The sequence below is a fragment of the Miniopterus schreibersii genome, assembly GCF_964146895.1.
Source record: "Miniopterus schreibersii genome assembly, chromosome: 11".
Classification (NCBI taxonomy): Eukaryota; Metazoa; Chordata; class Mammalia; order Chiroptera; family Miniopteridae; genus Miniopterus; species Miniopterus schreibersii.
The window spans coordinates 7,236,769-7,308,857 of NC_138111.1; the positions used below are offsets into that span (position 1 = coordinate 7,236,769).

Consider the following 72,089-nt stretch of genomic DNA (forward strand, 5'->3'; position numbering starts at 1 on the left):
GGGACTTGCCCAGTCACCAGTAGCTGGTGAGCATCTGAAGGGCTGAAGGATGACAAGATCCGGCCTGAGGGCAGAAGTGCCCCTAGAGAAGGGGTCAGCCTGAACCAGGGAAAAGGCGGGTATGAGGTAACATTTCTGGAGTCTTGCAGCTGTGTTCCGTTTAATCACAGACTGCAAATTGAATGAAGTTAAGACAGTGTTGCCTCTTTGAATTTCCCCCAGGCCCTGTTTAATGAATAAATAGGCATGATTTGTAATTAGCTTATCCAGTGTGCGAGTGCGTCTAGAGCACCTGAAGTGAGTTAAACGCGCCCCCTGCAATCTCGTCGACAATATTAATTCGCTTGGTAAACCTCTCTTCCTGGTCCACGGTGCCTGCGACCCAGTGATCACACATTGCTCCGCAGTGGACAGATTGAGAAAAATTGGAATTTTCCAGCCTGGAAAGATGAAGACACAGTGTCCTCATCACTCCTGCCTCCTGGGGTGGGATTTGGAAGCTACGAGTTCGTTTTGTTTTCATCAGCAAACGCTAGATAACCCACCAAATGATCTCCCATCTCCCCTCTCAACCAGCCTTTAAAAATCCCGCAGCTGCTCGCAGGAAAGGCGTCTGGTCATTACTGCCACCTCACTGAGGGGCCCACGGCTGGGGACAGGGTCCCCACCAATCCTGGCTGCCTTTCTGTCATCTGTTTGCAGGGGCTGCCTGATACCTGCCCGCAGCCACCGTTCGAGCCCACTAGTTCCTGCCAAGCTAACGGGCGTCCTGTATCATTTATCCTGTAATTGGGGCTGCTTATCATGAGTTTTGCCTGGTTTCCGTGCTAACCATGTGGCAGCGGCACAATTTCGAATCCTAACATTTCCCTGCCCCGAGCTGGTGGGAGGGCCCGTCAGCCCAGGTAGCCGTCTTGATTGCCTCCACGTTTCCCAGCAAAGGGGTTTCCATTCATCTTCATCATGGGCTCAATCTGTGCGCAGAGAGGAGGTGGCTGCCCCGGTGGGGTCTCTCCACCCAGTCACCTGGAGGCTCTCTCTCATCTGTTCCTCCGTGTTCACAGCCACATTTATATTCCGCCTGCCCTGCTGCTTTCTCATGGGGTCCAGAGGGATCTCCAGCAACCAGCCCTCTCCCCGCCAGGCCCCCTGAGGGGGTCCAGGTGCCAGCCTATTACAACAAAGGAGGACGAGGTCACCTCCTCTTCTGAACGAGGCGAGTCAGGAGGTGGCACTAGGAAGTAGACCTGGGCTGGGGGCAGGATGGGGAAGTGGGTTTTCCTGGCTCCAGAGATTCGGTCTGATTTGATGCCCAATATGTGCCAGGTTCTGCGCTGGGCACTGGGGAGGACACAGGTGTCCCACCCTGCCCTTGAGGGGCTCACATGCACAGAAGGAAGTGCACGCCAGGAGCAGGATAATAGGGACCACCAAGGGCACTGTCCTGGACAGTTTGCAAAGCTCCTTCCATTCCCAGGATCCCCCCAATCCTGTGGGGCTGAAATTTTGCAGAGGGACAGACAGGATCCCATTGCAACTAAAAGGATGGGATTGTCCCTCCTAGACCTGGGTTAGATGCTAGTTCTGCCAAGTATTTCTGGGTTGGCTTTGGATAAACCACTTCACCTCTCTGAACCTCAGATTCCTCATCCCTAAAATGGGACTCATCCTGCTACCCAGCTCCCGGGTGAGGGCCCTGTGAGGTAGTGTGTGTGTAGCACTAGGCTCTGTGCCTGGCACACGGAAATGGTCCCAGAACTCAAGGCATTATTGTGACTTCTACCCTTGGTAGCACCTCCCTAGAGAATGGGGTACAGGGGCTCCCGCGGTTCTCAGCACTGTGTCCAGCACGGTTTCCTAGCCTTAGAGATGGTCAGTGACTGGGGCTCATCTGTGAGTGGGAGTAAGTGCCTTGTCACTGGACTGCTCTAGAAAAGCTTCATCTAGGGAGAATGGTTCTTATCTGCTACCTCACAGGTGGGCCCAGAGGAACCCGCTGCGAGTGTGTCCAGGGCACGGCACATGGACGAGCTTGGGGGTAGTAAAGAGTTCAGTGAAAGGCTGGGTTAAGAGGGGCTGGTTGGTATTTCTGAGTCCAGAAGCCGCCCTCCCTGCTGGGCATCCTGACACCTCTTCCAGAGAGACCTTCACTGGCAGCGCTGGCAGCCAACGGTTTGTACCTGCCTTGGCCACAAGATGTCACCCAAGCAACAGCAATGCAGGCCTGCAGGGAAGCCGGCCAGCCCAGGCTTCAACCCAGGCAAAGCAAATTCCAACCGCAGCCGTCTCACGCCGCCCCACCTTTGGGATTCCTCAGGGGAAGAGCCCCCCAAGGCAGGCCTACCGCGTGGATTCAGATCTCTGAATTTCCTGCAGAAGATGACGCTGGTGTCCCCAGAGGACACTAGGTAGAGACCCCACCTAGATTAAAAAATAAATAGGAATAATCCTGACTTCACAGAGTAGGATTAAACTGTGCCTGCGGAAGAGGCGGAGCAGGGGGTGGGGTGGGTGGTACAGACAGACAAACACACTTGTTGCGGTTGCTGAGAGCCTCCTCCCAGCCAGTGCCTGATGGGGGCGGGGAGTAGAGGCCAGAGGAGCAACATTGGCTTATCCTCTGTCCCTGGAGCGGCCCCAGATGGCCCAGCAGCCTGGATCTGGACTGGCGGCGAAGTGGGGGAGGAAGGGCCTGACTTTTGCCCTGGTCCCTCACCCACCCAGGAGCAGCCTGAGACCCCAGAGAACCACACAGCGGTGCTCAGAGTCTGGGGACTCTGCGCCCAGCCGGGGGAGTGCAGCAGGAGCCCCCAAGTGTCTGGGGGTCTCCAAACTTGAGACTCGCTGGAGCCAGAGAACCAGGCGTCCTGGCCCTCAGCCTGACCCTCCAGGTCCTACAGACCCGGGCTGGACGTCTGGAGACTGGGAGCATGCAGCCGGAGCTCCTTTCAGATTGGGACTTGGCTGCTGTACCCACACTTGGGTGGTACACTCGAGCCTGAGGAAGGTGACCTGGCCTCTCCCTTCCCTGGGGTACAGGTTTACAGGGCAGGGTGGTAGCCCGGCTGCGTGGAGCCTGGAGAGGGGCACAGGAGGGGGCTCAGGCCCAGGCCCACACCCTAGTCTACCGGGTGCAGTGAACTGAGCCACTCCCTCCGCATTAACCTTCAGTATCTTTGTAAAGTCCAGGGGATAATCGAGGGCTACCGAGTGTTTCCGAGGGGTGACTTGGAACTTTCGCACTAACCCTCAAGTAAAAACAGCAGTGGGAGTTAGTGTGGTAAGAACATCGGAAGAACGATGCCTCTTTCCTGAAACAGCAAAATCAAATGATTCCCTACATCACACCTGGCCCACCAGGCAGGTGTTACCAATTCCTAAACTCAGGGTCAGCACTGAAATGAACCCTGTCGACCAGTGATGGGGAATGGGGAGTGGTCCCTGCTCCAGAAGGCTTCCAGAGGGCACCTTCGCTGCCCCTTCACCAGCCCCTGGTCAGGACCCAAGCATCCATCTGCTTCTCAGAGGTGGGACCCTGATGCCAATCTCTGGGGTTCTACTCCCAACACGGGTGCAAGCCCCCCCCTCCTGCCTCAGTGCAGCCCTGGAACCCAAACTCAACACCTTCTGCTCCACAGAAAAGAGCCTGTACGGTGTCTACATTTTCATATTTATTTCCATGGTGATAACATGGAAGAGATTAGCAACCACTGTGGAGGGAAAAAAAATCTGACTTCTGAGTTACATCCCATTACAATCATGTCCAACTGTTCCAAGTCTTCTGTTGACTTAACATTTATTGAATCAAATGCTAAAGAAAATGGACTCCCTCTAGATCTTAGACACCGTGTTTGAGTTTGCCTTGTAATGTATTTATGACAGGACTTCTCCTTCCTGGGCGAGGTTGACAGGTACAGCCCACGAAGCACATGACTGTGCACAGATGTCCCGACCTAACACTCTAAAGGACATTTTGTAGTACCAGTTTAATTCTGATCTCTCCCGAAACGGCAGAAACCACACCCCACACTCCTATGCAACCTGTTATTTGGACGTTTTAAAATAACTGAATGAGAAGAGGTGGGGCATTTAAAAAAAACCCAGCTTCCTTCGGCACAATGAGACAGAGATCTGGAAGGGAGGGGAAGACAACCTCTGTACTCATGGGCTCAAGGTGCCTCACAGTTCTCTTAAAAACACCTGGAAGCGCTGTCAGAAAGGAGCTCAAAGTACAGGACGGAGTTTGTTATAAAAGAAGCTAAACGTGATTAGGACACATACAAAGTGAAACCCGTTGGTGATGGCCAGGTACAAGACTTGTGCTTGAAGCTTTGGTGTGCCTCCTGGGCCCATTTCTCAGACACCAAAACCCACTTCTGATTAATTATCAATATACAATCAAAATTACTGAAACACATACTTTTCTTCAGAAGAGGGAAATAAAGGCACAGAAACCTGCCAAAATAGGTTTTTTTCCGTAAGAATAGTATAGTTGATTAAAATAGTTTATCACTAATAAAACTTGTATCACTAGAGCAGACAATACAAATCAGTTTTTAAAAAAATGACATTCACTGAATTCCTGGTCTGTGCATTCAATGTGAATCATCAGAAATATATTACAATGAAAGGGTTGCAAGGAGGTCTGTCTGGGGCTTCTGCACTATACTTAGTGTTTTAGATGAGAAGTACCACAAGGAAGTATTAGACAGCGGCTGGTCCTCTGTATGTAACGTATGGCGGTCACAGATCTCTCTACTCCTGCACATGTTCATAGTCCATAGTGAGGAATGTCTAGGCAACTTACTCGTGATTTTTATACCTCTCATCAAAGGCAGCCTGGGCATCGAACGCCACACCTAGAAAGTTCATAAACTGAATTACACTTTAATAAATATTTCTGTGTATTTTTTTGTTTTCTGATTTTAAGCTCAGCTTAAATATTGTCAAGGAAACCATTTCACAAGAGGGTACATCGCAATCTACTATTAGCAATATTCCTTGTTTATTAGAATCTGAAGATGTCCATATTACATCAAATATAAATATATATTATATTTACATTTCCTTCTTAGCTTTTCAATTTAGGTGAGTGTATTTATAGATAATGCCACTAATGTCACCACCATTGTAATCCTCAGTGCAGCTCGTATCTCCCTTCCACTGGATGCATACGGCATTAGACAGCATCTTAAAAGGAGTATACTGTGGGGGGTTTTTTTGTTAAATAAAAGAAAAGAATGGGTATCCAAGAATGGAGATCTAGAAATTCTCTAGGAAGTTTTGCTTTGTTTTTAGTATTTCAAATACCTGAAAAATGTGGTCCCTTTTTGCAGCACTATTCTCTCTACCTGGGGACAAAGGTAAATATGCAACTCAGAAAGGAAGAGCCCAAAGAAAAGAGAACCTGCTTGTTAGCTCATTAATCTGTTTAGTAAAGATCTGTTTTAAAATGTCTGACTGCTGTACAATATTATACAAAACAAGCTTCAGCCCTCAAAGCAGCTGGCACATGTTCTTAGAGATCGGTTTGCCTGCCTAACAGTCTGCTGCCTTGGTGGCCGGGTCCCAGTCACTTCCGGTCATCGATAGTTTTAATGAATTCCACTGCTGCTGTGAACTGCATCCACCAGTAGGACTCCTCTCCAGAAAGACAGCTGGCATAAAAGCTACTGATATACTGGACAGTGGACAGCAAGCAGGGTGGGTTTGCCTAGAGAAATGAGAAATAACAGTGTCAATTGGTCAGCTGTACAGCTCTGCAAAATCATTTAAGTTAACATCTTCAAATGTCTTTCTCTAAAAGAGATACCAGTCTTTTTGAAAACAACCCCTCAATTCCCTTCTTGGGACTATTTTGTAAAGTTCAGCTATTATGAGCAGCAATAGTACACTGGAGAGGCGAGTGGGTTCTAATCCTGGCTGAACTGTCTAGGGCTTTCTATATGCTTGCAAGTCACTGAACCCCACTGGTCCCTACGGAGGCTGAGCCCGCCCCAGTGGACTTACGCAACACCCCAGGATTCCAGAATGTGAATAGAAAATAAATGCTGTCGGAGAACTGAGTGAAACTGGGTAGTAAGTTCTGGTAGAATCAGCTGAGAAAAAACTGAAAGAGACGATATGCCCTCTGTTTAAGAGGCAACACGAACATCTGCTCCTTCACCTTCTCACCTTCTTCATGTGGCGAGAAGGGACACGGTGTGTTAGGTGGTTAGGAAGATAAGCCATGGCCTGTTCCTTAAAACAAGTTTACACTGCTACGTCAGAGTGGGAGAGAGAAGAGCCGTGGGCAACGGGGAGTTATGAAGGCCGCACACACTGATCCTGTGGCTTCTTACCCGGAGCTCAGGTTGCAGAAATACCGCAGACATTACATTAGTAAGATGTGTGCCAAATACACCTCAGACACCAACAGGTGGGCTAAGCTCACTAGAACACGAGTGATGCACCCAAACCACATGGTTTCCCCAAAAATGTTCAAAATAAACCGTTTAGAAGAGGAAACTTCCATTTTAAAGACAAAAAAGGACAAAATAAGTCAGTACTTTAAAATAATGTGGTACAAAGAGGCTGAAGGAGAGAAACCATCGGCAAGCTTAGTAGCTTATGTGACAAGTACTATGAAGAATTCAATGTGAAAGAAGATGGTAAAAGCACAACTTTTCTTTCACTCAGTCATTACACACTGAGCCCCGACCAAGGACTTCAGGCACTGCTTTAAAATGTGCATCTAGGAATCGAGTCCTCCCATCCTGTCATGAAAACCCTGACTTATGGACAGAAGGAAACTTGATGTTAGACACTTTCTCTCTGGACAACACAGAGCTGGAGGCCTGGAAAGAGCCACGTGTCTAACATCCTAGGGTGACATCTGCACCCCTGCTCACAATGCCGAATGAACTTCCAGTGTGGGGGGGCCCACCTTGATCAGCACAAACACCAGCACCGGGACGAAGTCATCAGCCCCAGGGACGGAGTCCTCATTGGCCAGGCTCAGCAGGTTCATGATGGTGGAGCACATCCTCAGGATGCACTGCACCTTGTCCCTCGGGGTCTTGTAAGCACTGATCGTCCTGATCTCTGACTGTGCAGATGGCCACGGAGCCTCCCGAAGATAAACCTAAGTGAGACCACAGGCAGAGAGATCTTCAACCTAAGGGCGGGCAACCACAGGTAGGACCACAGCAACCACCCATCAGGAGGCCGGGGCGAGGGGAGGGGGGAAGGTTGCTTCCTTTCCCTGTCTTCGGTGAAACCGGATTGCAGTTCCTTCATCTTCCACTGAAGACTGAAGCTCAATTTTTAAACTTTTAAATAATCTGCTTTGCACTATATAAAATAAAACCACCTAGATACCCACTAATAGAGGAAATGGCATACAACAACAAGAAACTAGAACTCACAAAATCTCAATCTTAAACAGCTAGGACAGAGCTTCTCTATATCTAGTAGCTGATTCCAAAAGCACAAACAAGCTACTTGTAAAAGAATACAATTTATAAATTAATATGTGCCTTTGCTGCAGTTTTAGAAATAACAGATTCAAAACATCAATTAAAAATTTTATGCTAATCAATGTTCCATTAGTGGGGACTTTAATGAAACAACCAGAAAGCTCAAATGCCTAAAACTTTCCTATTATTTTGTAAGAGCCGTATGGCAGGTAAAAACTCTACTATCAATAACTAAAAGGTAAGTTGGTGTCACAGTAAGGTGCAATCCCCCTCCTGGGGCAGCGGTTTCTGCGCCTGGAGCCTTGCCTGGGCCAAGAGGCTGGGGGCAGGAGCTCCCATAGCTGACTCACCCTCCACCAAGGTCCCTTTCCACACCCGGAATTTTAATACCCGGAATTTTCTCCAAGAATCTCACAGTTAGACTGAAGTACCTCTAATGCAAACTGTGTTACGTATTTTATTATATTCTGTGTCCTTGAAAAACTGGTAACATGCACACAGTATTCAGAGCAGCTCTCCGTTCCCAACACCACCCGTGCTATGAACCCAAGTTACCTCCGGTATCTGAAGTGCTCTGTGGTTGGCAGTCACTACTTTAGACAATCTCTGGATGTGTTCATGAAGAACCCTGAAAGCCCCAAAAACAAACATGTAAATATATACAGAAAATAAGGTACATAGTGTCAAAATTAATTTTTGAAAACATTTTAAAATGTTTTAGACTTATTTCTAGATATAGGTTACAATTACAGCTGTGACTCTCTCTTAGCTGTACATATTCTGTTTTGTTAAAAAGTTCACATTTAGGATCTGCTCAGAAATGCTGAGGAGATGTAGACACGGTTGGAAGTTCTTTCCCAGACTAGACAGCATTCCAGGGAGAGAGGAGGGGCCTTCAGCCCGTAGCCCACCTGGGCACACTGATTAGTAAGCAGGCTAACAGGAGGTAGAGGGTCAAAAGCCAGGAACTAAAGACACTTAGATGCAGAAGAGACTCAACATGCAACCTTTCATTTCACAAGGGAAACTAATTCAGCTTAAACAGGTGAAGGTTTGACTAAGGTGCACAGGCTAAACCAGCTTTCCTGCTGCTAGTGTTCTTTCCAGAAGACTGAGCTCTCCTCCTGTGGCACCTGCAGAGATGCCGGGGAGGAGAAGCCGGAATCACCTGCTGAAAGTGCTCTTTGCAGTCAATACGGTTTGAATGTCCCCACTCCTTACCCCAGGCTGGAAGCCAAAAGCTGGTGCTCTGACGAGGAAACAGGTCCCACTTGGTGTACAGGACAGAGCCTGGGAGTGGCTAACAGCCTCTGAGACTATGAACAAGTGAGAAGTGGGGTGGAACGATCCCAACCCATTCAGAGGAAAGTGAACTCTCAAACATACATGCAACATCTTAAAATTTCCGTGAAAAAATCTTACAAAAACCACTGAGCTCCTATTACATGGACCTCTTGAGAGTCCCTGGTGCATTCTGCTTGGGGCAGAAATGGGTTGTAAAGCAACGCTCAAGAAAATGCAAAAGAAAAATGTTAAATCATCCAGTCGCCCTGCCCCAAAATAACCACTGTCTCCATTGCAGGTATTTATTTTTCAGGATTAATTTTTAGGATTAGTTTTTAAAAACAGCTCTACTGAGATGTAAGTTACATACCATACAATTCCAGATACTTTTTGATATTCAAATAGATAACGTTTCATTCCTAATGAATACTAAACGTACGTCCGCAGTCAAGCCCTGTGCTCAAGGCTGAGAGCAGTGGGTAAGGGCATCACGTAAGGGCCCCGGGGGTGGCGGGGGGAGAAGCATTCACAGATGAGCACACACTGAACAAGAGCAGGGGCGACTGTGCCCTCCTGGGGACATCTGGCAGTGTCTGGAGACCTTTGTGGCTCTCACACTGGTGGGGTACTGCTAGCTCTACCGTGTAGAGCACAGAGGCTGCTAAACTCCTCCAATGCTCGGAGTCCCCGCACCTGAGAACTATCTGGCCCAAATGTAAGCAGTGCCAGGCCGAGAATCAAGACTCTGACAAACGTGAAACCACTTGAGAGAGGTCCAGGCCCGAGTGCCCTGCCAGGGGAGTAACCTCGTCAGAAAGGCAAGGAACGGTTTCTCCAAGGAAGGCAGGCTTGGGTCAAGATCTGAAGGGTAAGCACGAGTATGAAGAAGGGAGGGAAAGAGAGCTGAGGCAGAGGAAGCAGCTGTGCTTCCAAAAAGGCCAGACTACTGTATACGCCCTCAGCCTGATCCCCCACACCCCTGAAACAGGGTAACAGCTTTCTTTTTGCTATTGTCACTCTGATGGGTGGAAATGGTAACAACATGCATTTCTCTATTAGATACCAGTCTTAAGTCAGCTCCTCTAAAGGATGGGCTAGCTGATGTCTTCCTATGTGGTCCAGCACAGGCGCGACACACAGAAGCACTCACTGGTCACGGAGTATGTCCCCATCCTGATTAGGGTAGAAAGCAAGCTTGAAAATCCGATTCATCACGCTTCGCTCAATGGCCAGCTGAGCGTCCTGAAGCTGCTCCTCACTCGCGTTTTGCCATATGACGTCCTGGGCCATTGCGCCATAGAGGAACTGCAGGAAGTCTTCTACCTGAGCAGTTTTATCATCAGCTGCTGTGAGTTTCTGAAAGTCTCCAATGCAAAATGATAATTTTAAAAATACACTATCTGAATAATTTTATAAAGGAAATTACAGATATCATTTTAATCACTAGCTATGCAGATACTATGTTCTTAAAGCCAAAAGTGTCTGGGCATGGTTTGTTTTAGGAGAATATGCAGCTAAATCATTAAAATCAGGAGAAAGGTAAGAGATATAAAATGTTAAGAGAAAGGGCGTGTTAAAAAATGATGTGCTTTGGTTTAAAAAATGAGAAAAACTGTGTGGATCCAAAACTACCAATTTTATCAATTTTTTAAAAACTAAAGATATTCAATCCAATAAAAATTTTTTATTAAGAATCCATAAAATAACTGGGAATTTAAGGAAACTGATTCTTAGACATGTAGGTATTCAAACTAGCAAAACAAAAATTTCCAAATCCTCCCAATGCTATGTGGCTGAAGAGATATTCAATCTTAAAGGTCTTCAGTTACCTTGAATGAACTCCCGGATCTTCTTTTCTTTGCTCTCAAGCAGCAGCCGCACACAGACTGTGGTGAAGTATCGATTGGCCACCTCCTTGTCCCGCAAAACCCTCTGCAGTAACCTCTCCAGGTGAGCCTGCGTGGTTTGCAGTCCTTGTCGACAGCGAGTCAGATAAGCAATGTAGGGGGCCCTTTTCCTAAAAGGAAACACGCTTTGCAGAACACTGGGTATACACAGTGCACACTTTCTATGGAGACTAAGAGTCCTAATCTTTCTTTAAAAAAAAATTACTTCACAGATTTTAGTTTTACACGTTAGCATGTCAGGCTGCAGACAATGGTCCTGAAGACGAATTATGCCGCCAGCTCGAGAAACAGAACCATCTGAGTGTCTGTGAAGAACAGCATCTCCTGGGATGACCACATAGCTACCTAACTCACGGAACATGACTGAGTCCCTACCATTGCTGGTCTATTTTATATTGCAGCGCAGTCTCCACACTGGTAGTACCTTGTACCTAAGAGGAAACTGACTGCTACAGAAAACTAAAATAAGAACAAAATACAGGCTCCTATACCACTAGATCATTACACATACCATCAATTACATGCATACAGTCTAAATGTAACAAGCTCAGAGCACCTGTGCCCTAAGCTTCAAAGCCTCTTCACTTCCTAAGTTTCTCAATTATGTTTTCCTCCACAACTGTTAGCAGGAGACTGGCCAGAGACAAAAGGTAGCAATTCCTAGGCCTGCTCCTGCCTCCCTGGTCCAGGAAGTAGCCTTCTCTATCACCCCTAAAAAGGGGAAATGATACCCTAGTTACCCTGGCCTCACCTCTGCTAAGGCTCCTTTGGGCCATGCTGGAGTAGACAGAACTTCTCTGTAAGAGCTGTTCATTTATAACTACATTTCCAGGCTAAAGAGCTAAATGTGTTCCTCAGGAATCTACATCCAGGTAAACAGAGCTGAGCACTTTGTAGTGAGCCTCAATTCATCTCCAAAATAAGGACCAAGGAGAAAATACTTGCTGCTGAAACAGGGTCTACAAGCGAAAGGCTGTACGTTACCTGTAGTCCTCGGCGATCGAGGCCAGCAGTTTCCTGCAAGTCCTGTTATCAAAGCGGCACACACAGCGCATTGTTTCTTGCAGTTGAGCCATTAAGTTTTTATCTTGTAAATTAATTGCTTCCGCTATTTGAACTTTTAAGAAACATACAATTTCATTCTCTAAACAAAAAAAATAAGTATTCTGTTACTGTTGAGAAAATCCACATGCTTATGCAAGCTCTATTTTGTCCCTCAGCCCTTTGGGACGTCAATTCTGCTTTACCACGTGTCAGCAGAACTAAACTGATCATCACTCTCAATCAGAGAACACTAATGAACCAACAGTAATAATTAAAGTGCCCTTTACTGATTCTAATATGAATGTATTAAGTTGAACCATATGGAAATGCTGTAAAGCTTAAATACAGTTGAATACTGGCAATTTCATATAGTTCAACCTTCAGATATAGAAAAAAATAAATGGTCATATAGCAATTTACCTTCTGGGTCTGTGTGGTCTGGTAAACCGTTCCTTGTAGAATGGCTTAGCACTGGGAAAGCAACAGAATCCGCAGAGCAAAGAGCAAGCCTCAGTTTCTTTTTTGCATCTCTGAAAAATGAGTAGAAAATTAATTTCTATATTCAGATAGGGTCACATTTTATGAATATTTACTATGTAAATTAACATGCTACTTCAGGACTCAAATGTTTCAAGTGGTCGTAAATAAAAGGGAATTTTAAACTTATTGACACCTCACTTAAAGGGATAGGCTTTCTAGGGACCCAAGAGCAAGGCTTTATGTAAAAGTGTTCTGGGCAAGGGCTGTTCTGTAAAGTCACCAGAATCAGTGAACAATAAGTGCTTTTTGACCATCTAGATGTGCTGAGATCTACGGTAGGCACTAGGAAAGTCAGAAAGGTATATTTGGGAGGCACCTCCCAAACTTAGAATGCCTTCTACTACAGCTCTCTAGACAGCTCATGACCTGGCAGGAAGCCCCCTATTATTGCTCTATTGTTGGAAACCTTCTGTGCTGAGCCAAAACCTGCTCCTTTCAACTTCCAACTACTGAGGCATCTACCACCACCCAGGGTAGAGCGTCCTGCAGTGAGATGTCACCCTCCACAATAATGCAACCCTCTCTTCACACTGAGAGATGCCACCGACATTCTCTCATCTGCTGGTGGCTGTGGCCCTTTCTGGTCTCGCAGGGACTGGACTAGAGCTGGGAGCTCTGCATGGTCAGAGGCGCTGCCACTTGTTTCATTTTAATTACTTATGTGGTGCCTGTAAGCATGTGAGGCTTTCTTTATCCCTGAATTCAAGCCTTTGATATGTGACATCCACACACCATGCCAAGCCTTCTCAGGAAATAGCCACTTTGTTCTTATCTCTCTGCTTTATACATGTATTAAGTGACTCAATGAATCACTTGACTTGAGGTGACTGCAAAGGTGATGAAAAGTCCAACCCCCAGAGTCCCAAATCCTACAGAAGAAATACCTGTAAGAGTAAGCGGAATCCTGGGGCTGGGCCGCTTGGCTCGCAGAGTCAGGGAGGTCATCAGCTGAGATGTTTTGCAGTGTTTCATCTCGAGGAGAATCGTGTGCACTTTCACCATCACCCATAACCTCTGAACAAAACCCACGCCCCCAAAGGACAAACAAGTTAACCTGAAATAGTCTGGCACCACTAGTTATTCTGAGCAGCTCAGCGATAAATTAGCATTGTGCTTTACAATAAGAGTTCTTTGAAAAAGAGAACTTCAAACATTTAAACAAGATATTCACAGCAGTGATAACATATCAAGAGTCTACTTGTTAAGAAGAGAATGATTTTACTTCTTATACCGATCCTAAACAAAAATAATGAAAGTCTTTATTTCATAAAAATACTACTCTGGCCCTGGCCTGTGTGGCTCAGTTTGTTGAGTGTCACCTTGTGCACCGAATGGTCACTGATTCAATTCCCAGTCAGGGCACATACCCAGGTTGCGGGTTTGATCGAGCCCCAGTCAGGGTGCATGCAGGAGGCAACCGATCGATGTTTCTCTCACATTTATGTTTCTCTCTCTCTCCCTCTCCTTTCCTCTCTCTCTAAAAAGAAATCAATAAAAACATAGTTCAAAAAATAATAATACTCTGTAATCAGAATCACTGAACCACAGAACTGAAAGGGTCTCAAAAATAATTTTACATAACACCTCATTTTATGGATATGGAATCCTGCCCATAGAAGGCAGCTGCAAACCCTTGGCTAGCCAGTGGCTGAGGGGCCATGTGTGCAGGTCTCATTCTCCTCCCCAGGGCTTCTCCCCCTGTCCAGGAATGAGCCAGGACAGACCTGTGGTTCCACACTTGTTTTGATGTTTTTAACTCATCGATTTAGATAAGAAATGCATGTATAAAAATCAAAAGGAATTGAAAGTTCCTTAGTGTGATAAAGATACTATGCTTGTATAGGAAAAATATATTTATTATTAGGAGACAATTTTAATTTACTTCAGAAAAAACTATATAGAGAGGAATGTAGGAAAATGTTAACAATTGATAAGTCTAAGTAGAGGGAGTATGGAACTGCATTTTTTCAACTTTTCTGTTATTTTAAAACTTTTCAAAATAAAAGCTGTGTGAAGTTCACCTCTCCACAGGCTGCCCCTCTCAGTCTTCTTCCAGAGACACACTGTGCACACACAAGCATACATATATGCAGTGTACAAGCTGTGCTTTTACATACCTTTGTTTCCTCTTCATTTATCTTGGGGACTGTGCCACACTTTTGGGACAGCTATTCAACAACAGTGCTATTAAAAAGCTATTTTTAATTCAAATCACCTTAACACTGATACAAAAGTTACTATTCGAATCTTATCACAGTTATCACCTGCACTTTCATAGTTGGCCATTGCTGCTTCACTGGGGCTGGTTCGTTTAATGGCATTCCTGTATTTGTCCAGGATGTCCTCAGCGGCCTGAGCCTGTGCACTGAGTCTGGGGCTGGGATCATCTGTGGGCAAAGGAGAGGGAGAGAATGAGCTCCCCTCGGTTTGTACCAACTCTGATGTTAGTACGACACCAGGAGCACAATCCCAAAGGCCGATTAGGAGGTGAAACTTAAAAAGAGCACATATCCCAGCGTTAAGAGGCACCATGCAGCTGCCTACTCCTCCCATTTCTAGGCCTGAGAGCCTTCCAAAGCACGGGAGCGGGAGGATTAGCTCCACTTTCTCATCATTGCCACAATTCTGCATGACAGTGTCAAAAAGTTCAGTGCAGACCAAATGGATGATGGGTTTCTAAAGTGCTTACACTCAAACCACTGTTATTAGCAACTCATGCTAACAGAATTCCCAACAATGCACTCTTATATGCAGACTTCATTTATTCAGACATCTCCATGCTGAAGGAGCAGAAAAAGAAGTATTCAAACTGAGAATTAAAGCCTTTAAATAATAATAAAAATTGCCTTCCTCCAGTCTTGCTTCCTGGATTTCTCTCTCTACACCAGATTTGAAAACTTCAGATTTTCATATGCTATCTCACTGGATCTCACCATGACAGTGCAGCTGCTGGAACAGAGCACTTTTGTGCATGCAATGGTGTCAGAGGCACTCCCAGAGAATCTAGACACTGTTGGGGAGTGCTGGGATTGTACCTGGGGTGCACAGAGAAAAAGCTTATCACAATCACAGAGGCAGCACTGCTTACTGACAGGACCGTCATCCTGTCAGCAAAGTTAGCACACTAAAATGTTTTCCTGCAGTGAATTAATTGTCATCAAAGCAAAGAACTGCTACAGATCTATGGGACACAGTAAAGTCCACAGTGAAATGTAAACTCCTGTGATAGATCTAGGCCAAGCAGGTGACTACCATAAATGTCCACATTCTGGTAGAATCCCATTTTTTAAAAAGTCTAAAAATCACTAGAATACATACATGCATGTGTTAATAGCAGCTAACATTTATTGAGCACTGACCACGTGCCAGAAACTGTGCTAAGCATTTTATATGAATGATCTCAATCAATCATCATAACAACCCCACAGGGAGGTACTACTATCAACCCCATTTTACAAAAGAGGAAATTGAGGTATAGAGAGGTTAAGTACTTATGCTCATAGGTGCTTCTTTTGTTTCCATGAAAAAAATACTTAGTATTTTTGTCTCCATAAAATTGTAGTACAATGTAGAGATTTTCCAAAGTAACTTAATCTTTCTGCTATAATGGCATCTGAATGCATGATCAGAGAGTCATAACCTGATCTTCAAAATGTAAACTTATAAAAACCTTTATCAGTACAAAATTTTTGTGTGGAGGGGGAGTACTTTTTGCTATTGGTTTTCAGTGCTGTTGAGACTCTTCTGAAAAAGGGACAACAGAATTTGGCTTATATATAGTGAAAGCCATAATGTTGCTTACAGACTTCATTTCTATAATGCCATTCTTAAAATTTTTACCCCAGGAAAATAAGGAAAACAAAAATTGCTACATATATGAAGCTATGAGCAGTATTTTCATAGTAAAAGTTGGGTACCATTTAAAAATCCAAAAGCAAGAGAATGTTCACACTGCAGTAAAATCATGTGATAGATTATCTTAGAGACAATAAAAGTGATTTAAAAACTACTATGTCTAGTAGAAACTGGGAGAGAGCTTTCGAAATAACATGTGGTAAAAGAATACAATTACATACACGCTCTGATTTTACCATGAAAAGCCATGTACAAATAAAGATTGAGAGAGAACATGAAAAGAAAAAAAATAGTTAGGATGGTGGTATTATGGGCAGACTGTTAAGAATTATTTCCTTTCACAGCATTTTTAAATGGATTTAATAATAATTTTCACTGGGTCATTAGTTAGGACTAGATAGAAGTTTCCATACCAGTAGAGAAGTTGAGCGGCTTGAATTAAACACAAAGAAAATGAGATACTTTATGAAAAAAATTTATTCTACTCTTACCTAGCTTCCAGTTTAAGAACCAAGAACCAAGAAAAATGTATTGCCCAAAGAAAAGTAAAAAATAATTTATAACTTCTCCAAAATTATCCATTCAACATTATAAAAACATGAGATTTCATTAAGAGTATTCCACTCTGTAAACACTGGTGTGTCCTAACACTAAGGAAACATAAACATCTTGCCAAAAGGATGCCTTTCCACCTCGTCTCAGTCAGACTGAGTTCCTGAAGAACAGGGGTCCTTGTGGTTTGACTTAATACCTACAACACTTAGCACAGTGCCCGGCATGAGTCAGATGTTCAACAAGTATTGGCCGGCTGAATAAGATGGGCTTGACTGCTCTCAGTAGGGACCAGAGGCCTGGAGGCACAGCACCTGCTGTTCAAAACCCTTTATTCCAGGATAGTCATGCATCAAAGCAGGGATGTGTGCTAGGACAAGGAACTACATCTAAATTTAATAGAGAACTAGACATTAGAACAACATGCATTAAAATGGGATTCTACCTGTACTAAGCTCAGCTTTGAGGAGGATGTTCTTTCGAAACCTACCCCATTTTTAAATAAAACTCTTCATTTTAACTTAATATAATTTAAAATCAAGATAAGAAAAAAGAAAGAGGTGAGAAATTAATTTCCCTTTGGTGCTCTATAGTCATTGGAAACAGTATACAGCTATCAAACTCAAGACTGAGTCCTTAACACTACTCACACTCTTTCAGGTGCACATTCGTAACATGCCAAAAAGAAGCTGTAAAAATACAAATTCTGAATAAGGCCGGAACCCAACCCCTAGCTGTATTTTCCTTGAGTCAGAAAGCAATGGTAAAATGATTCACGCTGTAAAAAATTAGTAAAGTTTATAAATTTATGATATTGTTTGAACAAACACCTTATCACGAAAAAAGGAAATGTTAGGTAAAACAGAATTTCACTGTGATCCTGAATAATCAAGAGCTACAGATAAATTTAGAATTCTACGATCAAGGTTAGAGAAAACTGTTCAATCAATGATCCACAGACATGGCATGCACAGCACTAAAACCATGACCACATTTTCCTAAAAGGCACTAGTGTCATCACCCCACTAAGATGCGGAGCTGGAGGGTGTCTAGAGGCCCAGCACTGGGGCCTCAGGCTGAGCGGGAGTTATGGTCATGAGGATGAGGGTGATGGTGGCGTCTGCAGGAAGAGCATACTGAGGCTCACTGTGGCCAACTGGGAACCGCAGAGCTACGAAGAACACACTCCCCACTCTCCACACACAGACACACTCTTCTAAAAAGGCAACGCTTATGGCACCCAAGAAAAAGTGTTATGAAATATGTGCTCTGGGAATGAAGGAGCCAGGAAGTCCATGGGTCTACAAACCTGTGAGTGTTGAGAATCTGTCAGGCCCCAGATCATCTTTGTCTTTTTCTTGTTTTTCTTTCTTTCTAAATGGTATAGGAGCTGGAAATTAAATAAAGTCAGTAGTGTGACATATAACATACTGCACTACTTGGAAGACAGCAGTCATTTTGGAGTTAACTGGTGTGCCAGCATTTCTAAGTGAAAGGAAGGTGAAAAGTTTAAAAGCTAAGAAATCCCAAGTGTCAATTGATAATCGTTCTTAAAATAGCATGGAAGGCTCTTAAAGAAGCGTTCAGAGTCGTCTGCCACAGGAACAATGATTGAACGGGAATCTACTGGGACTAAATCAAAACCACTGCCTTTTAACCTCTGCTCAGAAACAACACATTCAAAACTCTGAGCCCATCCTCTCCTCAAGTGGGCTTGAATACAGCATGAAGGTGGTGCGCCTCAGCTCCTGAGCGCCACAGGGCCGAGAAGAGCCTCCAGAAGAAGTCCCTAGCTCTAGTCCTGGAGGATCTCTCCTTTCAGGAAGAGATGCTTCTGCAAACTCAAAGCTCAATATCTACTGGTATGATGCCAGGCTATTCACAAAAAAAGCAAACAATTTTATACAACTGCCTTCCAAAATAAACACTAATATTCAGGGTATAAACAATCTCAAAGCACATAAACATTAAAAGCTTAAGTTTACTCCAGGAATATAAAGGATGAATTTCAAACTTTCAGTTTAATGACTGATAGCATCCCTTTTTCCTGCAATAATTACTGGCAATACATATCAAAAGTCCTCCATGCCTAACATCAGGGGTACATGATATTTAAACAACTGTGACCTGTATGACTTCCGTTTATGAACTCACTACCACTTCCTGCAAAGAACAAGAACTGTCATTTCTAAAGCTCTGCCTTAGCATCCACCTGTGTGAAAACAGCTGGAAACGAGCCCAGCAGGTCTTAGGAGAGAGAAGGTGAGATGCTGGCTCTCTGAAAGAGATTCCAGGGCTTTGTTTCTTATTGCTAATACAGCATTCTAATATTTTATAAAATTACCTTTAGGCATGGCAGAAACAAAACGCTTTCTCCACCAAGGTCTGTTCCTGTCTGATTTCTCATCATCGCTATCTTTGCGCTCTTCAGTCTGTAGAAAAAGTTTGATGCTTTATTTGGAGTTGGGCAGCAGGACAAATTACTACGAAAAGGATTTCAGTTAGTCTGTGAAATACAAATACCCCTCAGGTTTGTCTTAAAAGCAAAACTGTTCTTATTGCTGTATAGGAAACTTCTGGAACATGGAAGTGTACCTTTTAAGCACCAGACAAGGATCTGCTTGAAGGTAAGCACTATCTCATCCCTGTTAGTAAACTGAGAGCTTAATATGGAGCCTAGCATAGAATACGCACTTAATACACTCTTATGAGTAGATGCAGGGCAAACAAAGTCTAGAAGGGTAGTAGAGATGGTAGCAGTAGTATTAATAATAAAATCAAGTCCATACTGTGTGCCAGACACTGAGCAATAGGATATATATTATCTCATTTAAACCTCACAGTAGCCTTAGGAGATAAATACTATTATTAAGCCCTTTTTATAGATGAGAAACATGAGGCTAAAAGAAGTTATCACTCATCTTCCCCAAAGTTATACAGCCTGTATGTGCACAGCTGGGACTCAAGTCTAGATCTGACCAACTTCAAAGTTCATGTTTTGATCACCGATTATGCTAAGTTATCATTAAGACCACATGTCACTAGCTCATCACATGACCTTAGACCAGGGGTGGGGAACATTTTTTTCTGCCAAGGGCCATTTAGATATTTCTAACATCATTCACAGGCCATATAAAAATATCAACTTAAAAATTAGCTATGAAAAAAAGCTCCTAGATTTACTGAATTTCGAGTCCCACCAGTGGTTGCCGTGGCAGGGCCAGACCAAATGATTTCTTGGGCTGTATATGGCCCTTGAGCCAGACATCCCCCACCCCTGCCTTAGACAAATCATTTCATTTCTGCATATTAAATATAGCAAATTCTCCTTCGAGGCCTGTGTCCCATACCTCTCCTCTTGAGGAGTCCTTACTCGGAGATGAAGATGACGAATGAGGTGCAGCCACCAAAGAATTAGCACCAATGGCTGCGGCTGGAGGAAGCTCTCGCTCCTCATTCCCTGGGCGGCGGTTCCAGCTGGGGTCACTCATAGGTCTCCGGACAGAAGATACTATATCAGAGCTCCTGCTGCGAACTAATCTCTCAGGGTAAGAATGCCTTTGCTTGAATGCCTCCATTTCCGCTGGAGTTAAAACGTGGGAACCAAAGTATGGCAGCCTGGCCTCATTTCCTCCCACAGCTCCTTCCAGGATCGGGGGGTCTGGTGGTGGATGCGACGGCCTGGCATAGTGCACCTTTGGCCTTACCGCAGAAGAAGCTCCTGGAACACAGGAAAAAAGTTTGCAACTGAGGCACAACTGATCCAACCAAGGCACTATTAACAAAGGGTTTTGGCTGCATTCTTTGGTCTGTGATGAGACAAGAGTCAAAAAGCTCACTTCATCATTTCACAATATATACAAATACTGAATCATTACGTTGTACCCTTGAAACTAATATAATGCTATATGTGGATTATATCTCAATTTTTAAAAAGCTCATCTGACTAATTTACCTTCATGTGAAGACAGCGGATCAAACATGGCGAGCAGAGACTCTGACTGAGAAGGGGGAGAGGCCAGATGGTGGGCGCCTAAAATAGACAGGCAAATGGTGAGACCATGTTAGAACTCAGGACTTAATGAGCGTTTAAACCAGTGAAAATAGTTCTGCACTTTTCCAGTTTTGAAACTTTTTTCATCAATTAGAACTTGAGGGGGATATCAAGGGGGGAAAAATCTAATAAAGATCAAATTCTGATTACTCCAAATTCATATTACGTTTTTTCCTACATATATGGATTTTAATTACATTTAAGTGGTCTATCATCCACATTCCTGTTAGTTCTAATGGCCAAATTGTATCATAGTTAACACAAAGAGCCAGAAGATGTAAATCTTCAAAATTTTCAGAATGTCAAAACTTCCCTGAACCTCAGCTTCCATCCATAAAAAGAGGGGCAACACTACCTACAGGAGTATAAATAAAAAGTTGGAAGATTTAAAATTCTAATACTGTTCTTGGCAAATGACAATTTATAAAAGAACTCATATTAAAATACTACTACATTACAGCGTGAAACAACTCAAACTTCAGAAGTGCACTCTTTTAAGCTACGGAGTAAAAGACGACTCCTCTAAGCATATGTCTAAAAAATCAAAATCAGAAATCTATTAATATTTACCATATTAGAAATTAAAACTGAAAAGAAATATATACGTATTTATATATTAATCCATTTAAATATACCCATTAAATGGTAATACAAATAACCCTTTATAAGGAAAAATAACTATATTTTCCAAAATAAAAAATAACAAGAAGAGTGACACTGTTTTACGTTTTTACAAATTCCTTTACTATATGGCTAAATAGAACACAGCTGGATTCTTGTATCTGCTTCTGTTATGAATCGGTTGCAATATGTTGTTTTGGTTAAAGAATATAAAGAAAAACTGGCTTCACATATGTAGATGGAAAGCAGATGCTATTTTAATAGCCTTTTCAGCAATTGTGGATATTCCCCTTTGATACTATACCAAATCCTGACACACAGTTTTTTAAAGGTTAGCTACAATGTGGAATCTGAAACCAAATCAATGAACTTTCTGTACTCTGTTAGTTAAAATTAATTGGTCTATCTTGCACTTTAAGTGGATCTTTTACCCATGCATGATTTTGTAACATCATGCGTTGATCACCTCAATTGGATATGCAAATCTTCTAAATGTTGACACATTTCAACATATGAAATTGAAAAATTAGATTCTTATTATCACCACCAATCTCACCAGAAAAGTGTTTGAAGAGTGGGAAACTGTTAAGCTCATAAAGGTGGATACAAATTTCCAATGTTATAGTTTTTATCTGAAAACTTGACTGTTACCATTGGCAACAATCTACACTGTCAGTTCTCCTGGAAGTGACAGGCTCATTCTGTTAATTTTCAAGAAGTGTCTGCCAAATACCCAAGTATGAAGAATGACAGTTTGTGTGTCAGTCATTCTTTCAAGTAAAAATAGTGTTTCATGAAAAACAAACAAACAAGAAAGAAAACAGGTAGTTGAGCAAACAACTCAAACAATCATGTAAGTGCTTTTCCTTGAGACATTTTGTATCTCAGAATGCACTAGATATGCATTAGGGGTACTTCCTATTTCTTCACACAGAATATTAAAAAGATGTGTAACTCAAGGACTGAGATGTAACTAAATACGTTTTACCGCAGACACTCGAAATGTTTTCTTTCTTTTTAACTGAGAGAGAACGCAATGACTGCAAGCACAGCCTGTGCCACTGCTCTGCTTTGTGCTAAAGGCCTCAGCAAATTTACCCACCTTTGCTTGTGCAAGTGTCAACACAGTGAAAATGACAATAACCTTTTATTATTGTGAAAATAGTTGATCTCATACTCCCCACCCCCTAAAGGGTCTGAAGGAACCTCAGTGGTCCATGAAGACTACAGTTTGAAAGTTGCAAGTTTAGGACAGTTCTCAACTGGGCTATTCTGGCCCCCAAGGGATCATCTGGCAATGTCTGGAGACATTTTTGGTTGTCATAACTGCAGGGGATGGAGGGAGGTGGTGTACTCTTGGTAGAGGCCAGAGATGGTGCTAAATATCCTACAATGCACAGGACAAGCCCCACAACAAAGAATTACCTGATCCCAAATGTCAATAGTACTAAGGCTGAGAAACCTTGGTTTAGAACAAAAATGTAAAAAAAAAAAGTTGCCTCAAAACCCAGTACCCAATATATAAAACCACTGCTAGCAGTTTGGTCTTTCTTTTCAGTGCTTTCGCGATGGTAGGTTTTTTAACGTTTTATTATTTTATACATAAAATTGCTTAAAATACAACTTCCAAGCGATATGATGTTCTAGGTATTTCTCCCAAGTTATTTCACATTCTTTAAAGCATTTAAAAATAACTGCATAAATTCTAATAAGTGGTTATATCAAAATTCATTGAGCCATTCTGATGAAGAATATCTTTGTGCATAAGACTTTCTCTTTACATGGAACTATTTTCTTATGACTGATTCCTAAAGTAGACTAATGACCAAATCTGGTATGTGAGCTTTTAATGCCTTATATAAAATATATTGCCAAATTATGCCCCAAAGTGCTATAACAATTGATATTATCACCAGCAATGTGTAAGACTGCCAGTTTCACCATGAATGTGACTGGTTTAAAAAGTCAGTCTCATTTCTCCTTCTCACCATGAGTTACTTCATCCATGTCTGGACTAGTGACAGAATCTTTACCGCCAAAGTCAGAGCTGCACTCAGATCTCAGGTCTTCAATCTTATTGGGAATATCCTCTGAGGTTGCACTTATGCCTTAAAAAAAGAAGGCAAAAAATAAACAGCAAGAAGAACAAAATAACCACACAAAAAGTATAGGAGATTTGGAGAAATGTAAATATTCTCAAAATTTTTGTGGACCAGTTCTATACATGTGAGTTGTTTAAATACATCTGCCTGGATATGTGCAATGTAACCAGAATTATCATGTGATATCTAAATACAGTAGCAGACCTACCAAGAACAGATACAGTTATAGAGGGAACATATACAGTTTGCTAATTACTTCAATAGGCTCTATAAAAGCCACACATTAAATTCTCACACATTTAAGGGCCCGTAGAAATAGTTTCATTTCCTGGAAATTACTCAGCTCTTAAATAAAACATATGTCTTTGCTATCAACTTTATAAATGAGGAGGTGGAAACACACCTTGAAATCCTTATTCCTTAAAACAAGACAGACATACCCGACACAACACTGAGGCCTGGTGTGCTGGGGCGGGAACTGACCTCCCTGACATCCGTATCATCAGATGTGCTACCCAGTCCCGAACAGCTCTCCAGTTCCTGCAGACGCTCCTCTTGCTTTAGATCTGGGGCCTCTAAACAGAAGATGTAAAGTGTCACGTTAGTGATTCTGTTAGCATGCCACAGTTTCAGCTTGTGACCCAGGCAACAAAAGCTACCAGGGCATGAATGAAATCAGTGTAAATAGATTTCTAAGTCTGGGCCAGTTAGCAAAGTTAGTTAGATCAAGTGTTAAAGTCAAGGTTGTGATTTTCATCCCCAATCTAGGCCAGTGAGTTATGCAAGATAAAAACTGCTTCCAGGTCACTAATCTCAGAGAATGTGCTCTTGGTTAGCAAGTAAACTCAACAAGAGAATATGGAATAACCTAGCATTAAGTCAACCACTTTCTAAAAAACAGCTCCTATGGATGCTCAAAAGATAGTGAGCTAATCCTACTGTCTTATGTAAAGGTCAGCATGTCTGAATGTGTTAACATTACACTTATCAGGATCACTTCATTATTCTTCAGCCAAGCAGATCAGGCAGAATGTAAGTCAGATATAGTTATTTCTATTTGCATTCTGGTAGCTGATATTTAGTTGAAGGCAAATATTTAGCTTCATAATCAGAAAAAAAAGTAGAAATGTAATACATAAAAAACAAAGTACAAAACACTTTACATACATTTATAATAATCCTGAACAAAATAATTCTCAGTACTCCAGAGTCTCAATTTTGCTGCATTTCAAAAATACACTGTATATCTTTTAAAGGGTCAAGTTCTCCCCATGTAAATCTAAACATGCTTACAAGGCATCCAACCACTCAGGGTTCCTATTTTGTGAGGAGTTAGTCGGAGACACTGGACTCAATGTCCCACAAAGAACCCTGATGAGTTACTAACAGTTGTTTCCAAAAGAACTGAACACAGAGTCAGAAAGCACCTGCCATCTTAGCCTATGCCATCCAACACTGCATTTTTTTCTTGATGAACAGAAAATGCCCTACATGAATTTTCCATTTGAAATTCTTAGCAATATGATTGCCTCACACTTGTCAAATGTATATATCAAATGCGTATCTGACAAAATGTCCATAATACAAAAATTAGAATACCTTACATTTAAAATGTCTGTGCAAATCAAAATGCAAATAATGACAGCATACTAACCTGAGTCACTTGGCAAAACCTCTACACTCCAAGCTTCGCTTGTTGTCTCTGATATGGTAGAACCAGTGCAGGGGTCAAGAAGCACTGACCCTGACCCTGGCAGGCACAGTAAACTGCCTAACATGTTCTCTGCTGCTGCACCTGTATAACCAGTGGGGAGCAAAGGGTTAACAAAGATCCTGATGGAAAGAGCGGTGATAATGGAGAAAAGCCCAACACCAACCCTAACAAAACCTCTCTATTCTATCCACAAGAAAGAAGCCAACGTAAGAGTGATTTCAATTAACACCACCAATAAAAACCCAAACTTCCCACTGTGGTCACCACGTCACAAGCTCTTTTTCGTCCATTGCCTCCTGTTCACCCTGGACTCTCCGCAGAGAAAACATGTTGTTAGGTGAAGTCATTTCAACTAGCTTTCACCTTGGTTTTTCAGCAAATTTTATGTGTGTACTCTTAATAACTCTCTCAAATTTATAGTCCTACAAGAATTAAAAACACTCAAACAGAGACATTTAACCACGTAAAGTTATACTGGCCGAAATTTGTTCTCTTCTGGCACATTAGCCACATATTGAAAGCAATAAAATATATTTGCAGAAAAACACACATCGCCTCTGTAGCACTCGTTTAACTGCAAATACAGCTTATTGCTCAAATGGAACTTACTGCCAGAACAAATACTAAATATTTTAGCATCTGGAACAAAGTAATGCAAAAACCAATTAAGAAATCTATTTACACTACTTAAAAATACATACAGGATTAAACATTACTGTACACCTGTATTAAAAATACTTAAGTTCAGAATCCCCCACTACCTTTGGTTAAACCTAACATAAGAACAATTCTATTCCAGTGCCTGAAAAAACTTTTGGAAAAAGGTTACTGGTAAAAGTTACCTTTTAAAGATATGTCATGACATGATTACAAATATAACATCTGGAACCTGCCTAAGCATAATGGGGGGAGGGGATAAAGGGTAGTGGGTGGGAGAAAGAGATGAAACAACTGGATACATGTATATGTAACTGTTGAAACTGAGTGATGAGTACACAGAGTTCATTATACTCTCTCCTGTATTTGTTGGAAATGTTCCATGATTTCAAAAGAAAATGAAGCCTGGCCAGCATGGCTCAGCCGTTGAGCATCGACCTATGATCCAGGAGATCGAGGTTCGATTCCCAGTCAGGGGACATGCCCAGGTTTCAGGCTTGATTCCCAGTGGGGGGGCGTGCAGGAGGCAGCCGATCAATGACTCTCTCTCATCACTGATGTTTCTCTCCCTTTCCCTTCCTTTCTCTGAAGTCAATAAAGATTTATTTTTTAAAAAAAGAAAGAAAAAGATGACGGTGGTTATAAGACTGTATCAATCTTTCAGAACTCCCAGAACAGTATCCTAAGAAGGGTGAATTTTAATGTTTATAAATTGTACATCAAGAAACTTGATATAAGAAAAAGAAAAAACTGGTTACTTTTTGGAACTGAATTCATCCTTCCAGAAGTAAATTCAATTTTTAGAGACTCTCAGTATCATATTATTCCAAAAGATGGTATGGCTATAATCTGTCAGAATTTCCATCTTAAGGTAAGGTGTTTAGTCTCTAAAGAACGTCCTAATCATAGACTAAGAACATATATCATGCCTACGAACAAGACAGGATGAGAAGCTAATTCAAAAGACTATAGTTTTTCTTTTTGGGGGGTTGGGTGTAGAGTTAATGTTGACAGGAAAAACACACCTATATTTAAATAAAGAAAAAATACATGAATGCCTTGCTATGTGCAGCTGTCTCAGTTTCCCAGTTAGTGCTAACATCCACACCGTGTCTGTCAGAGCACTGAAGTTCTCTCCCATGACGGGTGGCGGATGTGAATAACGAAACAGCAATCTTCCAGAGACATTAAATAGCAGTTACCTGCAATTTCTTGCAAACGATCTTCATCAATGTTAGGGTCAAAATCACTTCCCAAGACATCTGTACTCCAGGTCTCACTCACTGTTTCTGATATATCCCTATCATCTGTCAATCCCATCATGTCACGGATTTCAAACTTCCTCAGCTTATCATCAAGATTATCTTGTGTTGTGGCTATCAAAAACAAAATTAAGCACTTAAAAAATGGTAGCACAGCTATGATTTCTTAATCAAATTTGAAGAACATACTTTATCATTAACACTGGGCACACAGTACCAAAACACTGAATTATTCCCCCATGGATGTAGATTTCTCTCTCTGAACTGAGCTCAGTATATGCACTCCCACTTCTGGTACATTAACTGGGACCATCGATGCCACTGTGTTCCTCACTCAGAACTGCCACAGCACCCTTATGATACTTCTAATCACTTGTGTACCATTCTCCCCCTATCCCAGGTTCCTTGAGCCCTGACATTTTACCTTTGTATGCCTTAAATTTTTATGGTACAGATTTCAAGCAATTCATTTTAATTATTCTATGTAATTTAAGTCTAAACAATTCACTTGCCAACTAAACACATCTTTAAGAACTGAAGGAACTATGAATAAATGCAAGTTTAATAGTCATTATATAATCATCTTAAATTTATTCTTACTGAACTCGGCCAACTTACACAGACGCACACTGTTTATCTTGCAACCAGGTAAGTTCTTTGCCACTCGAGCAACTGTGTCCCACTTCACCTTACCTTGCTCATGCTCCAGGAGCTGTAGAGCATCAGCTCCATTATTGCCCGAAGGTCCTGCTCCCAGTTCTGATACAGACTCTCCTTCCAGGTCTAGAGAGGACACTGAATTGGAGCGATTTGAAGGACCTAGAGAAATATTTCTACTGTGAGTGACCTTAAACACTCATCAGGCCATTTTTCATGCCTTGATATGAGACTAAAGACTAATCAAAGTGCTTTTAATACTGCATTTATACCTTAAAAATATATATGCCCTTTAGGCCAGCAATTCTGCTTCTAGAGAATTATCCTACGGAACAATTAAAAATGGATCTAAGGTTGCTTGTTTTAGGGGTTCTTACAAGTAGAAAGCGGAAGCAATTTACATTTTTAATCACAGAATAATGTTTAAATAAATTATGGAAAAAAAACAGCCATGAAACACCATGTTATCTAAGAATGTTAAATTATCAAAGGAAATGTTGTTATGTTGTTAAAAAAAGGTTACAAAACAGCATAAACCTAATTTTGCTACAAATAAACCAAAATGTTAACTATTATTAATGGAATGGTGAGATTATAGATGATTCAGTTTCTTTTCAGCATTTTCTAGACTGAATATGTTACTTATGTTTTGAAAAATTAGAGGAAAGAAAAAGTTACAACATTTAATGTTTATTTTAAAATAGTAATCTTGCCCTGACTGGTGTGGCTAAGTGGTTAGAGTGCTGGCTCAAACACCAAAGGGTCATGGGTTCGATTCCAGTCAAAGGCACGTATCTGGGTTACAGGTTCAATCCCTGGCCCCGGAAGCGGTGCATGTGGGAGGCAACCAATCGATGTGTCTCTCTCTGCCTCCCTACCTCCCTTCCACTCTCTCTAAAAATCAATGGAAAAAATATCCTCAGGTGAGGATTTAAAAACTAAATAAAATGTTAGTAAACTTGAACCTTTTCATTAAAAAAGTTGGTCCTAGCCCTGGCCAATGTTGTGCAGTGGTTAGAGCATCACCCTGCATACTGAAGGGTCGTGGGTTTGCTTCCCAGGTCAAGGGCACATACCTCAGTTGCAGGTTTGCTCCTCGCCCCCGTCGGGGAGCGTGCGGGAGGCAACCAGTTGATGTGTCTCTCACAGTGATCTCTCCCGGTCTCTCCCCCTACATCCCTCCCTTCTACTCTCTCTCTTAAAAAAAAAAGCAATGGAAAAAATATCCTTAGGTGAGGATTAACAACAACAACAAAAGTTGGTCGTAGTATATGGAATGACAATCTCACTTCATAATCCTGCCTTTAAATTTCTTTTTTATCCCTATTTCCGTTGTATCTTTCTGCTTCATAAAAGGTGTGAGTGTGTGAATATACAGAGCATTAAAAGTACACACAACATCCTGAAATACTAGTGAGTTCATTTTTTTCCATTTAGACATGCATCATATCCCTCTAAAGGAGCTCTATATGCTTTGGTATATATCAACGTTAGAAAAACAAAACTTGGAATTATTCAAGTCTCAGTGAAGACTCATATCTTCTCCATCTTCTCCATTATATATGACCAAAGGTCTCTTGAAATCTTTTTCTAACATTTTTTTTTTCTTGTAATCTTAATTTTATTCAACAAACAATCTTACAGCCAACTGTTCAAGATCATTAGAGGAAAACTTCATTAGTCTCCTCAGTCAGGGGCACAGATGGTATAATTATAATTTATAAGGCTCCTTTAAAGAACATAAAACAAAATATAACTTGACTCATACAACTCCTTGAATGAAGTAACCCTTCACCTTCAGATATTCCTTCCAGATTATCACTGCAGAGGGAAAAGCGCAAGGTTTTATCAGGTTTACCGTGGAGTTTGTTTTCATCGACAGGGACATCTCCTTGCCCTCCATCCGAAAGTTGCATGTTTAGGACCTACAAAATAAAATGTCATTGGTTTGTCACAACTGAAAAAAACCCACAGCAAATACATATTTAAGTTCTTTTCCACCTTAAATTATCATTTTTAACTAAAAACCAATCTACAAGGTTCTGATCAAGCTTTAAGTACCCCTAGAAGAAAAGTAAGTATCAGTGATAACTGAACCAATGCCCTTCCATCACCCCACCAGTGCCAGGGCTTGAAGAGGAAATCGGACATTGAATGAGCAATGGTCAGGACTGTAAGAATCAGAAGGCTTTAGAGCAGCAGGCCAGTCCTTCTAGCTCTGCCATATGCCAACTGTGTAATCTTGGATAAGTTATTTAAACCTCCGTTTCTTCATCTATAAAACGATGATAACAGTGTGTATGCCATGGAGTTGTGGTGGATTAAATAAAAAGATGTGCATAAGGCATTTGGCATAGTTAAATGACATTAAATTTGCACTACATTTTTTCAAAGGTTAATAAACTAAGTTAACATGGAAAAAACATATAAACAAATTATCTTGTAGGCAGAGAATTTAATCAGTCTAGTTTCAGCCTCCACTCAATCCCCACATAGACGGCCACAAGAGTCTACACCAGAAGCTGATGTGTGACTTCATAGCTACCTCTAGCTTAGAGCTGATGGCCTTTTTATAATGTTTTCTATTTGTTAGGTGATTTCCAAATAACATAATTACTTCTCACTCCCCATAAGCCTCATAACTCAGCTTTGCACATGTACCTCCAACTTAATAAAGAATTGAATGCTTGTTGGAAGTAAAACAGCATGCTTTTTAAAAATTTTTAAATTTATCTTTATTGTTGAGAGTATTACAGGTGTCCCATTTTTCCCCCCAATTGACCCCCTCCACTTCGCTCCCACCCCCTCTCCAGGCCTTCACCCCGTTATTAACTGTGTCCACGGGTTACGCATATATGTATATAACTTCTTTGGTTAATCTCTTCCCACCTTCCATCCCCTTTCCCTCTTTCCTCTGAAAAATGATCATCTGTTGCATGAGTCAATGTCTCTGGATCTATTTAGTTCGTCAGATTCTTTTGTTCATTAGCTTCTTCTTAAAGAAGACCCTTCAACTTTTCCTGCAGTGCTGGTGTGGTGGTGATGAACTCCTTTAGCTTTTTCTTATCTGTGAAGCTCTTTATCTGACATTCAATTCTAAATAGCTTTGCTGGGTAGAGCAATCTTGGTTGTAGTTCCATGTTTTTCATCACTCTGAATATTTCTTGCCACTCCCTTTTGGCCTGCAAAGTTTCTGTTGAGAAATCAGCTGACAGTCGTATGGGTGCTCCCTTGTAGGTAACTAACTGCTTTTCTCTTGCTGCTTTTAAGATTCTCTGTCTTTAACCTTTCGCATTTTAATTATGATGTGTCTTGCTGTGGGCCACTTTGGATTCCTCTTGTTTGGGACCCTCTGTGCTTCCTGGACTTGTAAGTTGATTTCTTTCCCAGGTAGGGGAAGTTTTCTGTAATTATTTTTTCAAATAGGTTTTCAATTTCTTGGTCTCTTTCTTCCCCTTCTGGCAGCCCAATAATATGAATGTTGGGCCTCTTGAAGTTGTCCCAGAGGCTCCTTATATTATCTTCATATTTCTGGATTTTTTTCTTTCTGATCTTCTGGTTGGGTGTTGTTTCCTCATGTTTCAAATTGTTGATTTGATTCTCAGCGTCCTCTACTCTACTGTTGATTCCCTGTAAATTATTCATTTCAGTTCGTGTAGCCTTCATTTCAAATTGGTACTTTACTATGTTATTGATTTTCTCAGTTATTTTCCTAATAGTCTGCTTAAACATCCTTATAAACAAAATTCTGAACTCTGTATCTGTTAGCTTGCTTGGATCTGTTTCATTTAGTTCCTCTTCTAGAGATTTCTTCTGTTTTTTCCTTTGTGACATGTTTCTTTGCCTCCACATTTTGGCTGCTTTCAGGTGTTTGTTACTATGTATTAGGTAGAGCTGCTATGTTTCCTGGAATTTGAGAGGGGCTTTGTGTAGTAGGTGTCCTGTAGGGTCCAGTGGCTCAGCCTCCCCAGTCACCTGAGCTGGGCCTTCTAGGTGCTCTCCTGTGTGGGCTGTGTGCACTGTCCTGTTGTAGTTGAGCCTTGGTTGCTGTTGGCGTCACTGGGAGGAACTGACCCCCAGGCCAATCAGCTGTGAGGACCGGCTGCAACTAAAGCCAAAGGGCTGCTGTGCTGGAGACACCCCTATGGATCAGGATTTACTTCAGTGGAGCTTTGGTGTTCACCAAGTGTACCCCTTGGGTGTGTCACTCGTGGATGTGGTAGGGTTGTAATCCAGCGTGATCGAGTCTGACCACCAGGTGCACTGTCTCTGGGGCCTCCCGGGAGGTGCAAAGTCAGCCTCTGCCAGTGCCTTGCCCAGGGCCACCCAGCATGAGCTACACAGCAAACTGTAGTTGGCTGCTACTTGTGCTGGGCTTGGCGCTGTCCAGGAGAAGCCAGGCTATGAGTCAATGCAGCTGCCGCTAGTGTCAGGCCTGAGGCGGCTTATCAAGCTGTATGGGGCCCACTGCTGCCTGTTTGAGAGATTTTAGGAAAGTCCTAAGCATAAGGCTTGAGAGGCCACTTGCATAGAAAAGCCACTGGAGCCCAGCCGGGCGTGGCTCAGCGGTTGAGCGTCGACCTGGGATCCAGGCGATCAGGGTTCGATTCCCGGTCGGGGCACATGCCCGGTTGCGGGCTTGATCGATGACTCTCTCATCATTGATGTTTCTCTCTCTCTCCCTCTCCTTTCCTCTCTCTGAAATCAATAAAGATATATTTAAAAAAAAAAAAGCCACTGGAAATGGCCTGGATGAGCTGCAGGTGGGGAGGGGCGGGGCCTCCGGGAATCACGGGGCAGGACCAAAGGTGTGAGTCAGGTGCTGGTGATTCAAATATGGCGCCTGCCTGCCGCTGTGTGCGGGGAGGACTTGCCAAAGGAGCCGTGGCCTCTACCAGCCCTTCTGCCTGGGAGGAAGCCGCCCTCCAGCTCTCGCCCGGATTTCAGGCAGGTTAGTTCCTCCCCAAGTGTCCTGGGTCCTTTCAGGTTGCTGCCCAGCGTTGGGCTCAGAGGGAGCGCGTCCGAGTGAGTCCGTGCGTGGGCCCTTTAAGAGGAGCTGCTGGGGTTCCCGCAGCCTCCGAGACCCTCAGCCACAGTCCCCGCTGGTTTCACAGCCCGGAGTTGTGGGGACGTCTCTTCCCAGCCCTGGAGCCCTGGGCTGGGGGCCTGCTTGGGGCTGGGACCCCTCGCTCCTCTAAAAACCCCCACCGCTGAGATGTCCCTCCCGGATTTAACCCTCGGCACCAGGTGTGGGCCCGGGGCCTCGTCTCCGTGATTCAGCCCGGATCCACCCGCGTCTCCGCCCCTCCTCCTGGTCTCGGTGCTTCTTCAGTTCCCTGGCTGTGGGGCTTCTGTTCAGCCAGATTTCAGGAGGCTCTGAGTGATGGTGGTTCTGTATTTTAGTTGTAATTCTGATGTGGTTGTGGGAGGCGGCGGGTACAGCTGTTACCTATGCCGCCAGCTTGTTTCTCCCTAAACAGCATGTTTTAAACACACCTGAAACTTGAACTCACAACCACTGGGTTACTGGGCTGATTCTGGGATATGAAAGAATAGTATCCTCACTTAAAAAGAAAAAAAACAAAACAAAATCAAACACAAAAAAAACCCCTCTAGGTGCTGTTTTGGCCCTGCACTTAAATGAGTAAATTAAAGGTGTTTTTAATGGCTCCATATATTTACTCCTGTAATGGTATTAAAAAGTTATTTAAAAATAGATTTTTTTTTTTTCTATTTGTTTGAAACCAAATGAAGATATAAAAATTTCACATTCTGAATTTTTAAGACAACTCAGACCTTTAAACACATAGTAAGTGATGTGCAATGAATCTTCAGGTGCAGATCACTAAATCTAAAGGTGCAGAGAGTGGTATGAATTAATGAAAACAAAGGGATCATTTCCCTGCACAGGAATACAGACTGATGTCTTCAAGTCTGCCACTGAGCTGGGGGTTGGGGACAGGAAATATGGTACAGTAAATGCCAGAGCTTGCTGACATTCAGCTGTTTTTTCCCTCATTAAGCATTCCCCTGGTAGTTTAAGTTTTATTACATTCCGGAGTTCCTAAAAAGTTGACTCTGACAGTTTTTGCCAGCTCATTTTTGTGTGTGTGTGTGCGTGTAGAGGGACAGAGTTTGGAAGTTTGCCAGTCCTCTTTCCTATAAGTGATGTCACAGTCCCAAACAGAGCCAATAACCATCATCCCTTTATCAACCCTGTATCTGGTCCCTTACTCCCAGGCCAGAATGAGGTTTTCTTGAATACTAAGCAGTCTCTGTTGAATGTAAGATGCTGCTTCTTTTTCAGGAGGTCACAATGTATAAAGAGGGGCTCCTACCTTTACAGAGCCAAGATTTCTTCTTTCCTTTTGCCCCATCCCAAGCTTTTGTTTCCAAACATCTTAAAAGTGATTCCCATACCCCCGATCCCATTTCTTCAAAATAACTTACATTTTCAGTTTGCTTTTAACAGTTACCGCTTTCTAACTGGGCAAAGTAAAGAAAGTATTTCTAAAGAATGTCTGGCTCTTTAAAGCAGGAATACAACTGGCATATCATTAGAAAGGAAACATAAAACACTTCCTACAAGTCACTGGAAAAGTCTCTTCAATTTCCATGCCACAATTTCCTGGATTCCTGTCTCTTCTACTATGAGGAGAATTCCTTTGGGTGTGGCCCTCGTCACCAACTACAGTGCCATAGATGTAGTAATGTGAAGGGCCTCCAGAACCATGCACAGAAGTTTAGCATTTGATGGTGCACCAATGGTAGGCCCACTGACAATAATGAAAAATATCCACTTAATGCATAATGATTTATAGAAGCAAGTGACCATTAATTAGAAGAACAGAATCTAAATTTCTAAACAGTGGTGGCTATAAGTTAAATGTAACAATACATCCATACCTCATTTTCTGACATCATCCCTGGAGTAAGTTGAGGACCTGTCCCTAAGGAAATGACCAACACTTCTTCTGGCTGCACCTCCTGGATGGTTTCTTGAGATGATCCTTCATGGTCCATGTGTAAGTCCATTAGCACATTGGTGCGGCTTCTGCTTCGAGTTGCTAATAAAAAAATTTAAATAGGACAATTTAGAAAAAAAGATAAAATGAAGAAAGTGGCACACTAAATACAAAAATGTATTTTCAATTAATGTAGAACATTTGCGCATGCGTAAAAAAAAAAAGTGGTGAGAATATGAATAAGAAAAAACACACAATATCTCCCCAGTTGCTCTAATGATGAAAATACAGATTCTCCTTCAAAACTGATTATCAGAAACAACGATCCATGTTCACCTGACAGGGAGTGACACACAGATGACCACACTTGCAGAACAGCAAACACGTCCCCATCAGTTTAAGACTTGGGATGACAAGAAAAGCATTACCTTGCCTCTTATCTGTTTAAGGCACCTAACTATTTCTACTATAAAGGGATTTAACTGCCACAGGTCTCCCATACCCATAACTCAAAAGCATTAAAAAATTTCATATAGGCATCTGATAGCCATATAAAGTAATATACATTAATTATTAATCAGGCAACTATTGACAAAACCAGAATCAGTTTTTGAAAAAACATTGCTTTTCCTAAAATGTATTAACCTCTTTCCAAAAACAGGAGAGATTTCCCTATGTTTGAATAAAGTTTCCTTTCTGCTTACTGGAAACATCCTAAATTAATACAGGATCTAATTAGTTGGGGGTGTTTTTCCCTACCTAATATTTTTTTCTAAAATAATCCATCCTACAGACTTTACAAGAACTTCTGAAAGATTTAGATAGTTGGTAATAAGTTCTCTATGAGTTTTAGTCTTCTGTGATGTTTCCATTTTCTTTCAGAGGTCAATAAAATTCAATACAACCATAATACTAACTAGAAATTCTATTTCGGTGCAAAATAATAAAAAGTACAGACATAAAGCAAAACACTTTGAGTGAAAGCTGACCTACTTAAAGACAGAAATATAAAAAACCATCTTCTCTCCACAATGCTGTAGATCTGCTCATTAATCACTCTTACTTTCAAAGTTCAGGGCACACACCAACTTTCAAAAGTCAGGTTCAACTCACTGTCTTCTACTGAAATGTGAACTTAAATTCAGCTTCATGAACTACATGAATCTTAAGTAACAAACTTCATAATTTATAAAAATGCAAGTAATCAAAATTCATGTAACAATTTACATAAAGCAAAAGCAACATGCACATGGAGCACACTTTTATAAACTATTTCTTAAATAAAAGTTACACAAGAAGAGGAAGAACAGCCTATTACCCACCAAATGGGGTTACTAGAGTAATATGAGCAGTGAGATTGGTGGCTGAGGAATCCCAGGCAGTGATGGCTGCTAACTGTTGTCCTGGGTTGCGAAAGCATTAAACAGAAAGAAAATCAACCCTCTGAATAATGGACACATTCTTTCAAAATATGAAATAAATTCAATGACCAGGTCACATGACTATACAAAATACTACTGAGCAAACATGTGAAATTTACTTTCCATCATACCCATAGTAATGGTACTTCTGGATGATAGGAAGTGAAAGAAATAATCTAGAGCAGTGAATATGGAGAAAAAGTCCCTAATTTGCCAAAAATCATTTATTTCTTCCTGGTAAAAAAGTGCAAATAGCCTATAATATTAGATATCACTGAGCCCTGGCCAGGTAACTCAGTTGGCTAGAGCGTCGTCCTGACGCACCAAGTTTGGGGCTTCGATCCATCAGGGTACATGCAGGAAGCAACCAATGATGCATAAATAAGTGGAACAATGAATCAATGCTTCTCTCTCTCTAATAAATAAAGAAAAATAATTTTTCAAAAAGGAACAGTACCTAAAAAAATCATCTGAGTGTCAACCTTTATTTTTTTGTCTATTTTTAATTCTGAAAATTGACATTTTAGGATGATGAAAGCCAGACTTGAAGAACATGACACCATGTCTCTGTTGATGACATTATTCCATATTATGTTAAATGCAAGGTACATTTATTTTAAGAAATGTATAGTTCTTACCCCATCAGCTAAAATACATTAACTATTCATGCTCACTATCGCTGAGCTCCTCATTATCATTAAAAAACTGGCAGTAAACTACTCTGCTCACTTAGCCTAAACACTCTTTCTCTGTCTTATTTATCTTGGGTAACTCCCTTCCTCCTTCAGGAGGAAGTGCAGGCTTCACCTCTCCCAGGGCACCTTCCTCAGGTGTCCCGGTAATCCTCTATGCTTATCTCCATCAAAGACAGTACCCTGAAGGGCACTGGTCTCTTCCTTTTTTCCCCAACTACTCTGCAGGCAGCTCACTTAGAGTCAGGACATGTCCTAGGTCTTTATATCCCCAGTGTCTAACACAGTGCCCTACCTGCAGGACACTGATTATAATACCTACTCTTTTAGTGTGGATTTTTTGCATAGATTAAATAAAACAACATTTATAAAGTGCTTACCCAGTGTCTGGTACACAGTATATGCTCAATTAATTCTTTGGTGCATAACTATAGATAATAGATGTTTACTAAGTGAATAAAACTTAAGCCTAATTCCTAAATAAATGAATAAATGACCAAATAAAATGGAACTTTGTTTTATTTTATTAAAAAACAAAAGCAAAGATATCTTAGCTCAGCTGATAGAAGACTGATTATTAATAACAATGGAAAAATAGTACCTATGAAGTTTCAACTTTATTGATAGAAACTTCTAATACTATTTTATTATTCAGAACTTTGTAGAAAGGACAGAGCTATGTAATTCAAATAATGACTACTTGTAACAACTGACACTTTCAAAATTTTCCAAGAAAGGACACTAAAATACAAAGTATACCATAGGTGACATGATTTCAATTAATTATGAAAAGTATGTCTAGACAAAGCGAAAGCCTACTGCTAAACCTTAATTAATCTAGTGCAATTGTAAAAAACTGAATTACTATCAGTAAACATGGAGAAAGATGTTGCCAAATTATTTAACACTGTATTTCAAAACACTGAACAAGAACAAAGGCTAACAAAGAAATATTAAATTTAAGGCAAAGCCCCAATATGAGAAAGTCTCTTTACCTATAGGCAATCGATTTTTTTTATTTGCTGGAGTGGTTGCTGGAGACAGCTGAGGAGTATTGTAGGGAGTCATTTCCAAACTGCTGCTTTTCCCTTGCTTTGCCTGGGGTAAATTTGCCAATAAATTGTCAAGAGCCATTCTGTCTTCTCTCAGTTGGTCTCCAGACATCACACTCTTCATAAAATTCACCTGGCAAAAATAAAAGGACATTAGCTAGTGAAATCAATTTTTCAAACACAATCTATATTTCTCACACAATGTACTCATCTATGATTCTGCCCATGCTCAGATAAATGACTTCTGAGAAAATCCTATTAAAGAATAAAGCCATTACCAGAGTAATAAGCTGACTGTAGGTTATATAAACCACAGTTCTGCTCAATCCTTCCAGAAGATTAACAGAGGACATTGGAGGGGTCTCCACTGCACGGCCCCCAATCACAACATCAAGGAAAGCAGCAACACAGCTCTGTGAAAATAGGAAAAGATCACAGTGAAATATCTCCCCTTTAAAATAAAGGAACAAAATTTCTGATTAAGGCAGACAAGCATACAAAAAGTTTTTCTTCTGAAAAATTATATTAAACTTAACATTTAAAAAAATTAAATTCTCTATAATTGATACAGAATGATCTCAAAGATACTCTGGTACATGAAGCAAACATGATACAGAACAGTGCACACTATCCTACCATTTGTGAAAAGGGAGGGATGAGTGATTGGGAAAATATATGTAGGAATTTGCTAGTATACATATAGACCTCTTGAAGTGTACATAAGAGACATAATATCAAGAACCTTTTGGGAAGGAAATAAAGGCTAGAGATCAGAGCTGGAAGGGAAATTTCACTGTATAACTTTGAATTTTAAAATAGGTTGAATGTATATATGATTAATGTAAATATGACTAATTAAAATTTTATTTAATTAAACTAACTGAACAATGGCGTAAGCACTAACTTATGAAATACACTTAATAGCTCCTTGGTTCTCATTACAATGGCAGCTCCTCAACACTTCTATACGTGAGAATTAGTCATCTTTAGTGACATTTTCCTTTAAATGCTGCTGATCCAGCATTATGCACTGTAGCTAAACCAAGAGTCACTGAAAGAATATTTAATTTATACATCTACCTAAGGACAAGAGTTAAGTAAGGGAAAAGTTAGGTTCGATAATACTTTGGAAAATTTTTCTATAAACAGTATTTCACAGGGCATAGTATTCACTCTTACTTTGTCAAATTTTCCAAGGCTGCCCTTTGTCCGGGGATCTCCCTCTTCAGAGCCAGTCATTGCTAACTGCTGCAAAAGGCGGCCAACCTGCAACCGAAAGCAGTGATAGGGAGAGACAGGCTATAGACACAAAGTCCTCTCTCTCTGACAGCACTTCCATTCTATTCTAAAAATCTGATTCTTAATAATATTCATAACACCTGACCAGACATACAAAATAGGGTCCCAATGTGTATCTTGTCAACATCAGGTTTTACTACATTTAGAAGTTTACAGAATAAGTAGAAAACTTTGCTTTAATTTCTCTTTAACATATTATATTGACATTAGGAAATAAAAATACAACACCTTTGTTTCTGATATTGTACTTTTCATGTGCTCAGAAATTTTAAAATTAATTTGTTAAAGCTGACTCAAACTATTTCAAATTACTGTTAAGTATTTTACCCTACATAGTTCACAAAGTACTCAAGGTAGATTTTTTTCTCTCTAAATTTAAAAGCAAACAATTTCTACAAAACATGCTGTTTGGAAAATAAACACTAATTCACAGAGTAAGTTCCTAACTGCTAAAAGCGAACTGTAAATCCACTCTCTTTAAAGACACTTTGCTAAAAGTTAACATCATATAGCATCATCATCTTACAATCCCCCATCTATTACTCATTTTGAAAATACGTGATTCCATCTCTGTTAGAATGACAAAAATAAAAACTACAACTATATTATCATAAGAATAAATTTAGTATTTCACAGATAAAAAAATGTTAATTTTATTTCAGGGATTTGTATATAGTTAATTGCTCAATACCCTGATATGATAGAACTGATCGTGAAAAAAAAGTTACCATTTTTTTGAAAAACTCATCCAAAAATAGATTCTATTCCAAATAAACTCAGTCTCTCTTCTCCATAGTATTTCTGGGTGATAAGATATGATTAAAAGATTCCCTTAAGAAATAATAATATGACTTCAGTACTTCAGATAATTACAGGAAAAAGTGCTAATACAGGTTCAAAAGTCCTCTTTCTTAGTTTTATATTTCAAAATTTAGAGATTTTTGGAAAGGCTGGTTAGTACATATATATAACATGATCAGTATTTAGGGTGGCATCCTATAATCAAACACGTTAACATTTCTACAGCAAAACATGAGCACTCATTAGCACTAAAAGGAATAACCACAGTTAGAAACAGCCTCATGTTAGTTCGGGCTAGGTTTCGCTACCAAATGAAGTATAAGACTCAGTTTTCAGTCATTCTGGATTTTGAAATCCTGGGAAGAGGATGGTGGGCTTGCTCTAGAAAATCTAATCAACTATACATTCATGTGTGTAAGAACTAACACAAAATGTTTTATGGCAAGAATATTTTTAAGTCCCAATATGACTGCTTTTATGTCTTAAGAAGCAAATATTAGGACAGTCTAAGGAAAAAGAATGGTAAGAATCTATAAATACTGTCATATTTTCTGTTCCCACCCCCGCTGCCTAAGATTTTAAACCGAATGCCACATTAATAATAATAGCAAAAGCATACCTGCATCAGATTGAACCTTGCCACCTCATTAATAGGAGCATCAGAAATTATTCCATACTGTTCTGGATTGACAACTGCAGGACAAATGAAGCAGGCCAACAGGAGATCAGTACACATTGCCCTGACCTCCCCGACTTCCAGTCTATCTACACAGGAGAGGGTTTTGTACATCTGTGACACGATCCACCTCAGACTATGTGGAAAGCAGTATGTGTTCTGTTTGAGGTAACCAATGAATTTGTTCACCAAAGCCACTAGTTTGGCCTCATTGGAATCCACCATCTCTTGAACCTTTTGCTTGAATCTATCTGAGCCTTTCTCTCCAAAGAGTTTTTCCTGTTGAGATGGGGAGAACCTCTCAATTAGTTTATTTGGATCTGTTTCCAGATGATCTTCATCTTCCACAAGCAGTTGCATGATTGGCTCGTGTAAAGTAGCTGTGAGGAAAAGTTTGGCAGAAAACAGTCCTTCAGAAAAAAGTTTAAATAAGATGCTAAAGGCACAAGTTCCTCTCCTCAAAAGTCGCCTGGGGTTGTCACTTTCTTTAAGTTCAAATTCAATCAAGTATCTCAAAACCTGAAGGAGGTAGCTTTCATCTTCTTGCATAATGCAGTTGCCATAGAGGGAGGTAAAAACTGTGTAAATAACACTTTGTGTGTTCTCCTGATTAAGTTTCTCTCCAGCAACCAGAGAGGAGGCAATAAGACGAGGATTTTCCCTTAATCGACTCAAGAATTCTCCATAAGCAGTCTCCTGAAATCCCAATTGCTTATATCCATCAACAAACTGTGTATCTTCCAAAATCTTGGCATGTTGGCAACATTCAGCAGGGGAAGCTTCAGCACTAAAAAATGAGCGAACAAGCAAAATAATAAAATTAACAACAATAATAATATAACACATATACTGTATGAAACATGGAATGTGAGTTGATTCCAGTCCCAGCAATGAGATCACTCTAAATTGCTAAAAACTTTCACACCATCAGCACCTGAATGTGGAAAGAAGAAAAGAAAGAAGAAAAGTAAAAACAAAAACAAATTCCTCATATTAAATCAGGTTCAATGAAAAGTACCAAGAAGTAACCATTATTCTGATTTCTTTCATCAAAGATTAGTCCTGCCTCATTTTAAATTTCACATAAATGGAATCATACAGAGTATGTACTCTTCTGTGTCTGGCTTCTTTTCTCAACATTATACCTCAGTACTACTATTCTTAGAGTTAAAAACTTCTTGGAACAGAACATGAGATATTAAAACAGTGAAAAACCAGGTTTTTAAAACTGGTAGATACACAATAGCAAAACATGGAAATATACATATTAAATTATGTTAGGGGAAAAGTAGAACTCTCTACAACAATAAAATGGTGTATATGTACAAAGATATAAATTAAATTGGTATGTATAAAATATTAATGCTTAGGTTATAACACTCTGTAACAGTGTTAAGTGATTTAATAAACAAAATAAGCAAAGACTCACCTTAATGTCGATGTAAACTATCTTAAACCAAGCACTTTGTTGGAAATAGATTCATTTATTTACAGTGAGCATAGAACCATAGTGGTTTATAAAATTTAAGACCTCAAAATTTTTTCTTTACCTGGTTATGATAAGCCGATCCAAATTAATTCTCTGTTGCTTAGCAATCCATGCTGTACGATATAACTTTTCAGCTGTCTTAAGTACATCTGCATTGAGCCTCTGAATGAGCTGTTTCTCAGAGTTTACATATAAGCGTTCCTGCTTGAGGTGATGGGCCAGAGTATGAATATCTAACTTCACCATCTTCAAATGTGGAAAGGTACAAAGGCTGATCACTAAGAGTAAGAACACAGATTTTAAAATGTTATGTTACTGAAATTGTTTTCCAAATCAAATGGGATAGAATACATTAAGAATGAAGCTACATGCCCTGGCCAGTGTGGTTCAGTAGGTTGGGAATCCTCCAGAATTGCCAGTTGATTCCAAGTCAGGGCACATGCCCAGGTTGTGGGCTGGATCCCCAGCAGGGGGAGTGCAGGAGGCAGGTGATCAATGTTTCTCTCTTCCTCTCTCCCTCTCCCTTCCTCTCTCTCTAAAAATCAATTTAAAAAATCTTAAAAAAGAAAAAAAGAATTAAGCTACATTTAGCAGCACGGTTAACTCTAATTTTAAAATAATCTCTATACACTTTTATTACAGAAGCATTATGGGTTCAGTATAGAAAAATTGGTAAATACATATAAGAAAAAAGAAAAGCTCCTAACAGGCCAATGCTCAGAGATAACCACTGCAAAAATCTTGTGTATTCCTTCAAGTGCAGTGTCTATTACTAACACTGGAGTTTTCGTGACTGCTCTTTCACACTGCAATCAATCACCATATTCTGTTGGCTCTGTTTTCAAAATACATCTCAAACATGACTACTTCTCACCACCTCCACCACCATCTCTCACCTTAAGTTCTATAACCACCACTTCCTAACTGATCTCCCTCCTTCCTTTCTTACTAGTCTGTTCTCTCCACAGCATGGCGTGTCCGTTAACCTTCAGTCAGATCACTGTTCCCTGACTAGAAATCCTCCAAAGCCTCAGCATTTGCTGATCCCTCTGTCTGAAAGGCTCATTCCTCCAGATAGCTTTGCAAGGTTACTTCATCAGTCTTTACTTCATGCAGGCCTCTCTGCTCAAATGTCTCTTTAAGAAGGGCTTCTCAGATAACTCTATAACTCTTCCTAAAATGAAAATATCATTTCCTATTCCTTCTTCTGGCTTTTTTTTAAAGCATTTGCCCCTATCTAGAATTATATCACAGATACCTACTTGTATGTTCATCATGCTTAGAGTATGGCTCCCCCCCCCACTAAAAGGTAAGGGCCACCAGGGCCAAGGCTTGTCCATTTTGTTCACTCACAGTAGTAATTTCAGGGCTGAGGAGGGCCTGGTTCACAGCAGGAGTTGAATAAACACTTGCCAAAGGAATGAATGATATCACACACTTCTTGTTTCTCTAGTAGCTACATAAACTGATTAAAATAGCACACATATTTTAAAGCATTATTTAAGCTATGCCCTTAAACCTAGAATGCCTGCCAGACCACAAATGTTTTATATCAACAATAGAAGTGCCTGTGGCCCAGAGAGCAGAATACAACGCTGTGTCCAGACAGCAGGCAGTCATTAAGTTAGAAAAATATTTCTCATTAAAAATTAAACACTATGGCCCGGCTGGGCATGGCTCAGCGGTTGAGCCTCCACCTGGGATCCAGGCGATCAGGGTTCGATTCCCGGTCAGGGCACATGCCCAGTTGTGGGCTTGATCAATGACTCTCTCATCATTGATGTTTCTGTCTCTCTCTCTCCCTCTCCTTTCCTTTCTCTGAAATCAATAAAGATATATTAAAAAAAAAAAAAAAAGAATTAAACACTATGATTGTATACTCGAAAGTTGCTATGAGAATAGAGCTTTAATGTTCTCACCATAACAACACAACAAGAAAATGATAATTATGTGAGGTGAACGACGTGCTGACTAAACCTTACTGTGGTAAACATTTTGCAATATATACATGTATCAAATCATCACATTATATGCTTCAAATATGTGTTATATTTCAATTACATCTCAATAAACCTGGGGGAGGGGAGAGTGGTCCCAGCCAATCAGGTTCATAAATGCTCTTAATGGGTCTATTTGGAACTGATAAAATACAAATCATAGTGAATTTAGATCCAAAAGAAAAAACCTAGACCATAGAACTCTCAATGTGTTTAGAGATCCAATGAAAACATGTTCATACATATAAAATAAATATTTTGGTGCTAAGACAAAAAATTTAAACATTATGGCACCAGATGAAAATATATTTAAAGCCACCTTAAAGAAATAGATTTAACAACTTTTAATTAAGTTTGGTTTCAGAAATTTGTAAACTTTCTTTTATTTTAACAAACTACTGATGACTAGGAAATTTTCAGATATTACCATCTAATCTGAATTTAATTGCTTTAAAAAAATACTTCCTTGCACCTTATCAATTCCCCAATAAACTAACTTTATTCCAATGTTATTCCAACTCTCCTATGGTTTAAAGCCCTCTATTGCTTTCCTCTCAAAAGACAGAAGTATGTCTACTTCACCAAGACAATCCACTATTAGTCACAAGGACATCTGTGTACATTCAAAAAACTGGTGACATGCATACATATATACATACATAATCTTACTAATTCTGTTTACAGAAAATGCATGACTTTGTAGACTTCCACGTGGGAACTCTAAGTTCCTCTAGGGGGCTCTAAATCCATAGACTAAGAACAGAATCACTGAACAAATGGTTGTAATTATTATTAAAAGTATTATAGTTAATGAAAATAGTACTGAAATGGGCCCTTAAAGATCTGTAAGCTTCATTAATTAGTTCTTCTACCTTGAGTACATATGAGTGCATATTCTCTGAACTTCAATTTTTTTTCATCTACCAAACGTGCCCACGATATCTGCACTTATTCTGTGCCTGGTACAAGCGACATACTAGATATAGAAATACAAGAAAGGATAAAAGCTAGTGCATGGCCACAGGGCTTTTTAATGTAGTCGAATGAGACAGGCATACAAGCAAATGGCTGGCCGAAAATGTTATGAGTATTACGCTACTACTTAGAGACTGCAATGCAAAATAGGAACAAGAGAAGGAACAACAGAAGGAACTGAGGAGTTAGATACCAGAACCTAGTCTTAAAAGATAACTTTCTGCCAGACATAAAGAGGATGGTAGGTGGGGGTGGAATTCCAGATAGAGGAAGGCAACCAGCAGAGGCACAGAGGTGTGTGACATAGATTACATTTAGAGAACTACGTGAGGCACACTGTTTTGGGGGCACATGTGTTTGTGTGTGTTAAGAGTGAGGTGAGGGTAGGGGAGGACGTGTATAATGAGAGATAAGGCTACAGAGACAGAAGGTTCACAGAAGCCGGAGTTAAGAAATTTGGACTTTGCACTGCAGGTGATGGGAAAAGAGTCTTAACGGGGATTACCATGATTGAATTTGTATTTGAGAACATAAACTCTGGCGCTAAGGGAAAGGATGAGGAGCGTTGGCCGCGGAGCTCAGCTGATCAGGGCACTGTTCCGATGCGCCAAGGTTGTGGGTTCAATGCCCAGTCAGGGCACATATGAGAATCAATCAATGATGCATACAGAAGGGGAACAACAAATCTCTCTCTCTTACACATACACACAAAAATGGGGGGAAAGGATGAGGAGCTGGGTGGGACTATGGAGACAGAACTAGATGAAGAGAGATTAAGAAACTGTTGATAGGCAAGAAGTGTTGTGGTAGCAATAGAACAAACATTCGGACACACTTGGGAGATATTAGCAGGTAGAAATTAAGAGATTTGTTGACACCTACATAATGCAGAAGGTGAGGCAAAAGTTTCTAGCACAGGGGACGATGATGGGTGTGGTGTTCTTCATCACAACTATCATATGAGAAAACGCTTTATAAACTAAAAACTGTGACTGCTATGGTTCTAAGAAATCCACCCACTTTATCTTCATAATATCCCTCTGAGATAGGTACTTGCAGCTAAGGAAACTGAGTTCAGGGATATCAAATAACTTGCACAAGGCCACACAAATGAGAGGTGATAGAGCCACTACACTATTATTACCCTGATCTTTACAAGAATGACCCAGAAATCCTGTGGTTAAACAGGAAAATATCCTATTTTTAACAGGTGAATGCACATGTAGAAGTAAAGTATTATAATTTCTACAACTTGTACATGGTTCAGAAAAAAAATCAAAAGTAATTTAAAGATGCAGCAAAATGTAAACAACTGTTGAATCTGTGTGGTGGGTATATGGTGATCACTGTACTATCTTTCAACAGTTTCTGTGTATTAGAAATTTTTCATAATGAGAAGATAGAAAAAAGTATTTTAGAAATTCTCAAACTGTGCCCTTGCTGCTTTAATACAATTTAATTCAACAAAAACATTACTGAGTGTTGCTGATGCCTAGCCAGGTCCCCTAATCTCAAGAAGCTCACTGTCTAACTACAACCAAAATACTGTTCAAGAAGAGAAGACACATTGTTTCCAATGTCACAGCAAAATATGAACCAATTTATGCAATTTAGAAATTAAAAATCTTCAAATGTAGCTTCAGTTAAAAAAATAACACTTGAAAGCTCCACCTAATCTAAACAAGAACTCACCTTCCAAACCCTTCAATAGTCCCAAATGTCTTCAAAGACATTTTTATAGACACATTTTAAATAAACCTGGAACACTAGGCAAACTCACTAAGAACTTTTTCTTTAATCAAGTCCAAGAGTTATAAACTTTAGTACTTTCCTTTCTATAATAAGCTGGTCAGAATGTTGTCAAATCACAAGTAGTAGCTTACCCTCCAAAACAATACGTTAAAAAAAAAAGTTTTTATTTTTTATTTTTTTTGAGAGAAAGAGGAAGGGAGACGGAGGGAAGGGGGGTGGGGGAAGAGAAAAACAGAGTACGCACATATTCCAATTGCTAGCAACTAGGCCTGAACAAACTCCTGTGACTCAAGAGGACTCTAAAGTAGGACAAAATTATTTCAAATGTTTTATGGAATGAGAATCATGTTTCATGTTTTCACTGCTGAAAACTTCTAATTAAAGGCATCCCAAGTTAATGATATGTAGCTAATAGTTCTAAACTCTAAGTAACAGCTAGACTTCAAGTAAACAAACTAATCATCTCTTTATTAACCTAAGAAGTCAAACAATAACTCTATAAGAGAGTCACTAAGAGAAGACCACCTGCTAGTTTATTATTTTATATAGAGACTACGTCAAACAACTCAGCGGAAAGGTTATCAAAACTGCAGTGTAAAGATCTGAAACATTTAAGACAGGACTCACATCTATAGGCAATGTGATCTGTGGCCAGAAGCTTCACCTGTTTCCATTTCATTATGTTCAAAATTGGGATAATGTCCTTATCTGCCTCACTTCTAAATGGCACAGTTCACGTGAGATGACTGTAAAGCGTAAATGACTACACAATGTAGGACATCATTATTCTTGTCAATTAAAAGGTAGGGCAATTTTTATCATTTCACTAGGACACAGTGAGACAGACTCCATGTCCAGCACATGAATGAACTGACCAAAATGAACCTTTCCATGAAAACAAGTGGGACATATCAAAGTCTTAACTAAAGAGGTAAGACAGACTACTTGCTAATGTAATGGAACCTACACTTGTAAAAGGCTTATTAAAAGTAAAATATAGGCCAACTATCTTTAACCTAAGAGCATTTTTAGTAACATAATATACCATATAGAGGTACTGCTTTGAAATGTGAGAATAAAGCATCCTTTGCAAATAAATTATGTGTCTAACTTAAGATGGTCCAAGTAAAATCACACAAATAATTACATGTAATTACCCCATTATTAAATGTAATGTGGTATCCTGAGTGGGGTCTTGGGACAGAAAAAGGATATCAAGTAAAAACTAAGGAAATCTGAATAAAGTATGAACTTTAGTTAATAATAGTAATCAATAATGGTTCGCTAATTATAACAAATATGCCATACTAATATAAGATGTTAAGATTATAACTTGGTGCTGGCTATATGGGAACTCACTGTACTATTGTCTCAATTTTTCTGTAAATATTAAACTGTTCTAAAAATAAAGTGTATTTAAATTTTTTAAAGTACACAAATAATATACTTCTAAATCCAAGCATCCAATTTAACAAACATTTTTCAGTATGAAAAAGTCTGTAGACAAACTGAGAAAGAATTTGAACATAATTTATTATACTCTCCAACAACCACCATCTATCATATGATGTAACATCTGGTAACGCATTGTAGCATTTAAACTACCACATTAAAAAAATACTTTTTCTTTCAATTTACTATGATTAGAAATGAAATCCAGAAACTTCCTAACACAAAATGTCCATAGCTACATTACATTTCGCATTAGTTCCTGGTCAGCTGAAGCAAGGCAAATACATTCTCCAGCCTGAAAAATATCCAGTTTTTATATTAATTTCCACTTAATAACAAACTTATTAAAAAGCTGTTATAAATATAATGGTTGAACTTGAAGAGTTTTAATATACTGGTGGAAGTAAACTCTATGGGGGCTTAGGAAATAAATAAATAAAAGGAATAGTAACTACCACACATTTCAGGAACCAACTAGGTGTATTACAGGGATATCTGCATTTAATCTGCGTAACACTCCTGAAAGGCAGGGTAGGTATTCTTATACATGTTTCACAGATGAGGCAACTGAGGAAATTAAATCATTTTCCCACGCCCTGGCCAGTTTGGCTCAGTGGTTAGAGCGTTGGCTCACAGACTGAAGGGTCCCGGGTTCGATTCAAGCCAAAGGCATGTACTTCAGTTGCAGGCTTGGCCCTGGTCAGTTGGGAGGCAGCCAATCGATGCCTTGATGTCTCGATGTGTCTTTCTTTCTTTCTCTCTCTCTCTCTCTCCCCACCCCCCACTCCTCTCTGAAAAGCAATGGAAAAAAATATCCTCGGGTGAGGATTAAAATAATAATAATAATGATAATAATTTTCCCAAGGTCAAATTAACAACTGGCAAAGCTGAGAGTAGAATCCAGGTGTATCTGGCTCACCCAGCTTTAATTTATGGTCAAGGTCACATCTAATCACCCCACTCTCTCAACAGCTATTAATATATGTATCTGGACAACCCCCTTTCTCTGAAAGTTTCAAACTGTCTGACAAAGTCAGGTTTAGTTGGACTTCAAGGCTAAATAAATAATGAAAATTCCCTCAAATCCTATGAAAAAAAGATATGTGAAAGTTTAGAAAAAGTTACTAGGGATTAATCCCTTAAATCCTTCTTTTTACATCTCCCATCTTATCTCCCAACACTTTTCCGCTTCCCCCAAATCAGATGTTGCTGCCATACTATTTCCTAAAGTCGTCAACATTTGCAGATGCTATTACACAGGCCTAAGAGGCCCATTTCCTCCCTATTTTCAAGTGAACTCAGATTTATCCTTTAAAGCCCAGCCTCCAAATCTCTTCCCTCTGTGAAGCTCTGGCGGAACTGCTCCACTGAATCTCTTTCAGTCCTTCTGTTTACATCATGGAGGAAATCTAAGCAAGGTGCCAATCTGTCTTCAACACTTTCCTAACACTTACTCATCTCTCCTTGTAATTAAAGGGTGGCAAGGCTCAGACTCAGCACCTCCTGGGAGTAGTGTTTAGCTAGGTTTTATAACATTGTTGGTCTTTTAATTATATTTAAGTTGAGTTCTATTTAGGGTAAGAAATGTTAGTCTTTCATTCTGGTAGTAACATAAAGTTTCTTTCAAAATATTTGTAAAGTGTGTCCATAAAAGAAGACATTAGGGCAATAATAGTACAAGTCGTATCCAGATTTGGGAAAAATCATGATGTTACTCCAGAATTAAGCATAAGAAACATTTTTATATACTTATGACTGTACCCTGACAGGACTTGTACTTTGTCAGGAACATTTTTGTTCATTATATAGGCACTTTCCTTATAGCATTTATGTAATATTTAATGTCATAGGACATGACTTCCACTTTTAAGTGGCCTACTACAATGTTAGCTCCAGTATTTTATCAATCGAATAATTTTAATTTGAAGATTTATATTACCCACCACTTTTCAGGGATCTAGCCAATCCATATAAGAGATGGGCATCCCCTGCAAATACATTTTATAAACATAATCATGTTGAATTACAATGGTTTGTCTGCCTGTGTTTTCCCTTAAAAGACTTATCTCCTTCAGTGCAAGAACAGTTTATTACCCATTTTACAATGTTTTGTTAAGCCACATGATCTAAAAATTGTCAGGTATTAAAAATAATGAGCTCATCTCTTTCCAAAAATATGGACACACAAGCACAGTACACTTTAACACATTTCCTTCAAAAAATGTTTATTAAGTGCCTACTATGTGCTAAGTAAGGTCTGCTCTTGAGGGGTCCACATTCTCATGACACTCTAATAATGACAATTTCGAGTGTTTTTCATCGACCAGATTTCTATACATACTCTATTTAGAATCCTGTCACTCCTCCCATTGGACAGTTAAATCCCACTTAGGCATCCAGGCCCAGCTCCACTCGAGGAGCCTTTCCTGGCCAGTATCTTGACTCAGATTCTTTCTCACTTGGGCTCCTCTTCATCATAGACAGCACTTTACACTGTTTGCAACAAAATGTTATCTCAGCAAACCTCCAAGTTCCCTGAAGTGGGGACAAGGTCCTCTTGGTATTCCCTTTACTTAGCAGAGGGACTAGCATTTAGCACCTGCTGAATAAATGTTTGAGTTTATAAATAATTAATAAATGACTGAATGATGAAGAGCAATGCTCCAGTGAGCAATCAACCAAGCTGCTGCAAACTCAGTTCCAAAATGATTAAGAAACAGTAACTGAAGTTAAGTTGAAAACATCTACTAACTTTCCAATGAGTATATCTGAAATATTAATGAACCAAAAAAAAATATGTCCTCACAATTAAGAAATGCATATCAATGTGGATAAAAATGGAAACAAGTGATACTTTAGTATCTTTCATTGGTACATTTGAAACAAGAGTAAAACATTGTAGAAGAAAAAAATGGACTCAGTAACAACTGTTCTTGGCACAAGTACAAGGAATTGAAAGGCAGACTACTCTGAAGGTGCAAGTAACATAAAGCCAGATCGTACTCAAAATTCAAATTAACACTACAGAGTTCCCTAACAAAAGTAAATAAATAAAATCCAAACAGATGTTGATTTTACCCCCAATACACTACTAATTTTCCAGAGCTAAAGAAGCCAGGCTAACCACAAAAATAATGAATCCACACATAACAAATGGCTGTGGGTTAAGCCAGATTTCATTATACAACTCAACTGAAAGAATATCAAAACATCTGGACATTTAATATGCATTACTTAGCAAATACTAATGTAACCTCATTATTCCAGTTCAAAAAACTTGACTTTAAAAAATATCACTTGAGCCTGGCTGGTGTGGCTCAGTGGTTGAGTGGCCTGTGAACCAGGAGGTCATGGTTAGATTTCCGGTCAGGGCACCGGCCCAGGTTGTAGGCTCGATCCTCAGTAGGGGGCTTGTAGGAGGCAGCCAATCAAAGACTCTCTTTCATCACTGATGTTTCAATCTTTCTCTCTCTCTCCCCCTCTCCCTCTCCCTTCCTCTCTCTGAAATCAATAAAAACATATGTGTGTGTGTGTATGTGTGTGTGTGCGTGTGTATAACTTGAAATCATTACTAATGGGATTGGCAATATGAAAGGTTTAGTTTGAAAGACACTAACTTAAATTATAATACGCCCCTATCCTGGAATACTATATAATTATTAAGAAGGAGGTAGCGGTACACAGAAAGATGTCCAGCACATATCATTAAGTGAAAAAAGCAAACCGCAGAACATTATGCTGGTAAGATCCCAGAGGCAGTACAGAGGCTAAAACACATACTCTGGAGCAAACTACCAGGGCTCAAATCTCAGTGTTGCTGCTAACTCAGTGTGCAAACTTTGACTAGTTACCTTTCCTTTCAGTTTCTTCATTTGTAAATGGATATAAAATAGAACCTATTTCATAGAGTACATTCACTGAGTTGTGAGGGTTTAATGGGTTAATACATGTAAAGCACTTAAGCAAGCACAAGCATTAAGTATAATTTTGGGGGGAAAAGAAAAAATCCAAAGCATATAGTGTGTGTATGCATATGTGGGGAAGAAAAGCTTTCATTTTCGCATTGTTTTTTTAAACAAAGAACATTTATTACTTTAGTCATTAAAAAAAGAAAAGAAAAAAACATAAAAACTTGTCACTAAGCTCTTCCCCACTGAAAGATCTGCTAGTGCAATTACTTAAACACTCAGGACCAGACAAATGCTGTGAATAATAATATATTTAAGATGTGAAATTTTCTGCCCTTGCCAGTTTGGCTCAGTGGTTAGAGCGTTGGCCTGTAGACTGAAGGGTCCTGGGTTCGACTCCAGCCAAAGGCATGTAGCTCGGTTGCAGGCTCAATCCCTGGCCCTGGTCGGGGCGCATGCAGGAGGCATCCGATCGATGTCTCTCTCACATCAATGTTTCTGTCTCTCTCTCTCTCCCTTCCGCTCTCTCTGAAAAGCAACGGGAAAAAATTCTCAGATGAGGATAAAAAAAAAAAAAAGTGAAAATTTTCAAATGCAACCAGAACAACAGTCTTTAATTTCTAGACATAGTTCAACAATAACATGCTACATACCAATAAGCAAAACTGCAAAGGCTTTAAAATTATATCCCTTTATTTCTCAGAAGCAATAAGTGATACAAAAATATCTGCCCAACCCAGAAGTGAGTATCAGGAACTTTCACAATTTGATAAATGTCCATTAATTTTATTAGTCTAAAATTAAATACCACCAATCTAATTTCCTCCTGTTCAACAATCTCTAGTGACAACTCATTAAGACATATATAAATATGGAGATAAAAACACACCAAATAACTAAAGAAAACCCTAAAACCCTTAGAACCCTCTGCAAACTTCTGAGAGGAAGCGTTCACCACCCACATGCTTTGAGGAAGCTTCAGCTACATTTTTGCTGAGCTGTAATACTGGTAAAGCCTGTTTCAAAACCCAAGAGTCCACCCTCAAAATTAGGAGAAGCATGTAAACATCAGGCTGTCAGGTCCATTTCACCACATTTCCAAGAATGGTGGTTCATAAAATTATAAATACTTATCACCAAATTTCAAGCAAGACAACTACCATTGGCCGTGTTAACTAGCCTAAAAGGAACTTTCTGGAACACACACAAAAAATTATCTAGTTAGTTAAAATATATGTTTTTTATTTTACAGAGAGAAAGGGGGAGGGAGAGAGAGAAACCTCGATGTGAGTGAGAAAGATCAATGGGTTGCCTCCTGCACACGTCCCAGCTGGGGATTGAACCTGAAACCTGGGTATGTGCCCTGAGCAGAAACTGAACCTGCTACCTTTTGTGCACAGGTCGATGCTCCAACCAACTGAGCCACACCAGCCAGGGGCAACACATTTTTTCAAAAAGAAATAAACCATTAAGATGCCCCCATAGAACTATGGAATTTATAATTTTAAATAGTTTATATAATGCCTAGAAAAAGTAAAATAATTCAATAAATGTTAGTTATTATTATCACTACTATTATTATGATGTTTTGAAATGATGGAACAGAAACTTACTCAGAGAGAGGCTTAACAAGTCACTTTCCATTAAAATCCAAGTTAGCCCATCACAACCTTGGATAGTTAGACATTAGAAGGCATTTTGTCTTAAAGGAATTAAAGATTCCTTAGGTTCTGAAGGAGGTGGTAAAAACGAAATAATTTTTCAAAAAGAATTCATCTAATCTTTCCTGAATTGTTCTGACACAGAAATCAGTATTTGTAAACATTCTGCAAATCTCCCTTAAGTGCTATGGCTTTTAGACCTGGTGTATTTTTGTGAAGTAGTCAGAATTTATAAATAATGGAAGTAAAATCAAGAGAAGGGTCACAGTTCTGTATTAGAAAGTGAAAGCAGACAGTTCAAAGTGGGTTGAAAATAGATTAATTTAGCTTAAGTTCTAAGAACTTTAAATATACACGTATTAGCATAAAATTAAGATTGCCTGGGAAGATAATTTGACTCTGATCCTAAAAAAAAAAAAAAAAAAGGCTAATATCCCTCAACTACTTTTTTTATCTTTTAAATTTTCTAACAGAAAAAAAAAAAATTTATCCTTTCAAAGACTCACAGAAAATATACTGAAAACAAATTAATAAGGAAAAATAACACGTTTGACAACATGCCTTTCACTAGTCTGCAGCGTGGGTGTACTGGCATTACATGGGAGCAAGACCAAGCAAGCACCTTTAGGACAGTCATCTTAGACTAATGAGCAGACATCTTGCCTGTTTTCACAGTTACAACAGTATGCTTAAAGCCTTACATTTAAAAAATGGCTTACAAAAAAGGTGTATACATTGAAGCTTCATATTCAAACTTTAACAAAAAAGACATTATAGAGACCCCTAGAAAAGCCTGTCATTGTTTTTAAACACTTGTTCAACCATTCATTCATATATATTAAATAAGAGAACTTGAAGTATCATCAGATATTCACCACTTCTTTTGACCACTGCATTGCAGAGTTCAATTCACGGTCTCAGCTTAGGAACAATGAAAAACTGCCCTTCTGAAAATGTTTTTACAAATTCTTAATACATAGTAAAACATCCTGAAAAATCAGAGGTATGCATAAAGAAGAAAATTACCTATAATCTTAAAAAACAGAAATTAAACAGCTTGGTACCTTAAAGCTTCTTCTAAAATGTATACATGATACAGAAATTAGTGGTCCCAGTTCCTTTACAAATGAAAATAATTTGATAGGATTTCTTAAAGAGTTAAAGCCACAACTAATTCTATGCAAACACAAGTTTAGGCAGCTCAAATGTAAAAAAATACTGAAATCCTTCTTGCCTAAGAAAAAATTAACTCCAGAGAGGAAAATATGTGTGGTGAAAAAACAGAAAGTTGAAAGGGAATAAAAAAATAATTAACCATTTGAGAATTTTTTTAAAAAAAAATACTGGTCTTTCCAAAGCAAGTGAGAATAATTCCACCTATATCAGGGTTTTTTAGGGGGGGGGGGGGGGGAATCATACTTTACCTTGGAGAATCATAGTGTAATGTGTAACCCACTCTTCCCACTACACTCCTAAATTTTAAGTTAAATGAAATGTCTTACCATTAGGATACATTCACTTTCCCTCTTCAATTTTCTACAAATATTAGGGATAATTTTTCCAAATAAAACTAATTTAATCTGAAGCACATCACATTTAAAGAGTGGTAAATAGTGTATTGTGAGCTAAACCAAAAAAGTTAATACTTATTGTTGCAATTTCCAGAATGGCATTATCAGACTGCATCACCCCTGTAAGCTGGTAAGTGCTGTGTGCCATCACTGGAAAGCAGCTCACAAACTCACAGTGGAGCCACCTGCGCCAAGTGAGAAGTGATGGCATTGTGATAGTGGCCAAGAAGGCGCCAGAAGAGTAGGGCTTGTTTTAAAGTCAGGGATGTAGTATCAAGGTGGAAAAGAGTGAAAGTCATCTGAGAGCTGGGACACCAAAAGATAACTAGCAATTACTTAGTGAAAGTCATGTTGCTGATGCTTTTCACATGTTATTATTATTATTGGATTTAATCCCATGTGATAAGTATTTATCACCTCCATTTTACAGATGAGAAACCAGGTTTAGAAAAGTCACATAACTTACTGCCTAATCATTCAGGGATTATGGGGCAGAGAAGGGATTCGAAACTAGATCTGTTTGCTCTCTGGTTCTTCTCCAGTATATTGACTTTGGGGGGGAGGGGGGGAGTGAGGGAGGAAGTGAGGGAGAGAGGGAGAAAGAAAAGACTTGGATGACTTCCTATTTAATTTACAAAACTGTCCTTGTCTTTGTTCAAGTGTTCCCTTCACCTGGAGCCCTTCTCCAATATCCCTATAGCCAATTACGTCTATGACTTAAGGTCCAGCTCAAATGCCATCTCCTACACACATCCATTCCCTGATCTCCCATTCTCCCGTTATTAGAAGTACCTCCAATCTCGATTTTCTTGACCCTTTATACTAACATGTCTATTAACAACTCATGACTTTGAGAAAGTTTTAAAAGCATCACTCCATAGATTACTTATTAATTACAAAAGAAAAAGGAGTCCCTTTACAATATAAATCTAGTAGACATTAACTTATTCAAATGATCAAATTTACATCAGTAATGAAACTGACATCTCATGCCTCTATGTGATAAATCAAAAGAGACCTAAAATCACCTATGTAGCATTCCAGCCCCAACTGTTTAACCTGAATCTGATCATGAAGAACCATTCAGACAAATCCAAATTGAGGGGCATCTTACAAAACCTGGTCTAGATGCTAACTGTCATGAGAGACCCAAAAAAAGCTGAAAAATGATTTTAGATACAAGCAGGCAACTAAATACAAGATCCTTAATTGAATCTTGGGTCAAAAACAAAAAACAAAAAACTAAGAGCAGTATTGGGACAAATGGGGAAATTTGGATATATACTATACATTAAATAATATTACATCCGTGCTGAATTTATTGAAGGTGACAACTGAGCTGTAGATATGTAGAAGAAAGTCTTTGTTCTTGGGAAATATATCCTAAAGTATTTAGGGGAAAGGTGTGCTGATGGTATCTATACCTAACTCACAAATGGTTCAGCAAAATATGTCTACTTGTTCATGAACAAAACATGGCCAATGTTAACAATTATTGAATCTAGGTGAAGAATGTATGAGTGTTTATTGTACTACTCTTGCAACTCTTCTGAAGGCTTACAACTTTTCAAAGAGTTGGAAAACAACAATTAAAAGTTATGGATTTACCCTAGTAGGGTGGCTCAGTTGGTAGGAGCACTGTCCCATACACCAAAAGGTTTCGGGTTCAATTCCCAGTCAGGGCATATACCTAGATTACAGGTATGCCAATTTTCAACTTTCCTAAGTGCTGAAAATACTGTCTCTCGAGACAGCTATGCCAATGTAAACTCCACTAGCAGTTTCTAAATTACCATTTTCAACCATATCTTCACTAATATTAGATATTATCAGACATTAAAATTTTTTATCTATCTAATATGAAAAAGTCGGAGTCACTTATACCAACCTAGGATCACACAAAGAGCTTTAGCAAAATAAAAACTTCATCCACACACTCTTCCCTTACATCATTACAGAAAGCTAAGGATAATCAAACCTACCTGGCAGCATGTACTAAGAATTAGTCCTATATGGAAAAAAATGCCCATGAAAATACCACAAAGTGTTTGGAAAATAATTTCCTGTCTTTTAAAAAATACAAGATAAAAAATAAATAAATAGCCCTGGGTGGTGTGGCTCAGTTGGTTGGGCACTGCCCTGTGCATAGAAAGTTTGCTGGTTCCATCCATTCCTGGTCAGGGCACATATCCAGGTTGCGGGCTCCATCCCCCATAGGGGGCACGGGCAGGAGGCAGCCCATTGATGTTCCTCTCTCACACTGATGTTTCTCTTTCTCTCTCCCTCTACCTTCCTCTCTCTCTAAAAGTCAATTTTTAAAAATCTTTTTAAAAAATCAATTATTTTAATTAATTAAAAATATAAGATAAAAGGTTCAAATTCAATCCAGCATACATACTTAATACTATTTACAAAATTTTAAAAATGGATGTTTTATTCCTAGAAATAAAAAACCTAGCATTATAAATTACCTCATTCATTTATTTACTCAGCAAATATTTACTGAGTACTTAGTATGTGCTAGCCACTATTCCAGCACAGCGGTGAAGACAAAGTTCCTATTCTCACGGAGCTGACATTTGAATGAGGAGACAAAGACTAAAATACTAAATAAGTATACAAATTATATGATACCAGACAGACAGATGCTATAAATAAAATATGGGGACAGGAGACAAAGAATGACAAAGATGACAGTGTAAGGACACAGAAAGTACCAGGCAAAACCACTCCAAGGCAGTGATTTGTAATATGGTGTGTTCAACTCCACATAAACTATTTCAGCACCAACATCTGTTTCATAAAATACTGTTCCTCACCTTTCCATATCCCCCCTTTATTTTTTCCAGAAAAAGTTTGCTGCAGTGGTTTTCCATCATTGCTATTATTTTAGATGGGGGGTATCTCACACCAGATGTTGACAGGTGCTTTACAAACAAGGCACAAATTTCATGTCACACATATTCTGAAAAAAAATGTTGAGTGATTTGTCAGTGAGAAGTCTGATGTCAGAATGAAGATGAACTGCAAAAATTTTAAATGGAATTAAAAAAAATTTGACTTACCAACTCTCTAACTCTATAATCTGCATGTTTACTTTCTACCACATATGAAAAGAAGGTAATAGCAATAGAAAGATATAGCTGAAGAGAGATACTGAGGTTTGTCACTTAAGGATAGACAATTCTTTAAAAGCCACACTATCCATATGATTTAAAGGAAATCAGCACACACTAAAACTTCCTATCACAGGCTTACACACAAGCTCAGAGGGCTTCACTGCCTGGAACTAGGAGATGCAAGAAGAACATTTTAGAGCCAACATATTCACTACCCTTTCAGATTATTTTGCTGATTCCCCAGCACCCTGAATGAAATACCTGTGGTCTAGTCTATCTTTCAAAACTATTACTCTGATCTCAGCCAAGTCTTTTATTTTAAAATTCCTCCTTTCGTCAACATTTATCATCCTGTCTTCTTTCTCATCCAATGATTCAAATATTCCTCCAGGCAGATTTATATACCCCAAAAAACTTACTTCTACGTAAGTTCTTAAATTTTTTGTGCCATGGATCTCTTTGGTCGTCTGGTGGAGCCTATGGAACCCTTCTCAGATTGCTTTTAAATGCATAATTAAATACATGAGATTACAAAGGAAACCAATCATACTGAACTATTAGCAGAACAAATTCTAAAATCCCTGATACAGCAACATCCGTGTAGTTTTATCATCACATCAAATAACAAGATCTAACAGTGGGCCTCACAATACCATAAATTTGAAGAAATTATAAGCATAAATGATACTTTGAGATATCCGCAACAACTGTAAACATGATACAATAATGCCTGAAATTTTTATTGGTGACAAAGTCACAGGCATTGTAATTCTACCGTGGTCTGTTGCCTACGTTCATAATGGAAGGAAATAATAAATTAGTTATCCTCATTCTGGTTCAAGGGCCCCTGCTCCCCACACCCACACCTCCCCACCCCGCCCACCCCCGTCAGTTCTATTCACCAACCAACCAGTGAATCTCAGGTTAAAAACCCTTTCTCAGTTCAAAGCTTTGCTCAAACTGATTTTTGTCACCAATTTTAAAATAAGAACACTGAAAGCTCCTTTGACCTAGCTCTCATCTGAACAAATCACCATGCCTGCCAGTTTTTATGCAGATGTAGACACAGAGCCCCGTTTACTCCTACGGTTTGCCTAGCCGGCACCCATTTAAATTCTGCAAGTGAGATTGAAGGAAAGGCGATGGAGGCAACCAACAGTCCCTCACCACCATACCTCCAACAGCAAGTGTAAAGACGGCAAGTGTAGTGTGTGCTTTTGGCAAGTGGGCTGCCCGCCAGGCCGGTGAGTCCCGCTCGTCAAGAGTCCCCTTCGCACCACAGCTTCACCGGCGGCACTCGGGAGACATTCCATCTCCCTCTCGCCCCGCATCCTCGGTTCGCTACCTGCTCCGCCTCGCCTCGCCTCGCCTCGCCTCCCATCCCCCACGCGACCCTCCCTCTTCCCCGCCCCGGGCCGCGCGGGCCCCGGCGCCCCGCGACGCCTCGCCCCTCAGCCTAACAGCGTCTCTCCCCACCCCGACCTCCCCCGACACTGGCGGGGAGGGCCCAGGGGTCAGCTGAACCCCGCGGCCCGGCCGTCAGGCGCCCGCTGCGGCCCAAGGCCGGAACAGCCCAGTCACCACACGGGAGTCGTGCGCTCGGCGCGGGTTAACTGAGGACCGACGCTCACCGAGACGATCATACGGAGGAAGGAACCCAGGTCTCCCCCCGATCGCCACTCGGCCTCAGAACAGTCGCCCTCGCCGCGAACTGCCACCTTCGCCGCCGCCGCCGCCGCTCGCTAGGTGGCTTCCCTGCGTCCTGCGGTGGCGCTGCCGCCACGGCATCGCGCGTGCGCGGCCCCGCGGGGACCCCTGGGACCGGTAGTTCGGGCGGGCGGCCAGCGGGGCCCTTCCGCTCTAGGCGGCCGAGCGCGGCGGCTGGAGCGGTCCTGGGCGGCCGCGGGGCACTCCGGCGCCTTCCGGGAAATTGCTCTTCGCCGAACCCGGGCTCCCGGTTCCGCTTACGGTACCGCGGAGAAACCCGCAAGTATGAGCGTAAAGCGGAACAAGTCAGGGCGCTTACGTTTTCGGTAACAACCCTCGCTTGCCCAGGACGCATCATTCCAAAAGCCAACTCTCTCCCCCCCTTTACTAGTATCTGGACTTTTAAACCTGACTGCCCACTCCTCATTTTATCAAAGTTTACTTATTGTAAACTTGACCAGTGTTTAAGTTGACAATTTAACAATTTTTTTAATTTTTTTTTTTTTACAGAAACAATTCAGATATTCAGCTGAGCCCCACGGTCACAGAAGCCTGTGTTGGAAGACACCTTAAAGGCCTTAGACCAGCTCCCGCTCCGGCAGGAGTTCCCTCTTGCACATTCCAGCCAGATGGTCACCCAGCTTCTATTTCCACAGCTGGAGTTTCGGGGAGCTCACTGCCTCAGGTAAGGGGCCCTCTCCGCTGCTGGACAGCTCTAAGTGTTGGAACAGCCTGCCTCCTGCTGAACCGAAATCGGCCTCCCCTTTCCTTCCTTCCACCGCAGGTAGTTATGCAGCCTGGAGCAATATAGGATGTTTCCTACTTGACCGCCGTTCAAAAAAATTGAAGGGAGCCCTGGCGGGTTTGGTTGAGAGGTTAGAGCGCCGCCTGAAGGGTCGGTTCGACCTGAGCCCAGGGCGCGCACCTCGGCTGCAGGCTCCGCCCCGGGCCCTCCCTGGAGACAGTCATCCAAGGGCCTTTCTCACGTCGGTGTTTTTCTGTCTCTCCCTCCCTTCTACTCTCTCTAAAAATCAATGGAAAAAATACCCTCGGGTGACGATTAACAACAACAAAAATTGAAAACAATGATTAGATTTTCCAACACTCTCAGTCTGCAGGCAAAAAAGAAAGTAATCACTTTTCCAACTATTTCTAATGTGACTAAACTCCCAGACTACTTTCCATTTAGCCATCCCCCTTGATGTATTACCTTTAAAAACTGTCAAAGTTCGATTCATATTTGCTGCCTCGTCTTATTATCACAGTGGCATTCTACGGTAAGCTGTGCAGGTATTATGGCTATCCTATTGCCATTCATCTGATTCAAGAATTCAGTTCGACCAAAGGTTATTTACCAGCTGTTTTAAAGCATTGCCCAAAATACCAGGGGAATGAAAAAAGCAACAGGACACATTTTGCACTCTAGGGTGAAAGGATAGCTCACACACATTAAGGATAGTAATAGTAAACTAAGGTACAAAGTGCTATGAGATTCCAGTAAAGGCTTCATCGAGTTGAGGGGCCATGACTCTAGAAGGGAGTGACACTGGATGGCTGGATTCCAAGAAGGAAAAGGGCAGGTGAGGACAGCGAAGAAGGAACCCAGCCTAAACAAAATGAATGCACAAATGCACACAGTTTGCTCTCAATACTGACTACTCTAGATGGGCTGGAGCACACAGGCCAAGGAGGAGAGGAAAGAAAGAACCCCAAAAGGCACATAAACTTCCGGAGAGTCCTGAAGAAACTGCACTGGGAGTGGTAAGTAGAAAGAGCACTGGGATGGTCAACTAATTGTTCTGAGCCCTATGCTGTCATCTACAAATAAAGAACTTGAACAAATCAGCAGTTTCCAATCTTTATTTCCACCCAGCACACCCAAATAATACAACCCAATGGCAAACAATGGATCACTACAACAGTAATTCTTGTGGAGTATGAGTATGTGTTATTCTCAACACCTTTTCCACATGGGGGAAAGAACCCAAGGTTAAAAGAGGCTAAAAATCAATAAATAATACTCACTGAGAATAGAGAATTCTGTCTTTTATTAAAAATGTATTTCTGGCAATCACTCTTTTTATTGATTTTAGAGAGAGAGAGGTAAAGAGACAGAGAGAGAGAAAAACATTGATCTTTCACTCCACCTATCCATGCTTTCATTGGTTGATTCCTGTATGCGTCCCAGCTTGGGATCAAACCCTGGCACATCAGGACGATGCTCCAACCAACCCAGCTACCCAGCCAGGGTGAGAATTCCATCTTACTCACTACTGTCTGTCTGGAACCTGGCATACTGCCTAGGATGTAATACCAATTTGATTGTTTTGTTTGTTGACATCATTATTATATTTTTACTTATTTTTTTCAATAAGTTTACAATCAATATTATTTTGTATTAGTTTCAAGTATACAGCATAGTGGTTAGACAATCATGTACTTTACAAAGTGTCGACCCTGATGTTTCCAGTACCCACCTGGCACCACACACAGTTATTACAATATTATTGACTATATTTCCTATGCTATATGTTTGTTTGCTTTTTTTTAAATTTTTTAATTTATCTTTATTGTTGAGAATATTACAGGTGTCCCATTTTTTCCCCCCCATATGACCCCCTCCACTTCGCTCCCACCCCCTCCCCAGGCCTTCACCCCGTTATTGACTGTGTCCATGGGTTATGCATATATGCATATAACTTCTTTGGTTAATCTCTTCCCACCTTCCACCCCCCTTCCCTCTTTCCTCTGAAATATGATCATCTGTTGCATGAGTCAATGTCTCTGGATCTATTTAGTTCATGAGATTCTTTTGTTCATTAGTTTTTTAAAGAAGACTCTTCAACTTTTCCTGTAGTGCTGGTGTGGTGGTGATGAACTCCTTTAGCTTTTTCTTATCTGTGAAGCTCTTTATTTGACCTTCAATTCTAAATGATAGCTTTGCTGGGTAGAGCAATCTTGGTTGTAATTCCATGTTTTCCATCACTTGGAATATTTCTTGCCACTCCCTTCTGGCCTGCAAAGTTTCTGTTGAGAAATCAGCTGACAGTCATATGGGTGCTCCCTTGTAGGTAACTAACTGCTTTTCTCTTGCTGCTTTTAAGATTCTCTCTTTGTCTTTAACCTTTCGCATTTTAATTATGATGTGTCTTGCTGTGGGCCTCTTTGGGTTCCTTTTGTTTGGGACTCTCTGTGCTTCCTGGACTTGTAAGTCGATTTCTTTCCCAGGTAGGGGAAGTTTTCTGTAATTATTTTTTCAAATAGGTTTTCAATTTCTTGGTCTCTTTCTTCCCCTTCTGGCAGCCCAATAATACAAATGTTGGGCCTCTTGAAGTTGTCCCAGAGGCTCCTTATATTACCTTCATATTTCTGGATTTTTTCTTTTTGATCTTCTGGTTGGGTGTTTTTTGTTTCCTCATGTTTCAAATTGCTGATTTGATTCTCAGCATCCTCTACTCTACTGTTGATTCCCTGTAAATTATTCATTTCAGTTTGTGCAGCCTTCATTTCAAATTGGTACTTTATTATGTTATTGATTTTCTCAGTTATTTCCCTAATAGTCTGCTTAAACATCCTTATAAACAAAATTCTGAATTCTGTGTGTTAGCTTGCTTGGATCTGTTTCATTTAGTTCCTCTTCTAGAGATTTCTTCTGTCTTTTCCTTTGTGACATGTTTCTTTGCCTCCACATTTTGGCTGCTTTCAGGTATTTGTTACTATGTATTAGGTAGAGCTGCTATGTCTCCTGGAATTTGAGAGTAGCTTTGTGTAGTAGGTGTCCTGTAGGGTCCAGTGGCTCAGCCTCCCCAGTCACCTGAGCTGGGCCTTCTAGGTGCTCTCCTGTGTGGGCTGTGTGCACTGTCCTGTTGCAGTTGAGCCTTGGTTGTTGTTTGTGTCCCTGGGAGGAATTGAACCCCAGGCCAATCAGCTGTGAGGACCAGCTGCAACTACAGCAAAAGGGCTGCTGTGCTGGAGACACCTCTATGGAGCGGGATTTACTTCAGTGGAGCTTTGGTGTTCACCAAGTGCTCCCCTTGAGTGTCACTCGTGGATGTAGTAGGGTTGTAATCCAGCGTGATCGAGTCTGACCACCAGGTGCACTGTCTCTGGGGCCTCCCGGGAGGTGCAAAGTCAGCCTCTGCCAGTGCCTTGCCCAGGGCCACCCAGCATGAGCTACACAGCAAACTGTAGTTGGCTGCTACTTGTGCTGGGCTTGGAGGTGCCCACGAGAGGCCAAGCTATGAGCCAATGCAGGCTGCCACTAGTGCCAGGCCTGGGGCCACTTATCAAGCTGTATGAGGCCCACTGCTGCTTGTTTGAGAGATTTTAGGAAAGTCCTACGTATGAGGCTCGAGAGGCCACTTGCACAGAAAAGCCACTGGAAATGGCCTGGATGAGCTGCAGGTGGGGAGGGGCGGGGCCTCTGGGAATCACGGGGCGGGGCCAAAGGTGCGAGTCAGGTGCTGGCGATTCAAACATGGCGCCTGCCTGCCGGCTGTGTGCGGGTAGGACTCACCAAGGGAACAATGGCCTCTGCTAGCTCTTCTGCCTGGGAGAAAGCCCCACCTCCACATCTCACCCCAATTTCAGGCAGGTTAGTTCCTCCCCGAGTGTCCCGGGTCCTTTCAGGCTGCTGCCCGGCGTTGGGCTCAGAGGGAGCGCATCCGAGTGAGTCCGGGCGCGGGCCTTTTAAGAGGAGCTGCTGGGGCTCCCGCAGCCTCCGCGACCCTCAGCCACAGTCCCCACTTGTTTCACAGCCCAGAATTGTGGGGACATCTCTTCCGAGCCCTGGAGCCCTGGGCTGGGGGCCTGCTTGGGGCTGGGACCCCTCACTCCTCCGGGAAACCTCCACCACCAAGATGTCCCTCCTGGGTTTACCCTTGGCTCCGGGTGTGGGCCTGCGGCAAGTCTCTGATTCAGCCCCGATTCGCCCGCGTCTCTGCCCCTCCTACCGCTCTCGGTGCTTCTTCAGTTTCCTGGTTGTGGGGCTTCTGTTCAGCCAGATTTCAGGACGCTCTGAGAGATGGTGGTTCTGTATTTTAGTTGTAATTTTGATGTGGTTGCGGGAGGCGGCGGGTGCAACTGTTACCTACGCCGCCATCTTGTTTCTCAATTGTTTGCTTTTTAAATGAATGGGATGGATCAACAGTGAACCCTCACCAAAGCCTTTTTCTTTCCATTACACCACTCAGCTTAACCTGACATACATTTATATGGTCACAAAATTCACACTGGGTCTTGATTAGAGCTCAGTTTCTCAGACTCCCAGCTCCATCCTCTCCATGAGCCTACCAGAGAATCAGAGCGCAGTGACAAACTCAGAATTCTAAAAAAATATTCTTTCCTTCTATTTGCGCATAAGCCAAAAAGACAGGTGCTATGCCAAGTGATTTGAGGGGACTTTGACATGTATTTCTAAACAAAAACATTTTATTCTCAGGTCTGTGAAAGGCCCCAAAATGTCATAATTGGAGATAGACACATTGCATCAAAGATGTTAGAGCTGAGTCTCAGAGATCGAGTCTAACCCCCTCATTTGTTTGAACTTGGAGGCTGTTCCTCAAGAGATCCTAATTAAAAAATACATGCCCCTGTGAAAAGTATACTTAGGAAATGACGACAGGGTTTTGTTTGGGGGGTGAGGGGGTGTGAAGAAAGAAACTGTATTCTGTGCAAAACAGCTCAATTATGATGCAACATGGCTGTGAAAACAGCATGGCTGTGAGGCAGCCCTGGAGCCAGGCCCCTCGCAGGCTAGACAGCCCTGCTCTGCTCCCTGATGGCCTGCTCTGCTCTGCTCTGCTCTGGCCAGGCATCTTTTGTGTTTCAGCTCAGCTAGGGAGACACAGTCTTCAGCCTTTGATTGAAAGGGAAAGTGCACACTCCAAGAAATAATGACAGTTAAATGAGAGAAAACCATACCAGAAAGAAAAACAGGGCCATATCCAGAAAGAAAAACGAATCAGGAAGGAGGAGAGCAAGGTGAAAGGGAGAAACAGATTTGACACACAGTTTAGAAAATAAATTACTTTGAAGTGGTAGTATACATTTGGCTGTGGAAAGTCACAGCCTGTGGAAAGTTTAATCTTAGTGTCTCATCAGAAAAAGTCAAATTATAAACTAGGGGTTAAGTAAATCCAGCAATAACATGTAGAAACCCATAGAGAGTTCAAAATTTTTACTATGAGTGAATTCTGAGAGTGTATTTTCAACTATAAAACAGATGTCACCAACCCTAACTATCCCATCTAGTTATGAGGATAAAGCCAAAGGATGCAGAGCAAATCTTTGTTTACGACAAGACAAAACACAACGTAAGCTGCTATACTATGACATAGTTCAAACTTAAGCAGCAGGCAAACATCTAAAACATTCATTGCTAAAGGCTAACTTAGCCACTTTTCATTCATATTTCTTTTCTAAAATTTATGTTCGATCAAACAGGTAATACAGGAATTCATTCTTGATCTTAAAAAATGTATATAATACAAATAAGTCTAAAGTTCCTCTTGATTGCCATCTAATTCCTCCTAGAGGAAGCATAGGTATCTGTCCTGATTTGGAGTGTGTGTGTGTGTGTGTGTGTGTGAGAGACACACACACACACACACAAATAGGATCATATTGTACATACTCTTCTGTGTCCTGTAACTTGCTTTTTTCATTTCATAATAAATCCTGGACATCTTTCCAAATCAATACATAAAAATCTACCTCATTGTTTTGAAGCTTTGCACAATATTTCCATAGTATAATCTACCATTGTTTACTTAGCATCTTTTATTAATGGACATTTAGGTTGACTCATTACATGTTGAATAAAAAAAAAAGTATATCTTACTTTTTAATGGGAAAAGTTTTCTAAAGCTCTGGGAATCTATAAACAAAAATATCCAGAAAGACATGCATGGAAGCTATTTTATACACAAGTAGCAGAAAGTGTCCCTTATAAAATCTTTTTTGCACTTTGGAATAATCCAGTTGAAAAATAAAGTACCCTTGGTTGTCCTGTACTGGCCCCAACTGGCAGGCTCAGAAATAGTAGTTAGTATTCATAGGTCAATTTACTATAAAGCAGATGGAGCTTATAATTTAGGGCCCTTCACTTGCTTCAGGACCCTTCCACGGCCAGAGGAGTGTATTCACATAGTCATATTTTGTAATGTTTGCCAACAAATTTTAAATTATTGGCCAAGTTAAGGACAACAGATAAAAGCTTAAAACTTGAGAATACTAAACGTGAAAATGAGGAAAGTGATTCCTGTAGAACAGGGTCATAAATCATGCAACTCACACTTCAGCCCAATGAAATCTATAAACCTTATTTTTCTACCAGTACCAGTGATGTCCAGATTGATAGGAGCAGTCACATGTAACTTTGGTGCATTACTTGTATTTTAATTTAACCCTAATTATAATGTATGAAATATCTTTAATAAAAATTTATCTTACATATTTTTCACTGACAACTTTTTTGTTCCCTTATATTAATTTTACTTTTAAGTTCTTAAAGTTCTTCAAACTTGTTAAGTTCCTGATAAAGAGATTTTTTTTTTAAGAACAAGAAAATGTAGACAAAAAGGAACATACAACTTACTCTTTGCAAAATGTAGATATCATGGAAGGAGACTTGATTTGGGGTGGTAAACACACAATGCAATATACAAACGATATATTGAAGAACTGAATATGCAAAACCTGTATAATTTTATTAATCAATGTCATTCCAATAAATTCAATTAAGAGAAAAACATAGATATCAACTTTTTTAAAGACATGGGGCTTTTTGTTTGTTTGTTTGTTTTTATTGATTTCAGAGCAGAAGGGAGAGGGAGAGAGAGAAACATTAATGATGAGAATCAACAATCAGCTGCCTCCTGCAGGCCCTCTACTGGGGATTGAGCCCACAACCCGGGCATGTGCCCTGACAGGAATCGAACTGCTCTGTCCTGGATCATAGGTCACTGCTCAACCACTGAGCCATACCCGGCTGGGTGATATCAACAACTGTAATGGCTATATAATATTCTATCATACTGATATAATGTGTCATTTCAAAATGGAAACCGTTTATTTCTGGTAACAAAATTTTAAGTGCTGTATTCATGAAAACTTTTTTAAAATTGAATTTTAGTGGAAGGGAAAGAGAAAGAGCAATGTGAGAAACACACTCACATTGTACAGAATGAAACATCTCTAGAATGCTACACAAGAAAGTGTTGACAGTGGTTACCTTTATCACTATACAGGAATAGGGCTAGGGAATGGGTGGCAGGAAGACTTATTTTCATTGTATATTGTACCCTTTGAATTTTATGCCGTGTACATATATTTCCTATTTTAAAAATTTAGATTTAAGACCTATATATCAAATATTGTTACACAAATTCTAGAGGTAGTTCTTTATACTTAGATTACCTTACTTCAAAGGACAATTTAAGACAGAAAAATTAAAAATAACATTTTATCTATAAAGTGCTTTACAATTAATCAAATACCTTAAACATAACAACAGCCTTGTGAGGAGGCAGAATTATATCGATTGTACAAACTTGTAAACAGCCTAAGAGAGATTGAATGACTTGCCCTAAATCACAGCTAGTTAAGAGACAGAACTAGAGCTTATAGTTTTTATGCTTCCAAACCCCATGGTCTTTCCTATCACACTATCTGACAAAGCATATCCTCTTAAATGTCTTCCACCAAAAAAATATATGTGAAGGACAAAAAATGCAGTTACTTTTCATTTGTGTAGGGGAGAAGGAAGGTGAAGGTTCTCTATTAATTAAAAAATTATATTTTAGCCCAGCTGGTGTGGTTCAGTGGTTGAGCATCGACCTATGATCCAGGAGATTACAGTTCAATTCCCAGTCAGGGCACATGCCCGAGTTGTGGGCTCGATCCCCAGTGGGGGGCGTGCAGGAGGCAGCTGATCAATGACTCTCATCATTGATGTTTCTCTCTCTCTCCCTCTCTAAAATCAATAAAGATATATATATACATATATATATATATATATATATGTATATATATATATATTTTTTTTTTTAAACTTGGTCAGACATCACCAGTGCCTTTTTTTTTTTAAAGGATGTTTTATTTTTAATATATCTTTATTAATTTCAGAAAGAGAAAGGGAGAGAGGGAGAGATAGAAACATCAATGATGAAGCATCAATGATGAGAGTCATTGATCAGCTGCCTCCTGCACACCCCCAGCTGGGGATCAAGCCCGCCACCGGGGCATGTGCCCACAACCGGGAATCGAACCTCGATCTCCTGGATCCTAGGTCGATGCTCAGCTGCTGAGCCATGCCGGCCAGACGAAAGCTTTGTTTATAATAGAAGTGAACTGTGATATACAGGGTGTAGCAAAAGTAGGTTTACAGTTTTGAGTACGTGAAACAGTTTATTCTTGTATTATTTATTGTATTATTTCCCATACAAACAACTGTAGACCTACTGTTGCCCTACCCTGTGGTATAGGAAATCTGCTCAAATTGATATGAAGCCATAATGTGGCTCAATGGTGATTTTTTTTTTTTTTATTCTTTTTTTTCTTTGTTAGACAAAGGGAGAGGAAGAGAGAGACAGAGACACATCGGTACATGGATGTATCAATTGGTTGCCTCCCGAACCTGCCCTCACTGAGGATGGAACCCAAACCTAAGTTTTTGCCCTGACATGGAATAGAAATGGCAGCCTTTTGGTGTACAGGATGATACTCCATCTGAGTCACTGGGCCAGGGCTGAATGGTGATTTCTATCTTGATAACAGACTGATGCAACCTAAAGAAGGGTCAGTATTACTGCAGTATTACAAGTCCTGTTAAAAGAGATGGATGATGCAACTTCTGTAGTAAGAATGGAGTCAATTCTGAGTCACCAGTATAACCTTTGAAGGGCATAAAGAGAGGAAAATTCCTGAGTGCTGAATCCTACACTCAGCATCTTAGTGAACTGCGTGTAAAATGTTTCAATGCTATGTGTACACAGTACTGCCCATACTCATGAATTTCAAAAATACATTTAGTGGGGAAAATATTAGAGTCATCATTTCCTGACTACGATAATGTCCCACGCATTTTCTGTAACCATCTGAAAATATTTTATATTGGGCCTTTGGCCTGTCCACAGTAGGTCCTCCAAAAACATTGTTGAATTAATTCACTAATTTTAAAAAATTGTTAAGAGCACTGGTTATGGAGTCATGCTGACTTGAATATCAATCCTAACTCCATCCCCTCATAGGCACACACAACAGTATGGTGATTACCAGAGGGAAAGGGGGATGGGGGAGGTACAAGAGGGTATGGGGGGATAAATGGTGATGTAAGGAGACTTGACTTGGGGTAGTGAACATACAATATACAGATGATGCACCTGAAACCTATATAATTTTATTAACCAATGTCACCCCAATAAATTCAACAAAAAGGTAAAAAAAAAAATCCTAACTCCATTCCTCGCCAGCTCTATGATTTTAAGCTAGTTAATCTCTGTCTCAATGTTCTCATCTTGAAAATGGGAAATGGCAAATATTGAAGTGTAAGGACTGAACGACACAGGAAACAGAACTAAGCTTGGCACATAGTAAACCTCAAGTAAGTAGTAACCTGTATTATTTTTTGCTACAGAATGTTATACAAGATTAAGGCAGCATCAAGAAGTCTTTGTGTATCAAAAGCATTTAAGCACACTTAAGACAAAAAGAGTGAAGGTCCAAAGGTATCAAGAATAAAGGATGAGGAAGGTCTTGTAAATGATAACGTAAGCAGCTAAGGGAAAGGATGGACAGGGGAGGGGAAGGCAAGGGGTAGTACCCTAGAAAAATGACACATCCCAGGGTGGGGGCGACGGCATTAGGAAGCTCTTCAAGGAGCCGGTTGCCACGGCGCGGAGGGGATTCAGGGCTAGGAGACAATTACTTTGGTCAGGCCTGTCCTGGGATTTACCGTGGGGCAGGGCAAGGTGGAGAGGCCTGGAATAGACAAGATAGCTGGGGAGGGGGAGTAGGGGCGACATATTGGCTAGGAGGAGCCATGATTCGCGGCCGGGCGGTGCCCAAGCCAAGGTCCCGGCTCGAGGGCTGCGGGCGGGTGAGCAACAAGAGGCTCTGAGGCTCGTACCCCCAGTCCCGGTAATGGCTATTAAGGGCAAAGAAATTCGTTTTGAGGTGATCGTAGCACCTACGCTGAGACCTGCTGCATGGGACAGGATGGAGGCCCGGAGAAGGAAGAACGGCTTCCCGCTTCGGGATGACGGGCAGAGGGGCAGGCGGAGAGTGCAGAAGCAAAGGCCTGAAGTCCCACACTCTCCCGGGGGAAATCATGCGCGCCAGACGCGCCCCGAACCCCGAGGACCCAGCCTGGAGGCGGGATCTCAGCGGTTACCCGCAGAAACTGCCTCCGGGTGAGAGGTCGCCTAGAGAGACGGACAGATGCTGAACCAATGGGCCCAGCTTACGCGGGCGGATGTTGCCTCCCATTGGTGATTGTTGGGTGCTACCAGCAGCCAATGAGCCTTCCCTAGGGGCGTAGCGATGACGTTAGTTGCGGAGGAAGCTGCTTCAAATCGGCGGCGGCCAGCTTGGCGGCCTGGACCAATCAGCGGGCTCCAACTAGCTGAGCTTTGACCAATCGGCGGCCTCCACGACGGGGCTGGGGGGAGGGTATATAAACGGAGCCGGGGGACCGCGCGGTAGACGCTGGCTGAGATATTACACGCTTACCGATTTGGGGATTTCGTGATTGTGAGAGGTAAGCGCCGCGGCCTGCTTTTCCGGACCTGCCCTTCGTCTTGTCTGCCGCTCCTCCTGACCCCGGGCTCCGTGTCGCTCTCAGGTCG

At 40.7% G+C, this 72,089-nt stretch overlaps 2 protein-coding genes across 6 annotated transcripts in view; one reads left to right on the forward strand and one right to left on the reverse strand.

Annotated features, from left to right (window-relative positions):
• Positions 1-3,653: 3,653 nt before the first annotated feature.
• Positions 3,654-60,319, reverse strand: GAPVD1 (GTPase activating protein and VPS9 domains 1). Of its 5 annotated transcripts, XM_081150913.1 has the most exons (27): positions 60,168-60,300; positions 42,163-42,379; positions 40,556-41,399; positions 39,016-39,102; positions 38,115-38,249; positions 37,780-37,969; positions 35,994-36,074; positions 34,613-34,773; positions 29,502-29,631; positions 27,743-27,868; positions 26,990-27,163; positions 25,071-25,211; positions 23,857-23,991; positions 23,303-23,422; positions 20,595-20,672; positions 19,990-20,360; positions 18,984-19,071; positions 17,949-18,029; positions 14,497-14,619; positions 13,117-13,246; positions 12,113-12,222; positions 11,633-11,792; positions 10,571-10,758; positions 9,892-10,105; positions 8,013-8,085; positions 6,926-7,123; positions 3,659-5,713 (listed from the first exon to the last, which is right to left on the reverse strand). In XM_081150913.1, exons 2-27 carry the CDS (start codon positions 42,345-42,347, stop codon positions 5,573-5,575), a joined length of 4,464 nt encoding a protein of 1,487 aa, XP_081007039.1. In that variant the 5' UTR covers positions 42,348-42,379; positions 60,168-60,300; the 3' UTR covers positions 3,659-5,572. The 5 variants fall into 5 exon arrangements, with proteins under 5 accessions (XP_081007036.1, XP_081007035.1, XP_081007037.1 ...); XM_081150910.1 differs by lacking the exon at positions 35,994-36,074 and having other exon boundaries at positions 3,654-5,713; positions 29,565-29,631; positions 60,168-60,319; XM_081150909.1 differs by lacking the exon at positions 35,994-36,074 and having other exon boundaries at positions 3,654-5,713; positions 60,168-60,305.
• An 11,556-nt stretch (positions 60,320-71,875) lies between these two features.
• Positions 71,876-72,089, forward strand: part of HSPA5 (heat shock protein family A (Hsp70) member 5) — a 4,358-nt gene continuing 4,144 nt past the window's right edge. Inside the window, exons 1-2 of the mRNA XM_081150665.1 lie at positions 71,876-72,001; positions 72,086-72,089. The exon at positions 72,086-72,089 is cut by the window's right edge and continues 208 nt beyond it. The gene's annotated coding sequence lies outside the window, so the exon portion shown is untranslated. The remainder of the gene's footprint in view (positions 72,002-72,085) is intronic.

Coding starts and splice junctions, on each gene's coding strand:
- GAPVD1 (XM_081150913.1), bottom strand. CDS start 42,347: ATGGTGAAGTTAGATATTCATACTCTGGCCCATCACCTCAAGCAGGAA. Junction 39,103..40,555: donor CAAGGTTCAATCTGATGCAG/GTATGCTTTTGC, acceptor TTTCGGTTGCAG/GTTGGCCGCCTTTTGCAGCA. Junction 25,212..26,989: donor TCGTTTGCAAGAAATTGCAG/GTAACTGCTATT, acceptor CTGGTTATACAG/GTGCAGCAGCAGAGAACATG.